The 72,089-nt window shown below is 33.0% G+C and overlaps 1 protein-coding gene and 1 pseudogene across 1 annotated transcript; one reads left to right on the top strand and one right to left on the bottom strand.

Annotated features, from left to right (window-relative positions):
* Nucleotides 1–37,957: 37,957 nt before the first annotated feature.
* Nucleotides 37,958–56,919, top strand: LOC140441558 (transcription factor HES-1-B-like). Its single transcript, XM_072532363.1, has 3 exons — nt 37,958–38,131; nt 46,992–47,205; nt 48,232–56,919. Exons 2-3 carry the CDS (start codon nt 47,029–47,031, stop codon nt 49,270–49,272), a joined length of 1,218 nt encoding a protein of 405 aa, XP_072388464.1. The 5' UTR covers nt 37,958–38,131; nt 46,992–47,028; the 3' UTR covers nt 49,273–56,919.
* On the bottom strand, nt 43,437–46,241 carry LOC140442391 (uncharacterized; annotated as a pseudogene).
* Nucleotides 56,920–72,089: the final 15,170 nt, after the last annotated feature.

Here is a 72,089-nt window from a genome sequence, read left to right as displayed (position 1 = left end):
TATAGTGTACCCGTTTCTTTGGCACAGTAGGTACTAGTGATGTAACGAATATTCGCATATTTTTGCATATTCGCATTCGCGAAATTTGTGCGAATGTTTTGCGAATATAAATATGTATAAGAAAAACAAAATAATTTGAAGATTAGGTTAATAAAATAAAAATCCATTCACTTCTCAGTTTTTTTTATTAAGAAAACTCACTTTATTTTATAAGCTTAGAAAACTATAAAATTATAAAACAAAAAATAAATGATGCAGTGTAAACAAACAAAAACAAATTCTTCTCTGAATTTTTCATTATCCAAAAGTTTTTAATTTTAGACAATCGTCTTGAAAAAGTCTAAAAATTATTAAACTACAAACTAAAAATAGTCTATGTGTTTTTATGTAAAGAGTTTAAACAAACAAACATAAACAGTTCGACTTCAGTTAGAAAGTTCAGATAAATTTATTAATTCAGCAATTTTCGGAACAAGATACATATAATGTACACTACACTGTAATGTAATACAGTACATGATTTGTATAATTGTTCTGGAAATTGCTGAATTACTAAATTTATCTGAACTTATCTAACTACACACCTCACGCAAATGAGACTGCCGGCAGTGCCGAAGACAATTAAAATTGCCAAATTAAAAAAAAAACTGAATATTCGTATTCTCGAATGTCGGTGGCATATATTCGCATTCGCGAATGTTCAAAAACTGACATTCGTTACATCACTAGTAGGTACTGTATTTCGAAGTAATGTCGAGATCAGATCAATTTTATTCGCGTTACGGCTAAAAATTTGGACTTATTTGAAGTGTTTTTGGATTTATTTTGTTAAATTCGCCAGGCTTCGTCCTAAGTTATAATTTCAAAATGTCCGAAAGAAAAAGAAAACAACTTTCAGGCTTTCAATATAGAAAAATAAAAGGCAAAAACTGAGAAGATAAAAAACTTAGTGGTGCACTGGAATCATTTTTGATGAAAAACATACATGAAAATATAGAAGACTCGGATATAAATTTAGGACCTTGAACTTCAAGCGAAGTCCCAACCATAGAAAAAGTACCAAAAATTGAATATTCCTGCGGATAGAGACGGAGGATTTGATGACAATAATAGCGATAGTGCGAGTGCTGATGCTGAAACGCGTGAACCTGAAACCACCAACCAAGACAGAAACATTAATGTTCCAGTTAATCTGGATTGCAGTGTAAGAAGCTCCATCATATACTTGGTTTCAGATGATCCCGGAAAATGGCCTTCAAATATGAATCCAAGTGAAGTTCAATTTGTTGTTGAAAATTTTCCTCAGCAAATTACAAAAATTAACTTCCCCGGAGATACAAATAATAGGAAATTTTCAGAAACTTATTATTATCGCACATTACCTAATCAAGACCAAATTCATCGTCCGTGGTTACTTTACTCATTATCTCTAAATAGTGTTTTTTGTGCACCTTGTAAACTGTTTTGTTGTGATGAAAGCAGCCGATAATTACTTAGTGGAATTAATGGAGTAAGTGACTGGCAACATTTAGCTATTATTTTAAAAAGACATGAATCCGGTGCAGCTCATATAAAATATTCTCAAATACTGTTTGAACTATCTACAACATTAAAAAAAGGATTAGTTGACTCTGCTCATCAAAAATTATATGAAATGGAGAAAAAACATTGGGACGCTGTTGTTGAAAGATTATTATTACTTGTAAAATTTTTATCTAAACAATGTTTAGCTTTTAGAGGATCCAATAAGTTATTTGAACCAAATATTGGAAATTATTTGTAGTTAGTTGAAATGATTTCTAAGTTTGACGCAGTATTATCATTATTTAGGAGGCAACATCAAAATGAATTGATTGTTTTATTAGCTCTGTTCAAGACGTTATCCTAAAACAAATTTGAGAATCTAAATATTTTTTAGAACAAATAACAATTGTAGTAAGATGTGTTCACTTCAACACCAGTTCAGATATTTGACTACTTCTTGGGCTTTTCTCCTGTAACTGACGTAACTGGACAAGATCTGTTTGAATTTATAGAAAATAAACTGAACGAATTAAATATAAATATTAATAATTTGCGTGGACAGGGTTACGATAATGGAGCCAATATGTGGTATAGGTAAAACAAACACTCCTGACCATGGAGCTGCGCGAAGGCGGAGTCAAATTCACGTAAAGGCAGAAAGGTTCTATTGTAAGTGGAATTATACAGTGCACAGTACAATGCGTTTCGCATGGAAGTGGGGACTAAACCAAATTTCGTCTACTGCGCCGTGGTCAGGAGTGCTTGCACTATCTCTAAACACATTGGATTGCAGAAGAAAATCTTAGACAAATATCCTCGAGCATTTTTTATTCCCTGTTCTGCACATAGTTTAAATCTGGTGGGGAATGATGCAGTAAAAATAAGTTTTGAGTCAGTGGAATTTTTTAATACTGTACAGGAACTATATGTATTTTTTTCTTCTTCCAATATTAGATGTAACATTTTATTAAAGCACTTTCCAAAGTTGAAATTTAAAGCATTGTCGGACACGCGATGGGAGAGTCGGATCGATGCAATCACACCATTAAAAACCCAGATTAGTGAAATATATGATGCTTTAGAAGAATATAATAATAATACAAAATAATAACACAACGGATATGAATACTAGGACTTAGCAAAATCCCTTAAAAATAAAATTTGGAAATTCAAATTCATGTGTTCTGTTGTAGTGTGGCAAGTTATTTTAAGTAAAATAAACGTGGTTAGCAAAATCCTTCAAAGCCAAAATTTGATATAAATTCTTTACTTGATGCACTTGATAATTTAAAAAAATATTTCATAACCAAACGTTCTAATGAACATTTTCAAAATTTTGTAACCGAATCCAGAGAGATATCTACAAAAGCTAACATAGAAGAAGATTTCCCTAGCTCCTCTACCGAACGAATTAGAAGAAGAAAAGTGCATTTTGAGTATGAAGGAATTGATGAACCTATATTATCTCCGGAATTGTCATTTAAATTAAATTTTTATTTTAAGATTTTGGATGCTGCCATAACAGCAATTGAAGAACGGTTCCAATTACTTCAAGAGCACACAGACATTATTAGTGTAATATATGGCATAACCAAAGTTAAAAACGATGATGAACTTAAAACCAATTGTGAGAAAGTGAATCAAGCCCTTACAGACATAAACAGCTCAGAGACTGACATTAGTGCAACCGATTTATATGAAGAAATTAAAGCTATCCAACCATTTTTTCCGCAGAAAAAAGTCCTAGTGATATTTTGAATATATTTGCGACAATAATCTTGTATCAACATTTCCCAACTTAACTATAATAGTACGTATATTCCTAACTCTACCTGTGACTGTAGGCTCGGGTGAGCGGTCGTTTTTAAAACTTAAAATTATTAAAAACTATTTGCGATCTTCAATGAAGCAAGGTAGACTTTCTGCTTTAGCAATGTTATCTATAGAACATGAAGTGTGTGCGACATTAAAGATATTGTCAAAAAGTTTTCCGAGACGAAAGTCCGAAAAGTGCGTTTTTAGTTTTTTATGTGTGTATGTTTCTATTCACGGTTTATTTTAATTAAATGGACGTTTAAATTAGGATATACATATTCTGGACGTTGGATTATGGTTATTAAATTAGGATAAAGGACGTTTAAATTAGGATATTAGGATGGGATATAAGGATATTAGGATAATACTAGCGGACCAACTCGACATCGAGTTTTTTAAAGGAAATTTTTATTTTGCGAGAAAAATATACAATATATACAATGACCGGAAGTAAAAATATTTTTATCAATAACTCAAAAACTATAAATGATAATTTCGTGAACTTACATTTTTGAACTCTACGTTGAATTCTCTATTGATTTGACTAATAAAAATGAGACCGGAAGTCGACCTCAAAACCGGAATGCAATTTTTAGTTCATCAAATGTCGACATGGATATCATTTAGCAGTTAATTTTGCATGCTGATCACGAATCCGGTGTCAGATTTGCTCTATCTTGACGTTTTATGCGCGTTTCGGGTCACTTCCGGTGTCGGATCGCAACCGGAAGTACATATTTAGATTCGTCTCGACGAGACCTTTCGATTCATATATACATTGTGGGGTCTAAAACTTAAAGTAAATTTTAACTTCCGGTCATCTCAAAACCGGAAGTGAATTTTTGTACCAAAAGTATATCTTGACAATCTCATACGTAATACTAATAATATTCCGAAAAAATATTTTAATTATCTAATATGGTTTTTGAGTAAAGTGGTGGACAAGAAAAGGGCTTAGCGTTTTAGTATACAGATTGAACGAATTTAAAACGGAACATACGAAATCAATGTATTTCGGCTCAACTCCGCTCTAGGTGGTTGGCCAACAAAAGGTTGTCAAATAATTATATTATAAAAATCCAATACTTCAGCGGGCTGCTGGATTCGGAACTCATTCAAGAACAAGTCAAAACTCCACCCAAATAGGTTGCCTAGAATCACTGAAAAAACTAGACTAAACAAGCAGTTATTATGCTGTCAAACCACTTATCGCTTCCTTATAGTCCAAGAGATAGAGCCGAAATTTTGAACTGATCAGTAATATGACATTTCTCTATTGGAATATATTCATTGTAAGTGGGTTAAGACTTTGCCTTACAGGCGGACGCCCCTCGTGGTACAGGGGGTGGCTATACAGGGATGAAGTTGTCATTTTTTTCGGAAAAATTAACGATCAATAATATGGCTGAAAATTTGCCCAGAGTAAGATCTTGGTATAACTAGACGAAATCCCAAAGGGTGGACGCGAGAGTGGATACATAAGGTGTGGCGGACAGGGGTGAAATTGCAATTTTTTGGGGAAAAATTAACGATTTCCGCCATTTTCATGGCTCATTATTTAGCCCCTAAAAACTTTAAATCCAAAAGGACGGATAGCTGGGTTGGTACAGAGAGCCACAAAACGGGGTCAAATGTACCACTTGCCTGCGCATTTTAGGTCTCGGTAACAATTTTCAAACTGATTTTATTATGATATTTTTATACCGATTGATTTGAAAATTTGTATGCTCACTTCTGTTACTATTCTGAGAAGCGTCAAGTAGAGTTTTCCTCAAAATTTTCCAAAAAAATTTTGTAAATGAAAATTTTCGTAATTTTTTGAGGTAAAATCTAATTTGTTGAATCCTTTCGATTTTCTTAAAGTTACACCATGATTTGTTTTCCAAAAATAGTCAAACGATTTTTCCGATAAGAAAAAAAAATTTAGAAAAACTTTTCTAAAACATTTGATAAAACTCTACGTCATCGTCTGAATCTTTTATAGAATATTTTGTAATTTTAAAATGATATTATGATAATGTTATTTTTTTTCAAACTAAAGTCATATTTACTTTACAAATCAAATTTTTTTCTTAAATATAAATATTTTACGAATTAATTTTTAATTGAATAAATGTTTGATATTTGATATTTTATTAAATTAAAGTAATTTTATAATGTTAACTATTAAATATTTTTGGTATAACAAATAGTAATTTTACTTATTTTTTATTACAATAAAAAGGTTTTTAAACTTATATTGCATAAATAATGATTGTTCAGATATAAGAAAAATTTGATTTATTATTACATTAATAATCAATTACAAAATATATTATTTCTATTTATCAATAGGTAAAATTCAATTTGTAGAATTCCTTTAACATTTTACAAATAATTATTAATAAAAATCAATTTAATAGTGGAATTATCAATTTTTTAAGTTTTGAAATTTACTTTGTAGATATTTTCAATATTTTCAATTAATTTCAATTTCAATTAATTAATTAATTTTCAATTTAATTGAATTTTTTTTCATTAGTTAATTATAATTTTACAAATTCTGTTTGGAAATTAATTTTGCATGCTTCAAGCTTACCACCATGTCAAGATGAATTACACCAACATCTACTGCGAGCTCATTATATTTCAAATATTTGGACAAATGCTCATAAAAAAGTACCAACAGAATTGATTGTTGAAGAACATGGTTGGGAGTTTGAAGATGAAACATATAAATTTAAATGATTTAGTGGACCTCAGATGCCAGAATCAGTTCGAGAAGTAGTGATTGAAAATAAAGCAGATAATGAATGTGATATTATTGAAAGTGAAAGTGACGAAGATGATGAATGTGATGACATCAATGAGAGTGAGAAAAATGACGAAATTTTTAAAGTTTTTCTAAATTTTTTTTTCTTATCGGAAAAATCGTTTGAAAATTTTTGGAAAAAAATCATGGTACAACTGACAGAAAATCGAAAGGATTCTACAAATTAGATTTTACCTCAAAAAATTACGAAAATTTTCATTTACGGAAATTTTTTTGGAAAATTTTGAGGAAAACTCTACTTGACGCTTTTCAGAATAGTAACAGAAGTGAGCATACAAATTTTCAAATCAATCGGTATAAAAATATCATAATAAAATCAGTTTGAAAATTGTTACCGAGACCTAAAATGCGCAGGCAAGTGGTACATTTGACCCCGTTTTATGGCTCTCTGTACCAACCCAGCTGTCCGCCCTTTTATATTTAGAGTTTTTAGGGGCTAAATAATGAGCCATGAAAATGGCGGACATATTACTTGTCGTTCATTTTTCCCCAAAAAATTGCAACCTCACCCCTGTCCGCCACCCCTTATGTATCCACTCTCGCGTCCGCCCTTTGGGATTTCGTCTAGTTATACCAAGATCTTACTCTGGGCAAATGTTCAGCCATATTATCGATCGTTAATTTTTCTGAAAAAAATGACAACTTCATCCCTGTATAGCCACCCCCTGTACCACGAGGGGCGTCCGCCTGTAAGGCAAAGTCTTAACCCAGTTACAATGAATATATTCCAATAGAGAAATGTCATATTACTGATCAGTTCAAAATTTCGGCTCTATCTCTCCGACTATTAGGTAAGCTCCTCTTTCCTTTAAAGGAGACAGATAGTTGAACGATATTTTATACAATGTCTATCACCGGGTATGGATTTATTTTTGTCCAAGTTTTATATTGGTCCACTATTTCAAATGCAGTTCAAACAGACATATATTAAATTGTATGTTCCGTTTTAAATTGGTTCAATCTGTATAAGATATGGACGTTGGATCATGGAGATTAGTCTAAATGTTCAAGTAAGTATTTATCTATGTACAAATTATTATTGTTATATTATGCATCTTCTGCAGATTTCTTTATAGTTACATAATGGTATGTAGGTCTAAAGTGTTGAAAGGGGGGCCGCAAATACCTTAGCCGCGGCCCTGCACTGAGATAAGTCAGAATTAATCAAGTCTAGGTTTTAGAGTGGAAATTGCTCATACTTCCAGTTATGTTTTTGTAAAAATTGATATCTTGTGGCTATAAATAAATCAATAATGTTGTAAAATATATAAATATTTAATTAAAAGATATTTAAATCATGAATGTGTTGCTTGTGTGGGTCCATTTCAAATAGGTAAAAAGAAATAAAATACTCACAATTAATGTAATTTTACTACCAAAACGACCGGTTTCGCTTTCTACACTTTGCAAAGCATCTTCAGGTCAAACGGTACAAAGTAAATCAAATGCTGAAATTATAAAAAGCGCATATTAGGGTGCTGTCTTATAAGGATAAAGATAAAAATTACAGTAATTTTGCCAATATTACAAGTCTGTGTTTATTAATATGAAAAAATTGATTAAGCAGACAAAGTAAAAACCCACAAATTGGTATGAGATAATCTATTGAATTGTAATAAATCAGTAAAAAAACAAAATACTGCTTACATGCCGGTACAGGAATTATTAGTTAATGATTCGCTAAGCATAGTTCAAACTATCCTGTATTGCTGATGATGGGTGATCTTCGGTTTTTATTGTAACTGTTTGATAATTAGCGGGGAAGTTCCTTGAGGTGAGAGATGAATCCTTGTACAAAATCCAACCAGTTATAGACATTGTAATGAGAAACTGCAGAAAGTTTCTTTCGCCAAAAGATTGCGTTGTTGTGGATGAATCCATGGTTCCTTTTCAGGGGCGACTGCTGATTCGTCACTATAATCCAAACAAAACTCACAAGTATGAACTAAAGATTTACAAAGCCACAACTGATGATGGATATGTTTGGAAATATAAAGTTTATTGTGGCCAAGATCCTCAAATCTCCAATCTTGATAAACCTGGAAGCGTAATTGTCGAGCTTTGTGAAGAACTTTTAGACCAGGGGAAAATTATTGTTGCAGATAATTGGTATACCAGTGTTCCATTAGCTGAATACCTGCTTCAACGCAAAACTGATATTTGTGGGACATTGAGAAAAAATCGTAAAAACTTACCTTTTTTGTCAAAAATAAGAAACTGAAGCGAGGAGAGCAAATTGCTGCACAAAAAAATAATGTGACGATCCTAAAATGGAAGGACAAGAGGGACGTTCTTACGATATTTACTTGTCACGCAGATGAACAAACGATGAGTACTGGTCGAAATCCTTGTCCAAAGCCTAATATGATATTGGAACACAATAATCGAAAAAAGGGTATCGATCTTTCTGACGAATTGGCTAGCTACTATTCACCAATTCGCAAGACCTTGACCTGGTACAAAAAGTTGCTGTCGATGTTCTGTTTGGAGTGGGTCTCAAATATAGTTTATTTGTTCAATAAATCGAACCAGCAAAATAAATGTACATTATTGCAGGCCCAAATGAGTATTGTGAAAAATCTTTTGGGCATAAACGTTGTCCAGACACCTGCCATACCTACGCCGTCCACGTCACAAGCAAAGCATTTTCTTAAACCGCTGGATAGAAAATATGGAAAAATTACTAGCTGCAGGTGTGCCGCTATAATGAATTTCGTCAAAAAGGAGAAACATCAGCAGCTGCCACTAATAAAGCCAAAAGAGTTTCACAAATATGCAACATCTGTACCAAACCGTATTGTTTAGAATGTTTCCAAAAAAGTACATTGAACATGTTACTTTTTTTTCGATCCTTTTTCTTTTTCAATAAATATTTACTTTTCATTATATTGTATATTATTTTATCTTACATATCCATTATTTAGTTCGCTAAAAGTGAAAACGCAATAAACATAGGTGTTTAGCATAATACTATAACAAACAGTTGTTAGTTATAGTATCATGGGTGTTTAGTTTTGATATTACATTGTATCCTAACTATTTGTAATATATGGGATATATTCTCTCAAGTCCACGTCTAATAAACGCAATTCTTCCCACGTTCACTTTTATAAACAACCTGAAAATTGTATCGACGAACAGACCACATATGGTCTGTGAACTGGTAGTGCTTTTAGTCCACAGACCATATGTGGTCTGTGGACAGTGAACCTGTTAAGATTGCAGCAACGTTACTGCGTAAATCTTGGGACAAAGCAATGTTGGCGTAGAAATGTCAAATGTAACATCGAGATTGTCAAGTTTGCGATTTTAATGTAATTTTCATTATACGATTGCAGTTTGCTTTGTTTACATTAACTTTATCTCGGAAATAAATATGGAAGTTAATGGTGCAACAATTTTTTGAAAACAGTAACAGAAAATGTACCACAGCAGTTCACCGTGTTTTTCAAATGTAATCTTGGTAATAGCTTGGTCGAGGGCGAAGTTCATGAGTGCAAAAATACATGTTTTTCGTAATAGTCCAGTCGGTCGTAAGAGATTTGACCTCTAAAAATCGTACGAACAAGCTGAATTTTGCTGAGAATTTTGGGACCCCAAAAAATATGACTACTACTCCGGCTTCTCCCTAAAACCGGCTTTGTGTGAGGGGGGGGGATCGATTTCAAGAATCTGTACGCTGTAGAAAAAAATGTTTTACATAACAAATATAGCTGAGATAATTTTGAACAAAAATGTTTATTAACTCTTTGACGCTTGAAACGACCAGCGATTTTGAATATCAGTGTCAGCGAGCGACATCAGTTTTAAATAAAATTTGTATTAACGCTATGGTAAAAATTCGATATCTTTTGATCAGAGTGTCCTATCGCCAAAAATGAAAATGCGTTTTAAAGATAAAAACGTGAAGCTTTTGTATGTATTTTTTGTATTTTATCGCAAATGTAAGTTTGTATAAATCTGTTCAATAAACAGACGTTGCGCGATTTGTGCCATTTTTAAAGATTCTCATGAAATCAATAAAATTTATCACTTTCGATGACTGGTAGTCAATATTTAAAACCTTTAACGTGAAATTTCGATTTTGAATTTTGGCAACAACTACGAGGCTATTGAAATATGCCTAAAAAACTTTTACATTACAAACGATCGCACGTCACGGGGAATGCCTCCACGAAGACGGTATTGGGTGGAATGTGGAAATCATATTCCACTTATCAATTTTGCAGAGGCGTAAAAAAATTTAAGTATTTATTTAAACACATAAGTAATTACGTAAAAATTAAATCTAAGAACGATATAATTATTAAATTATCATGTTTCTTTTAATAGATATCTTATAGTTATCTAACAAAATAAAGTAAAATGTTATTGTTAATATAAAGTACCTAATACAGTACTTCAAAAACAGAAACCTTTGCAAAATACTTAGTTTTTCATTAGACTAAATCTGAAAATTTAACATACGATCTTGTCGTTACACTTCATTCTCTATTTATAGAATTACTGTCTGCTGTAAACGTTATATTAGTTTTTTTTAACTTAATTTGAATTGATTTAATTATTTATTTAAACACATAAGTAATTAGGTATGTACATAAAAATTAAATCTAAGACCTATATAATTATTAAATTATCATATGTCTCTTGACAGGTACCTTATAGTTGTCTAACAAATTAAAATACAATTTTATTCTTATTAGAGAGTACCTAATACAGAACTTAACGTTATATTTGTTTTTTTTTAAATTGATTTGAAAGTCTCCTTGTGTTTGATTTATATTCCATATAAATTAAAATGAAGTAAGCTAAACTATTATCATGTGAATGGTGAATGCGTGTATATAGTAGTGCATTTGTTTATTTGAGTAAATTCTCGAAATATGAAATGAAGAGGACACTAACTACTAAAGAGTTAATAGCCTTGTTAGAAGCAGACTCAGATTGTGAAAGTGCTTGTGTGTGAAAGTGCTTAATGTGTTTTATTTGCCGCCGGAATTCGATGAAGTTTCCGATGAAGAAGACATTAATGATAATATTATTTGTGAAGAATCAATAAAATCGGATATTGCAGGTACATATGAAATACAAGTGATCGACGATTCTGATTATGATATTCCTCTGAACCACAGATAAAACGTCCAAAGAAAAAACGAGACAAAAATAGTAAATCCAAATTTGTCTCAAGTTATTATTATCAACAACAGATACTCCTTCGTACTCAGTAGTAATTCAACATCAGTCTGATTGATATTTAGTTAGACAATATAAAAGCCAACCATGTAGGCAAGTCATATATTGAAGTTTTTTCCACTCTTTTTTAATAAACAAGTAATTGAGAGCATTCTATATTTTACAAATATTTATGCATCGCAGAATAACCGTCACAATTTTGAAATGAATGACATAGATTTAAAAAAAAAATTATTGGCATATGTATATTATCTGGTTTACACTCTGCTTCAAGTTGATATGTATTGGTTGATATCGAAGGATGAGGATAAAGAAGTACACATTATAAGACAAAGCATGAGCCGACATAAATTTATATTTATAATTTATAATAGTGAATAAACCGCTACATCAGTGTCAAACTTAGTACATGGACATCAATCTAAATTTGCTTTATCAGATGAAACCAGATTCGACAATATTGGCCACATTACAGAAAGAGGCGATAGTGCAAGAATGTAGGATGTGCAAAAGTAATACTATTTATTTATGTAAAAGGTGTACAGTTCATCTGCACCCGAATGTTTTGAAAATTTTCAATTAAAATTTAATTAACATTTAAGATACAATATGCTCCTTTATTAAAAATTGTACTGTTTTTCCTTGAAAATGAGAAAAAAAATCTTTTTGGTTGTAAATTAGTCTTAATTTATGTATTTTTAATTCAATCTAATAAATGAATTGTCAAATTTCTCTTTGTTTATTGTATAGCCCTAATGGGTTAATACTATAAAAAGAATACTTAAACTTACCCCAAATTTACTTTATTTGCCTTAATACTATTTTAAAGTTAATAATAAAGTCTATTTAATAAATATATTCCCAAGAAATAGAACACACTACGCCTACGATGTTATAGAAATCGTAGGGTTACAAGGAGGAGAAATGTATCGAATAAATTACACAACCATATTTGCATTTAAACACCATCAATGTTCTCTGATCTCATTCTAGTAACGTCTTGATTTATTGTTTCTAGTCATATGGAGGACAGAATGGTGGGGAAACCCAAGAATTCGAACAGGGATCTAATAGAGGTATGTGGTCGACAAGAAGATCTCTTTCTTTTTTATACTACTTTTCAAGACATAATTCCTAGGTTATTAGATTTGGCGGCCTAAGTCATCGTACATTCTGGGCATATTAAGAAATGACGAAATACTTAATTGCGATTAAAAAAAATCCAAATCTGTAAACCTCAAAAAATATGGACCTGAAAATAAATAAGGAAAAAATCAAATTAATGACATCAACACCGAACAATACAGCTAGAAACATCGGTCACTAATTTACTGTTGTTAACTCTAGCTTTTAAGTGGTGGACAAATTCACATTTTTAGGCTCCCTGATGATCAATGAGAACTCTACAATGGAAGAAATCCAGCAGAATCTAGAAATTTAGAAGGATAATTCTAGCAGGTGAACAGGTGCTATTTTGGGCTGAGTAGATACATAAAAAGTAGGAACTCAATCCAGAAAACAAATATAACTTTATAACCTTTATACTATATTGTGGATATATGGATCGTAAGAACCGAAGAACCGAAGAAAATGCGAAGAAAATCTTGAACAAATGCAGTTTGGTTTTAGAAATCCACTCGAAATCGTATAAGCACAACCTCCTGTTGCAGAACTGTCATGATCAGAGGAAGTATGTTTTTAGATCAGATGTTTTTCTGTGGATTTCCAAAAAGCATTTGACAGTAGAATTTACCGAAAGTACAGGCTGAATATAGCCGCAAATGTCAACCATGAAATCAAATATTTCGGTTTAGCAGTGTTGGGATGTTTTTATAATGCATATGTTGTATGCTTCAAATATAAAGAGAGAAAGCATTTAAAAATTATATTTTGATTATACCATTTTATGAATTCTGCAATTTTTAATTTATATGAAACAATAACGAGTAAATATTTGTCTCTTTCGAGATTAATTGCAAACATCTGTTGCAATCTGGCAACTGCTGATTTGACAATTACCAAATCTATCTTCTAATCTATCAAAGGGCAATTACCAAAAAGAAATTCTAACAATTAACTGCAATTAATCTCCAAAGAAACAAATATTTACTCATTCTTGTTATATAAAAGTCAAAAATTGCAGAATTCTTAACGCTATATAATCAAAATGTACTTTTCTAAAGCTATCTCTGTATATTTGAAGCATACAGCATATACATTATAAAAACATGCCAACACTGCTAAACCGAAATTTTTTGTTCCATGTTTGACTTTTGCGGCTATAATCAGCTTGTACTTTCGGTAAACTCAACAAATTCCAAGATGTAAACTTAATGGAAGTAATAAAAAATGTAGGAATTGATGATAAATATATTAGCATCTTTAAAAATTTGTACTCGAATCAAACTGTTAACGTAAAAATTGAAAATAGGTAACTGACGAAATATCTATACAATGAGGAGTTAGACACTTTATCCACATGGAATAAAAATAAATTGGGAATAACTTATATGTAATGAGATATAATAATAATTATAATAGTAATTCGATCAGTGAGCGTTGAAGGCCTTCTGATTATGCAGAATCGTATCCGCGAAGAAGGTCTTAAATCTGCAATCGCACGTAGGTATATCCAAATGCACACTTTGAAATAAATAAAACTTGAGTTCAAGTACAAAACGTTAACAAATTCACATATTTGGGAATTATCATAACGTACCAACAAGATCTTGACGTAGAAGTAAAGGGAAGAATTTCAATGACTAAAACCACTTTTTTAAAAAAGAACATTTCTTTATAATAATCATATCAGTTTAGAACTAAGACAAGGAGTAGAAGCACGGACGCTAAAAGCTATTGGAAATGTGGATAGGTACATAGAAGAATGTTGAAGATTCCTTGAACAGCTCACATAACTAACAATCAAGTATTGAGGAAAATCTTATTTACGTCATATATGGAGAGGAGATAGATTTACTCCTACAGCTGATTCACAGGTAAAAATAGAACGCCGAAAAGGTGTAGGCAGAAAGCACCCTTTTTGGCTGAGAAACATTCGAGATTGAACCGAAATACGAAATGCCGGATAACTTGTTTATATGGCAGAAGATCGTGAAGCCCCAGCTATGGTGATCACCAACGTCGGGTAATTCTGATATGGCACAAAAATAAGAAGAAGATGCAGATAATATTGGAATGCGCTTCAGTATAGTTAATACTAAGAAAATGCCAAATTAACGGGTTTCAGTCAAGCCTTAGTCGTTAGGGGCCAGAATTCTTCCTTGGCGTTCCGGTTTCAAATCAAATCGAGATTTAAAAAATAATTAATTTATTGAAATAATTATAGTAAATAGAAAAAGAAAATAAAGAGAGTGACAGTCGACTAACTAGTTAGCTATCTTGGTAGGATGATGACGAAAAATGGAATGGTTCCATAGATACGCAAAAAGCCAGAGAGTATCCACACACAACCCAAGACTGGAATCATGGGAACAAAAAGAGATCTTGGAGCTACGAACTAGCTGAATGAGAACTTTACATAAGGAAGCCAATGCAAGAGTTGCCAGTAAGCGAGGACAGAAAGAAATTTGTTCGTTCTGGCCATATGCCCTATAAATAAATAAAAGGAATTAACTATATAACTCTTTAAAAACTAATTTCTGAATAAAATACACTACCCCCTACACACGTCCCGACTAAACAACCCAACTGTCGTGACCGACAACTTTAAGCCCGACGGTTGGTGTGTGTGTAGGCTTGTTGTCCGACAAAAAAGTTGTCACACCAACCGTCGGGCCCAACGTTGAGAATTGGTAGGTTTAGTCGGGACGTGTGTCGGTGGTTTAAAGCTCTTCAATTAGTAAATCTAGGAATATTTTTTTTGTCAGTTTAGTAAGCTTTTAAGTAGAACATTTTTTTTGTTGCAAAAAATTTAACGAAATGAACTTTCAACAATACTGTTTGTATTTATAAACACTTCTCGACCTTTTGCCTTTTATCAAAAATCTGGTTTTGATCTAAACCACTTAAGTAGGTAATTACTTATTTATTCTTTACCTGACTAAACAACAGGTAACAGGTAGAACAAAAAGGTATCAAATATTTAATCAAAGAAAACGGAAAGTGTAAGAAAAAAGGGAGACCGACCGGATGTCGGAGCAGGCTAGTCGTGTGACATATGTCTATAATACACATATACAGCGTTTGCAGTGTTGCCAAGAGAATGGAAATAGACAAATATATCATAAATAAATCTTTAGAAACAAAGATAATCAATCAAATGCGATTAAATAACGTTAAGGTAAGAATTTAAAAAAGAAAACGTTTTAGTATATTGCTAGATAAAAATCTGGACACCAATGATGACTAACAGTATTTAAATGAAACTGTATATAATGTTCCGCCGCTTTTCAATGTAACTTATTGTACAATTTCCTCCTGCAATTTGCAAAATCATTGTTATGAATGTACTTTATGTACTTGATGCACAAAAAGAAACAAGGTTTTAGTCGAACGAGCAGTACTATAAGACAGGAAGATCGTTCATACTCCTTTGCGTTTTGAGAGATCGTTGCACAAGATCAACATTGTAGCACAAATATTAAGAAATGTGGATAGTGCAAAGTTTCTGAAAGAATATTCTGCAGAATACTACATGATAGACGTACTTGTTAGATGAGTTTATATTATTTAATTTAATATCACTAGATGAGCGAAAATGGGAAATCTTCATTTCCAAGATGTCTCATATATCTTCATGTACCTACATGTTTTTTTTGGTTCTCTATCTACTTCCAATTTTTTTAGGATTTCCTCTCTTGGTATGTGCGTCATTAAGAATAATGTAGATATAGGAATGTACAATCCCATGATATATCGGAATTCAGGTTGAATTCCTTCTTCGTTTTCTTACATTAAGCCTTAGACGTGTTATTTTTGGATCTTAAGGTTGCAGTCGTATTTGTGACGTTAACTGACAGCTACCTGGCCATATTTAAAGGTCTTCCTGGTGGTCTAGTACCCGTTGGTCTTAAATCTCTTACTATTCGGGCTAGTCTCTCACTATCCATTCATGTAATACGCTGGTTCTATTCCCGTCTTTTCTGTTTTCTCCATCGTACAGTATCTTGTATTTTACAGAGATCTTTAACCTGGTTATTTGGTATTCTATCTGTTTTCTCAGCAATTGATCTCAAGACTCCCATTTCTGACGTTCTAAGTATTGTTTTGTTTCGGCTAGATCTGCTCTCGTATCTATCGCATATGTCAATATTGGTTTTATAAATGATTTATATATATGTACTTGTATCTTCTATATTGTATAATTGCATAATAAGAACAAACATCACATGGGAAACTCCCAAAATGTCATAAAATTAGGAAGACTGAGATGGTCGGAACATGTAGCACAATCATAATAGAGCATGCCTCCCAGAGAATCGGTATATTATAGCTCTATCAAAGGCATGTCAAATGAAGTATGTCTAGATGTACGTCAAAGCTTGTATTGGAAGGTTGGTGGGGATACAGATGCCATGAAAAATATTGCAACAAATTGACAATAGTTGTTGATGGAGGCGAAGAAAATTTTTAGAGCTGATTCTTAGTAAGTTAGAATGTAAAGTAAGTAACAGTGATTGTGATCTTAGATTGAAAAATAAAGAATAATAAAGAAATCGAATTCAGCATATAGAAGCTTAGACCTTAGACAGAGCAGAATTTTTTGAATTTGGCCTACAGATTTATAACATTTTTGTTTAGAGAAGGCAATTCGAAGATGAGAAGAAAAAAAAATATGCCAACAAGCTTTCATACGTTGTTGCATTTTTTACTAAAAATGACAACTAATTCATATTTTTTGTCCATTGTGTCGATTTTACCTTTCTTAACTGATATAACTTATGTTATTACGAATAAGTATTAAGTATATTAAGAAAATATATCAAAAATATTTTCTCCGCAAAACTTACATTTATTCTTTTCTACGCTATTGGCAACGTCGGCATATACACATTGCGATAGTTCCGATTGGGCTTCCGATACGTAGGGGTAGAGTACCGTTTGTTTCATCGTTTCTCACTGGCCACTTTTTATTTTGTGAGAACTTGTCAGTATTTTTGTTCTCATGGTTAGTTAGGGGTTTGGGGTGGAACCCATGCTCCATAAACGGCAATTTTTCCTTCTGACATGTATTTGTGAAATATAATTTTGTAGAATTGCAGTTTTAACTAGGGAATTTAAAAATTAAAAATAAAGCATTCGATAAAATAAAAAAAATTACAAATATAATAATAATTTATGCAACAAGTGTATCACGTTTCAATTTTTTTTTCCAAGAATGGAATAGCGGACTCTCGAGGCGAGACCAATAGGATTGCTGGAAATTGTAGTAAATTACGAAGGAAAATCAACAAGTAAATTATCAACTTCTGTTTCATTTGGCGATGTTGATATTAAAAACACAATTATTTTGTCGAATAATATAAATTTTAACTCAATGATGTTTCTAATTATAGTCTACAAGCCCACGCGAGATTTTTAAGGGGTCGGACGGGGAAAATCTAGGTGATTCGACGGAGCCAAGTAACATCGAAATGGTAGCGTCACTGTCACTGTTGGGTTAACACACACACATTCACACTGGGCAAACTGCGACCCTCTCGAAGCTGAGGGCCTGGTCGTTGACGAACGCACCCGATGGCAAAATTACAGTTCAATACTCTGGTTTTTGAAGTCGGGAGAGAACTCAAAAACGACTCAGGAACAATTGCAACTAGAGACTCGACTCTGTCGCATCTAGCTCAAAAAACATACACATACTTTTTGGAAAGAACACCCCAACCAGACAAGCCTCTCGCCTCTGATTCGAATAGTGACTCCATCTCGACAGCCTCCAAGATGCCTCCACCAGAAGAACACCACTACCCCACCGGGTCTTAGGACGGTTTTGCTTTTCGTACCACCACAACACTAGCCCCAAGAAGATCCAATGATACTAAACGGGTACTTTAAGTTCATTCCTTTTCGTAATAAAACATTACCTATCCCCTTTTCTACAAATGAACATTGAAGAAGAAGAAGAGCAGGGAAAATTTTTTATTTTCGGAAAACTTTTTTCCCATTTTCGGTAATTTGATATAGTACGACATTCATACACAAAGTTTCGAAGCGGTATATAAATTAATTTTTTTGCAACGATGTACATTTTGGCTGGGACAGGGGTGAGAAATATAAGGCGCAACCCTTCATTTTAACCCCCATGTTTTGTGTACCGATAAGAACTGGCGGTATAGTTTCTAAAGTTGTCATTACATAGTCTTTTTTGATAACGTATATTCAGCAATCTATTAGTTATTAACATTTTAATAATAAGCATCTTTGAGGTTCTAAATGTAAATTAACTTTAGAGACGTCAGTCCAATGACTGGACCTCTGGTATGGAACAAACATAACATTCCAATAATATGCTATATACATACACTTCACATTTATAAACAATACATATTATATCTAAAATATATACACAATTAGTGGGCTCTCATAACGAGGCACCGACCCTCGATAGGTAAAATAAATGCATTATTTTAAATGCGAGCGTTCACTGTCAATGCTATGCTCTAGGCGAGGATATGATGCGATGCTCTCCGTTATGAACGTACCCTTACGGTGAGTTAGAATATTTATTTTCTTATTTATAAATCAGGTGTAATGGATTTTTACGTTTTACTCTTTGAGTTTTGTAACGATAAGACTACCAAAGAGAATTGAATTTTACTATTGTAAAAATAATACCTAAATCAACCATGGGAGCTTATCGTCTATACCTTGCCTAGCTCAGTATCTCAAGGGTGAGTTCGTCTTGTCTTAAACTAGGGATTGAACCTGAGTTCTCAGTTGATAGCAAATAAGACAAATTTTAACCAAACATATTTATTTAAAGGAATAAAAAAACAATAATTAACCCTGCCAAAGCTTAACAGTTAATAAGTGCTACTTATTGCTTCGATGGGCTGTTTGTGTGTTCTGGCTGTTAGGTCCTCCAATTAGAAGTTGTGGCTTCTGGAGAGCTGCAGCCACACGTGGCTGTATGTCCTGACTAAGTTGTGGTGTTAAAATTAAATATGGCCAATCAATTCGATCTGGATAATAAATCCAAATGACCCAATTAAGTTGTTTATATGCCAATAAAGCCAATAAAGTTTTGATATGTCCAATAAAGTTTTGATATGTCCAATAAAGTTTTGATATGTCCAATAAACCAATAAAGCCAATTAAGTTTTGATAGAATGTGGGAAACTAAATGAAGTTAGTACAGATGTCATAGGATGTTGCTATAGATATCATGAAACTAGCTTGTCTGTCAACACGGAACAGAATAGTCTGCCGGGCAAAAAGTGAGAGGGCGAATATTTATTCTACGGGACAGAAAGAGAGAGAAAATAAAGACAGAGGAAGAAAAGAAAAAACAGAGGGCGCCAACTATTTTGTAAATAAAAAATAGTAAAAATTAAACTGAAGATAAAGAAATTAATAAAGAAATTAATAAATTAATAAAGAAATTAAAATGAAATAATTATTTAAATATAAATTAAGAGATGTGACGTTTATAACGTTACAGTTTGTTGACTGTTATGAAGCAAGTTTATTGCCAGGGCATTTTGATGGTTTTCTAGACTTTTAGTTAGGTACTGAGCACTGCACTGAACTAACACTTCACTGATCGAAGGTATTTCTAGATTACAATAAATTTTTGTTTGACACGAAGCATGGGGCGTCTGCTATAGAGCGTAACACTTTGGATTGAAATATTTTCATTGTGGATAAGTTGGATTTTGCTGCAGTACCCCATAGCTGGATCCCATAGGTCCAGACCGGTTTCAATATTGTATGACATACCAACAGTTTGTTTTAAATGGACAACTTCGATGTTCTGCCCAGTATCCAATAATATTTACAAAATGTTGGCGTTTTTCCGTATATGGGCCCTCCATGTCAAAGCTTTGTCCAGAGGCATTCCAAGGTATTTAAGACTTTCAGCTTGTAGAATTGCTTTATTTATTTCTATACTAGGCGATATTTTGCACAGATGATATGTTGTGATTTAGATTTATTGATCTTTATGAGCCATCTCTTTTTTTCACTTTTCAATGTCCCTAATATGTCTTTGAAGAGATTTGGTAGCTGATGCAGGATTATTCTCCATATAACTCCAGACAGTATATGAAGATGAAAACATAGTACGATACATTAAAGCAAACCGAATAAGATGGGCGGGCCACGTACTAAGATCGAGTGACGAAAGACTCCTGAACGCCACATTCTGGGAAAGGCCAGAAGGTCAGTTGGTCGCCCAAGAAAAAGATGGAAGGACGCAGTAGCCAGTAATCTACGCAAAATGGAAATACGGCAATGGGAAATAGCTGCTCAGGACCGACAACAATGGAAGGAAATAGTAAACGCGGCCAAGACTCACATAGAGTTGTAGAGCCAAATGATGATGATAATGATGATGCAGGATTCTTAAATATCAAATATAATATAGGACCCAAAACACTACTTTGAGCGACTCTAGATCGTATAGATTCATACTTAACACGGTAGTATCTTCCTTCTAAATATGATTTTAGTAAAGTAAACATTGACTCTGGAACGTTTATTTTTATTCTCTATATCTATTTATTTCTCTCTTATACCAATCTGATGATCCAGGAAAAGATTATTATTAGTTATTATCCTCATAAATCTTGTCGCTATTAGCTTCTCTCATAGTTTAGCTATTACCGGCAAGAAACTAATAGGACGATAAGAGGTATCTTCGTGAGGCGGTTTACCAGGTTTATGGATAATTATTATATCAGCAATTTTCCATTGAGCAGGTTCAATTTTGAGCCTTAGTGAGACATTGAAAAGATGTGTTATCATAACTATTCCTTTATCCGATATATTTATGGAAGATTTTGAAACAAATATTATATCTAAACAAAATTTAAAACCCACAGTATGGTGGAGATATGCAGATGATGTATTCTCAATATGGCCTCATGGATCAGAGCTGTTGGACGCATTCCTGAATGATATAAACGATAAAGAAGAGACAATAACATTTACCATGGAAAAGGAATATAATAACACACTACCTTTCCTGGATGTTTTAATCTCTAAGAACGATACTGGATATGAGACTCGGGTGTATAGAAAACCAACACACACCAACAGATATTGAAATTTCAAATCAAATCACAATATTAATATTAAAAAGGGAATCATTAAATCCTTATATGATAGAGCCAAAGTTACTTGTTCTAACGAAAATTCGTTCTTGGACGAAAAACATTTGTTAACATCGGTGAAAAATGATGATCCTTTATCGTTTATAAATAGAGAATTTTCAACAATCAACCGAATAGAACAGCAAATCTTTGAACGAGATCCTACAGCATACACAAGGAATAATACGAGGAAAATAACAATACCATACATAAAAGGATTATCAGAAAAACTTAAAAGGATAGGAAATAAATTCAGTATTTCAACAACATTCAAAACAACAAACACATTGAGATCTATTTTGTCTAAAACCAAACCTAACAATGAACAAGAAAGGACAAAGAATTGCATTTATAAAATACCTTGTAAATGAGATCAGTTTTATTTAGGCGAAACATCAAGGCCATTAAATGTTACAATAAGTGAACATCAATCAAAATCAAAGAAGCGGCTCTAATTATGCTAAATAAGACCAATTGTGTCGCAAATTCCTCGGCAGAATGTAGTAGAATCTGGTTACCCATATTAAAAGAGGAAGTTATTAAAAGGAAAATACCAGTATTAGTAAGTAATATATAGAGGATACATCATTTATGTTTTTTAAATAACAAACATATAAAATCAGAATTTGATGTTTATTGAGGGTAAACTAAATGCACGACCAAATACTTACCATGTCGGGATAGTATTATGAGGGTTTTTTCCTGGTTTGTCCCTCATAATTTACTATGGAATCACTAACAGGAGATTTTTACTGTCATCATGGCATGAGTTTGTCTTTTTAAAGTCGAATTACATGTTATGATTTTTTCTGACGGATATTCTCAAGTTAAAGTTGATTTCATGTAATCGGATGAACTATCTTACAAGTAAAGTTGTCCCAGGAACGCAACTCAACAATATTGGCAATATTATTTTAAAGTCGTCTACTTTAAAATGTATAATGTATGTCTGAATTGTCAATATAAATGAGTCAGATAAAATTAAATTATTAGAAGAATTTTTCACCAAGTAACAAAAAAACAAAATTTGTTTAATTTACTAATGTTTGTATTTTGAGAACGATTTCCGAAGTGGAAATTGAAACATCAATAAACGTACTTTAACCTTTAATTGTGGCTTATTCCCATTTAAATAATAATTACTCTAACATGCCACAAGAAAATAGCTTCAGAACAATATATATAAAAAAGACTCAGAGTAAGTATACAAAATATCCAGAGTGTATCCAGATACGTTTTTCTAGGTACCTACTAGGTAGGAATAAATAATTCTGTATTCTTAATACGAAGTTTAAATGGAGATAATAGAAATCGGTCCTTACAAGAAGATGCTGATTCTAAAGTAAAGCCATTTTTAAGAAGTCCACTAAACAATCCAATTTTTTTAATGAATTTCATTTTAGAACCAGACATGCAACATAACTTTTTATGTATGGAAAAGAAGGTTTAGATACTATTTCATCCAGTGGAAATGGCTGTATGGTTGAAAAGATTAACAATTGGTTCTGATCTACAGCAACATTCTACGAGTATAACCTGGCGAGAGATCAAAATTAAGACAATTTTTAAGATGAATTGCTAAATGAAGACATTACTGAACTTTTTGAAGTTGAAGATGTTTGAGCCAACCTTATATAATATTTCAGTGTTATGAAAAAACCTGAGAAGAATCAGTAAACATGTACCTAGAATTTTTTTATTCGTTATTAAATTTTTCTTTACATAATTTAATTTATTCCTGCCACCAGATGTTAAAACAGAGATATTAAAACATTATTGTGATTTCTTTGAACCTCAACAGAATTTGACGTAAAAAGATGGGAACATTTTATTTTATAAATAAATGTCTATCCTTCAGATAACTATCTGTCAGATAGGGCAATATTTATCTGGAAGTGAAAAGATCGGCCCTTTCATGCAAGAAGTTTTTTATGTTAAACATTTAATTTTTAATTCTTTTGAAAATTTTGTTGATTCTAAAAAATTTGCTGCGAATTTGGTGATCGATAAAAAATCAGTATACTCCCTTTATAACGAACACGGTTATTACGAGGTTTCGCTTATAACGAGGTACAGTAGATGTCCCGTGAAATTTCTATCGAACTATAACCTTTTATAGCGAGGTAAATTTGCTTATAACGAGAGAAAATAAGATTGAAAAACGTGTTTTTTACGTTTTGGCCTGGCCGTAGCTATAAATAAATACCCTTTTTAACTGCGGGCCGCCCGGCGCCCGCAATAAACTTCTTACAATTTATGATTCTTAGTCGGAAGATCCTTAGTCGGAAATGTAAAATTTATGATTCACAAGTGTCATTGTATTGGGTTGACCATTGACACCTAATAATATGGGTCCTAATAGACAAGATGTGGAAAGTGTTTTAAAGGTTGTCAGAAACTTTATCCAAGACAAAACGCAAATGAAGAAGCATAAAACTGTGTCACATCTTTAGAAAATATGATAGATAGAATACTGGACAATTTAAAGCAGCCAAAAATGACAAAATAACTTTATACGCTTTACACATATTTACAGAATACAGATTTTTTGTTTTAACGTATATCATTGACAGTAAAAGTAAACAACTCTTTTTTGTTTTAATGCATTTCATTGACAATAAAAGTAAACAACTTTGTTTTAAAAACGCCATTCAAACAATATTTATTAGCATATATTGCTCCGAATGGCTTCACTATAGAAAGTTAATGTTTTAGAAAACTACATATTCATATGTATGCACAATATTATTGTTGTTGGATATAACGAGATCCGCTTATAACGAGGTAATTAGTCTGCCATTTCAGTTCTCGTTATAGAGGGAGTCTACTGTAATACAAAACTTGAGCTTTCCCAACAAATAAATTGCCAAACTAGAATTACGCTGGTTTTATACGTCGGTTGATTTCATAAGACGACTTTACGCAAAAAGTTCTGCGACTCTCCAAAAGTGACTTAAGTATTTGTTATGAAAGTTGTACAACAGATTAAAATATTGTTGTCGTCCTAACCTTAAATAGTAGAAAGAAAAAAAATTAAGTGGAGTCATTGTAGATGCAATTGATTGGATCCCCCGTCGCATGGTGATGGACAAAATCACTAATCTTTTATATTTCCTTAATTACAAATGTAATAGCTTAATATTCGATATTAATTATTTGATAATTGAATCTTAAATATGAAATTCTGAAATATTTTATTCTTCTAATTTGATATTTGATAATTTTAACAAATCAAAACATTTATTTATAGATATTGTTTGAAGTTTCATCTATTGTACTTAGTAGTTACCAATAAAACATTATTGGTAACTACTAAGATTTCAGAAATTATTTCACATTAATTATTTTACCTAGAATTTGGACATAAGAGCATTCGAGTTATTATTATCCGTCGATTTTATCCAATAGTGTTGTTGAGTGGTATACTTTATTTGTTATTTTATAATTTAACTTTTCATCTTCTGAACGAATTTGCTGTAAATACCAATGAAAATACTATATAATCAGTTAAATATCATATGCCACACAAAAGTCTATGTTTTATATCTCATCCTATGCAATAACCTTTGTGGTCGAAGCAATAAAATTTAAGAAAAAGTCCATCTATTTTTACCTCCTACAGCCGCGAGTCCAATCCTGTACATTTAAAAAGAAGGGTTCGAAGGCTACACCTGTTGTACCATGGTGGATTATGGGGTCTATGGGAATTTCCGATTTGGATTGTCACACGCACACTTCCACACGCGTTCCCTTGCCTATTATAACCATTTTGTGCAAGGTTGATTATTTTATAACGGAAGGGAGAATCGCATTTATGGGAATGTATTATGTTTTAGATGATACTGCATTTTGAAATAGGGGACTTTTGAACAGGGGGTGATAAATACGGGATCATAAATACATTTCAAATACTGTTAGTTTATGAATTTTTTACATTGTTTAAATCGGAAATTTTTTGGTTGATTGAAGAAACAGAAAATAACATTGAATGTATATGGAATTAAATATCTTTTAATTTTTTATAATTAACCGACACCCTTTCAGTAACTGTTTTAATGGACCAAACACATGGTGGTAAGTCAGAACTGCAAATCGCATGGTCTTGGTACCTCAGTTAAGGAAGAAAAATATTTAAAAAAATCTTATACAGATATTTGAAGGTTCTAAAAGGTATATGAGGGGTAGCTGATGAAAAATCCGTGAATACTTGCAGCTGATTTTCCTTTTGTTTTTTTAAACCATCTTAAAAAGTGAAAAAAAAAATGTTTTGCTTATAAAGGATGTTTTTTAGAGGAATAGAAATGTAAGTTGGTAACACTTTTGTAACTGTTGGCCATTTTGACAGCTGTCAAGTGATTTATGTTAAGTTTGGTTTAACATTTCAACATCAATAGACTTGACGCCTGAACAACGCTTCCAAATTGTATAAATTTATTTTGAAAAGTGTGGTTGTGTTCGAAATACGTATCGCGCACTACATCCATTTTATGGTCAACATCAGATCAAGTAATTCAATTAACTATGGAACATGTTTGCACCACGTTTACTCTAAATGATAATATGCATGCACAGACACGTCGTACAGAGCGTAGAGAAGAAGTTGTTGCTGCTGTAGTGCGCGGCCCGAATCAGTCTATCTGCCATCGTGTACAGCTGTTGGATACGTGTCCATAGACTTTATGAAAGATTTTGCGGAAAAATTTTGCTTTGCGTGCTTACAAAATCCAACTAATGCAAGAATTGAAGGTACATAATTAATTAGCAAGGCGTAGATTCGTAGATTCGATGAGTGGGTCCAAAACGAGATTGCCATTGATTCCGATTTTCATAAGCGAATTTTGTTTACTGATGAAGCTCACTTTTGATTGAATGGCTACATCAATAAACAGAACTGCCCTATTTGGAGTTAAGATAATCCTCAAATGTATATTGAGAAACCATTACATTCAGAAAAACTGACTGGTGTGCTTTATGGTCTGGTGGAATCATTGGACCGTACTTATTCAAAAACGATGCTGGCCAGAACGTTACAGTCAATGGTGACCACTATAGAGCCATGATTACTACTTTTTTCATTCCCTAATTGAACAACCATGATGTCGTTTCAATAAGACGGCCCAACATGTCACACAGCTCGTGCTGCAATAGATCACATGCCATGAGTCAGTTAAAAAAATATCCGTACGGGGCGCTTACGTCGAGGTTTGGTATTAAATCATAACCTCATATTATTTCTCAGGTTCAGATATACATGAACGTTCAGATAGAGAACGTGAACTCAAAGAAATTGTCAAGAAGCGTAAAAAGTCTTCTTGGACACATATTTAGACACAACAGGTATAACTTCCTTCAGCTTATTATAGAAGGGAAAATAGAAGGCAGACGCGGCCCGGGTAGACGACAAATGACCTGGATGCGCAACATCAAAGATTGGACAGAATTAGACCTTCGCTAAGAAGACGGCACCTAAAGAAGATATACATGAGCGAATATGCCTGTGTTTGTCCTTACACCTTGTCCAATGACTTTGTTTCGCGCACTAGTCATAGGTTGCTGGTTTTTTCCCTTGGGGAACAAGTTTTGTCGTTAGGAAAATAGGTTCACTTTGTATACTTCTTTGAAGGACCACCCAGAAAACTGGGATAATTGAACGTTTCGAAAAGAACGTTTTAACAAGTCTATTTAAACAATTATTACAACAACGTATTTTGGACGCCGATAACTTGCTTACGATAGTGTGTTAAACCTTTTGAGGTGCAGATAGCGCGGACCGGAGCCTAGCGCTCATCCAATGCTGAATTCGAACTGATTCGAACTACCTTGAATCACTACGCTCGTAAATTGTTTTTTAAAATTCAGAAATCGCCTCCCTGACCCTTGACGTATATAAAGGATATCTATGTTTACATTTAAAATACCTTCGACTTTCCTTTCATTGGTAAAATTACCTGAGAAGGGTATTTTGCAACTTTCGTTAATGTTGGGAATTTTCGAATGACTCAAACCGATAATTTGGAAATCATTAATACCTTCATTGTTATAATTCTTTGACGATTTTAGAAGCTTATGTCTAGAAAGTTATTTGAATGCAAGCTATCGGCGCCGTACAGATTATTAGATGGTACAAAAGAATTTTATAAATCTTAAACTAATATACAGTTTGATATAATGATACGATACAAAATTAAATAAAAATATTAAATATTGTTGTTACGCAACAATACATTCCAATAACTTTTTGCAGATTTTGAGCCATAGTTTCACAATGTTTAAAATTTGTGAAATAAGTGAGTTATTTAATCTTTAATTTGAACATTTTTAGATAATGGATATTTCAACGTTGAGTTGAAAAAAAATTTATTTATTTTATTTCTGACGACAGACAATTGTCCACGCTCTCTATGTGGTCCTGACGTGAGGAGAGCAGTGTCATCAGCGTTGCAATTATGCAAGCTAATTTATAACACTTTCTGTTCTTTTTTTATACATATGATACGAGCAAAGCCCGAAGTTGGACAATACGCAAATTATTGTCCACTTAGTGGACACAAACATTGTAGCCCCAAACTGTACAATGGCTGAAATGATTATCGAAATTAAAAATGATTATCAAAAGCTCATCGATTCGAATCGATTATTATTGACAAGCGACACACTAAATCAAAAATCGAACATTTATTATTAATTATTTGATATTTTTGTATTTTCTATTTATATATAGACTTTTTTTGAATAAACAATGTGATAAAATGATGTTTCAAGCTAAAATATAAATAATAAGAAGACATCGTTCTACGATAGAGAAATAATGTTAGTGAAACATTTCAGATTTTCAAGAGATATGTATGATAATTTAAAATAGTTTAATCCTACAACCCAGAAGTCAAAAACCCTGATTAATTATGGATTTATAACCTCAATTGATGTTTCTTTGTCGCTAATAACAAATGGGAAACTTTCTTTTCTTTTTTTATATATATAGTTTTTAAAACGGAACAAAAAATTGAAATGATGAAATCAATGAGACCCTTTTGAAACACTTTTTTTTGCCTTACGTTTCGTTCACATAGCTCTCGCCGACAACAAAAAGGATAGAAAGAGTCTGAGTAGTCCATGAAACATAGTCCTTTAGTAACAATACCCCCTGTAATCTCTATTTTGTAAAAAAGATTAGTTTTCAAAAATTCTTTTGACATTTTTAGTAATTATCTCACAAAATCATCTACAAAATTATAGTAAACTTTCTCTAAACCCTTATCATGTTGCCGCCACCTGTTTCCATCCCTCAAAAGAAGATCAATCTTCGGCATACCACTTTCAAGGTCTAGTTCGAGGGTTCATTAGGGCGTGTAACGGTAATCTTCAAAGGAAATAGTCCGAATTAGCTTTCGCCCTCTTGAGGGTTTCTTCACAATGGGACGCTGACGTCTTAAAGACCTACTTCTCTCGCCCTTTTAAGTTTTTATTGTCAAACATGCGGATAATAGTGTGGTCTTCAAGGGCGCTTGTCGAGAAAGAAGTTGTGGGTGAAATATTTGATGAATAATAAAATACAAATATATGATTCATGTTCGTTAAAGCTTGAAATCTGACAGAAAAAAGTGTTATATGTGTGTTCTTTTACATAATGCTTTCTAAATATTTTTAAGCGGCTAAAGAGAACAAGAAAAAGAATCCCATATAATAATATAAATAGTGATTTTGCCCATGTGACGGGGGATCTAATCAATTGCATTTACAATCACTCCACTTAATTTTTTTTGTCTTCCTCCTATTTAAGGCTATGACGACAATAGAATAATATTTTAATCTGTTGTACAACTTTCCTAACAAATAAGTCACTTTTGGAGAGTCGCTGAACTTTTTGAGTAAAGTCGTCTTATGAAATCGACCTACGTATAAAACCATCGTAATTCTAGTTTGGCAATTTATTTGTTGGGAAAGCTCGAGTTTTGTATTATATTTGTTACCGATCACTAAATTCGCAGCCAATTTTTTAGGATCAACAAAATTTCCAAAGAATTAAAAATTAAATTTTTAAAATAATTAACTTCTCGCATGAAGGGGCCGGTCTTTTCATCTCCAGATAAATATTGTCTTATCTGACAGATAGTTATCTGAAGGATAGACATTTATTTATAAAATAAAATGTACCCGTCTTTTCACATCGAATTATGTTGCGGTTACTTATTTGTAAGACAAATGTAAAATTCATTTTGGACCACATATGTTCCAATATGAATTTTTGACAATATGACAATATTTAATTAATTGTCAAGGAAATCACGATAATGTTTTAATATCTACAATTTGTGGTGGCAGGAATAAATTAAATTATGTAAAGAAACATTTAATAACGAATGAAAAAATAATACATGTTTAATAATTCTTCTCAGGTTTTCCCATAACACTAAAATATTATATATAAGGTTAGCTCAAACATCTTCAACTTCAAAAAGTTCAGTAATGTCTTCATCTAGTAATTCATCTTCAAAATTGTCTTAATTTTGATCTCTTGCTAGGTTATACTCGTAGAATGTTGCTGTAGATTAGAACGGTTAAATCTTTTTAACATTACAGCCACCTGCACTGGACGAAATAGTACCTAAACCTTGTCTTCCATACATAAAAAGTTATCAGTCTCAATAAGATTGAGAACACTAAAGTATTATATGTGGTCTCTATTACTATATGGCTGTGAGATCTTGACATAAAAACAGTATGACGTCAACAAATTAAAATCATTTGAAATGTGGATGTACCGCCGAATGCCAAGAATAAGCTGGACCAGCAGAACTACGAATAAAGAAGTACTAGCAACGAACACACGCCCTCATCTGGTCAATACTATCAAAATTAGAAAGACTGCATATCTAGGACACGTATAATGCGCCATAGGGAATTTGAGCAGCTCCAGGTAATAGTAGATTGAAGATAAAAGGGGCATAGGACGAAAGAAAAAATCTTGACTACAAAACATCAGAGATTGGACCAACACAAGAGGAAATGAATTAATTCATCAAGCCAAGAACAGAGAGAAATTTGCTATACTGATCGCCAACTTCAACAGAAAAGGCACTTAGGAGGAGGAATATGTAATTAATACAGTATTATTAATTAAACGTATTATTTCAGGAACAAAATATGATTGAAATGTCAAATGGTGGTAGTTCAGATTTCTTTCCTAGATGGCGTCGTTAGTTTACTGGACAAATTCTTTGAATATCTTAGTAATTGTATCATTACAATTGTTAATTTTCTTTATACTTTGGTATTATAATTATTATTACCCATGTTAGAATCCCAAACATCCAGAAAGGGCCGTGAATCCTTTTTCTCATTTTCTATAAATTTTCTGCGATAGTACCTATCAGGAAGACATGATTGGGATAAAATGTATTTGCTGCCAATAGAGATCTAAATTTTGTTTATTCACTATTTAAGTGACAATAAGGATTCTCTGTCAGAAATAATATATTGATAGAGAATGTACTAGATTTAAACATCAGTGAACCCAGCAGTATACTGAGCCTTCTTTTTATTATTCTTCCAGAATTGCGTCGATATAGTCTCCATAGACATTGTGCTTAAAATGGCTCAGCTCAAAATCCATTTTTCTCATTTTCTATAAATTTTCTGTGATAGTATCTATCAGGAATACATGATTGGGATCATAAATGTATTTGCTGCTAATGGAGAGTCTACTGCTAGAATTAAATTTTGTTTATTCACTATTTAAGTAACAATAAGGATTCTGTTCTCAAAAATGTTTGCCAAAGAATATCAGAAATTGGGAGTAACGCTTAATGCCGAAAAAACAAATATTTCAGCATCGAAAAAAATATTGCAAATCTTTTACTCGATAAAAACAAAGAGATGGGGATTGTTGATGAATACAAAAAATATTCAAGTACAATATTTATACATATATATTCAGGATTTTACAGTCTTCACTGCCTTCCCTCGTTCAATCGTTTCCATCTCTCTCTGTTGTCCCATTCTCCATCTTTTAGGCCTCTCTTACTCATGGCGTCGTCTACTTCGTTCCTCCAAAATCTTCGGGGTCGTCTTCTTTTCCTCCTTCATATGTGACTCCATTCGGTTATTCCCTTTATCCATCTGCTGTCGCTAGTTTTTCTTACATGTCTATACCACTTTAGTCTTTTTTCTTCTATATATGTTAGTATGTCTGTTTCTATTGATGTTTTTTGCTTTATTTTGTAATCACTTCTATCCATTCTTGTTACTCTGAAGCATCTTCGCAGCATCTCTGTTGCTAGTATCTTACTGCTGTTTTTCTTGTTTATAATCCAATTTTCAGCTCCATATGTCATAATACTTCGTACTAATGTTTTATAAATCTGTGTTTTTGTCTTCATATTTAGGTGTCTATTCCACCATACTGAATTAAGTTGTCGGATTGTTGTTCTTGTTTGTCCTAATCTTTGCTTAATTTCTTCCTCTGTTGTTGACTTTTTTGTGATTATAAACCCCAAGTATTTGAATTTATCCTTTCCTTTGATTGTTACGTTGTCGTCAATCTGTAGATCTTTTATGTCTTCTTCACTTGTAGATAGGTACTCTATGTTCGCGAGGACAATATCTAGGCCAGCCTTGGCATATTCTTCTTGTACTTTATTCATCATATAACTGAGGCCTTCTTGGTCTGGTGTAATCACTACTTGATCGTCTGCAAAGCCTAACGTATATAGGTATTCGTTTCGTACCAATACTCCCTTCGCCTTCACATTTTCATTTTCATGTAGTCAAGACTTTCTCTAAGTATATTTTGAATAAGGTTGGAGATGTGGAACAACCCTGCAGGAGCCCTTTTGTTGTGATTCTTGTTTCAGTTTTAATGGACAATTTATTTTCTTTATACAGAGCCTTTGTAGCTTCTACGAGTTCAGTCTGTATTTCTACGGGCATCTACAGCTAATGGAAAACAATAGACTCCCGAACCAAGTACTAGCATGGACACCTACAGAAGAGAGGTGACTGAACAAGATATGGGTGGAAAGAAAAAGAAAATCAATCTTAAGCTCCAAAGAACTTAGAAAAAGAGAATGGAACAACCCACATGAACGGAAATTGGTTATTAAACAACGTCAAAAGACGTTCTAAACCTCGAGAAAATACACTATATCTTGAGAAAAATCGCCAATAGGGAGAAGAAGCATTGAGCGACCTAAAAACTGTTTTGTTTAGAAGATGCCAACGTTTGAACAGGTACTTTACATCTCAAGAAAAATGAAGAATAATGAGATAAAAGGAAGAGGAATTGGGTCAATACATCAAAATTATTTTAGAAGAACAAATCGTAAGATTAACACAGAATAAAAAAATAAAAAGAAAAAAGTAATAATGATTTATTTGATAATAACAGGGGGTATACCATTTTTATCTTAGTTGAATGAATCCATTTTTAATAAGAAAAAAAAATAGACCAAAACAGGTTTTTTCTCACAAAAAAAAACACCTCGATCTATTGTAAAAATCCCTTGTTATTCCCATTCCCATTGATAAACCTCTTCAAATAAAAAAAGAAATTGGTTAACAATCATCTCCTAATCTCTTCACAAACACCCACCCACTTGTTCTCAAGATCGATTTTCTAGCTCTTTCTAAATATGTCTGTCTTCTAGTAAGGGTAGTAATAGTAAAAATTTTCACATCCGTTTGGCCACACGACTTTTTGAAGGTCCAGTGGCGGTACATATTTGCATCTGAGTAGAAGGAAGAGTAAATGCTGAGAATAACAAATATAAAAAAATAAAACAAACAAAAGTGGCTTTTTATAAACTTCTAAAATACAAGCTTTTTTAAAAACTTCCAATCAAAAGATTCATACAGTAATAACAGTTTCTTATACCTTTGACTTATTTTTAACTAATTTTGAACCTCTTTATCCCAATATAGAGGTGTCTAAATACTTGCTATGTCTGCGTTGCTTTACAAGGAACACTTAGATCAGTAATGTCAACATATATTCATCACTAATACCCTATATACTTACTATTTTATTTATCTATAACTAATACCTACATATGATATTTATTTTGAAAGGAACACTTTTGCAAACACTTTGCAAATGAAAAACAACTACTATAGATACAGATAATTAAAATGTCAACTTTTTTGACAAATAACCAGAAGCTGAGGTTAAAATCTTTATTAATTAAATGGGAAACTATTGTTTTAGTTAAATAAATAAATTTTAAAATTTTCGACCGAAGAGGACCAGTGGGAAGACGAGCCAGAGGAAGACCAAAACTTAGATATCAAGATAACATAGAGGATGATCTAACATCCATCGGAATTAAAGCATGGAGAAGATTTGCTAGAGACAGGGGCGAATGGAAGATTGTTCTGAAGAAGGCTTTGGCTCATAACGAGCTGTAATGCCACTGATGATGATGATTGTTTTAGTATTTATTAAATTTATTCATCAAAATCAACTTAAACCCAAACAAAATTAGTATGACCACTGGATGCATGGATACGAAACTGGATACTATTAGAAAATTATATACGAAATGGTATATATAATTTGTAAGTTCACCAATTGTATAATGTAGAATATTTTACCGTAGTTATATTGTTTTTAAAATATTAATAATATAAATTTTAAATATTAATAAATTTAATTTTAATTTTTGTCTTAAGAATTAAAGTCAAACATGATTAAGCGAATGAAACCATATGTTTAATATCCCACCACACACACATAATTAGTATGATGGAATAGGTATGTTTAATACCATTCAAACTAGATATCACTTTAATGGGACCATAAGGTCCTATTTAAACTTATCGGTTACAGTGGCTCGTTTGTTAGGTCCCCAGATATTAAAAAATATTATTAAAGTCATTTTAAGTAAATAATTTTATTTCGCTACAATAAAGCTAGAAAAATCGCTGGCTCAGACGAAAAAAATGAATTTAATAGCAACCTCTACATCAATCAACCAATTTCAGTCTCCACAAGTAAAAACAATTAACTTAAGAGAAGTAAGTTACCATCGTAGCTATGTTTAGTAGTTTATATAATAAAAACTTCAAAAACCAACATTTAAAAAGGATATTCTTCGATCGTATACACCAGGACTTCTCCTTGAAGTACGACACTGTAAAGGACTCGAGCCTGAAGAACTCGAACATTAACAGTTATTTCCCATGTCTCACTCTTCTATATATTCACCTTGATCCGTGGGAACTTCACATACCTTTACAGATATTTCACATGGTTCACTCAGCCCTCCGCGGGGTTGTCACGTCTATGTTTTCATAAGGCCTAAGTTACATGTCCAGTCCTAACATTCAGAGAATTTATTTGATTATAGTTTATGCATCTTTTTTTATTAATATATATATATATATATATATATATATATATATATATATATATATATATATATATATATTATGATTTATTAATATTTATTTAATATTTTTATTAATATATATCCAGGTAGGTATAGTTTATCTATCGACGTTAACCAAAACGATCACATAATGAATTACATAGAAGTCAAGGTATTAGCAATTGAAAAAAATTATTTCAAAAGATTGTTTCTTGAGATGGCTTTTATCTGTGAAACAGAGAAAACCATAAACAAGAAATCTGACTTAAGTGATATTTACCCCTTTTTCACTGTCAATTTTTCTTTTACCGAAAAAAACTTTATGTAAAAAAAGTTTCACGTTGTACCTAGCAATGAAGCTTTTAAAGTTTCTAATATAATAATATAAAGTTTTTTAAAGTGTCCTGTGATAAGGTTATTGTTATTCATTTCTTAAATTATTGTTTGTTTTTTTAAAAAAGAAATTTTAACTCTACTTAACATGGTGATATGTTTGTTTTTTTTCGAGGATTTTTTTACATACCATTACAATCTAATGGTCGCAATCTCAAATTTATAAGTTAAATCTTAGCTTATATATAATTTAACTCATCATAAACTTTTTAGCTATCACTGATGATGGTATAAACTATAAATATAAAATATATCTGATTACTGAAAGAAGAGTACTCTTGGCTTTATTAATTCAGCTGCGTACCCATTATTCCCTTCTTATATATATATATATATATATATATATATATATATATATATATATATATATATATATATATATATATATATATATATATATTATACATTGTTATGATTGTAAAACAGATCGAAAATAAAATAAATTTTTATTTTAAAAATACCGTGAGATGATACATATTCAAGACCCTGTATAGGTTAAAAATTTATAAATATAATGTTTTATTTGTAATATAACTGTTTTCGGGGAACAGTGGATTTAAAACAGTGAATAGTTTCTAGGAACATTTGTATCGAACAACAATGCGGGATTATTTAGAAAGTAAGAAAGTATTGTTTAAAATTTTACGAATAATTATACATGGTTTTGTAGCAGATAAGAATTCAAAATTAATGTTAAATATATAATGGGTGGTATATCATTTTCTTCGAAGCTAATGCTATGAATAGATGTTATCTTTTACAAAGAGGCATTTGCCTGTAGTAAAACAAAGGGAAGCTTAGTCGATATCATATCCTGTTAATTGGAAGAAAAACCAATTACAGTAAACATGCTTGATTTCTGAAATCTAAAATTAATAAAATTTGAAGTTTGGTAGTGGGATGAATTTGTATGAATAAATGTTTATTGGCTAGAAAGTACTAGGGGAGGAGAATAGGACAGTTGAGTTGAAAATTGAACCAGGATATTTAGATTATTGTGTTTTTAAGATCGAGAACGAAAAGTCCACTTTAAGAACAGTGTGTGGAATGATAATTGTGTTTTTAACAGCTAGAACAAGAAGTCCAGTTTGAGAACAGTTTGTGAAAAAGAAGTATAAGTTTTTGTGTGTGAGTTTAAGTTGATGAGCAGAATAGTTGTAGAAGAATCGAGACCCAGGTCGAGAATCTCAAACTCCTTGTGTCCAAAGAGACTCCTAAATCTGTAAGAAAAAGAAAAAAGTTATATAAAGTTTGTATAAGATAACCATTAGAGGCGGGAGACGCAATTTGCGGAAAGAGTCCCATTAATATTATTGCGAAACGAGTCGGAGGTGTTTTTTTTTTAATTTGGAGAGAAACTGAACGAGTGCTGTTTTTTGTGCAACAGTTTTTGGAGGGAGGAAGCCGAGCCAGACGTGTTTTGGGAAATTGGATAGTATTTCGAGAACACAATCCGGAGAGTCAGTATCCGTTGGGAGACATGGCAGAAAGAAGATAAAAAAGGTCAGTCAATATGTTTGTGAAATAAACGTTGTATGTACACCATATATTTTATTTAAACTCATATCATAAAGCAATTGATAAAAAAGAATTGAATTCATAAGTCAGAAAATTTGCATACTATAAAAATTGTTTGTTTTTACGAAAGTTAGTGAGAACAATTTTGCAGTAAATTAAATCAATTGTGTTAAAAGGGAAATAACAGAATTAAGTTTTCTTTTGCTCTGAGGAATAGATAATTCAGTGTATACAATTGTTATGTTGACAGTTATATATGGTATTGAAATAAATGGTGATTGTTTTAAAAGGTTATAAATTGTGTTATAATATTTATTCCCTTTGTCTATCCTGAAGAAAGCCAGCTTCCAGGAAATACTAGGAGCCACGAATTAAAAGAAAAATAAATTTTATTGTGTAGTAAAGAACCCTGGGAAATTAAATATTATTTGATCTAGTTTATTCAATTCTAAATTCAATTAGAATTAACAAAAATTAAAACAAAGCAGATCATAACAATATATAATAGAGTAATGTATAAGACTAATATGTAATGGCATGTCTTGCAAAACAGGAAATCACAATAGTTAAGGAAGGAGCATGTTAACTTGGGAAATGATCACTACATGAGCAATACGACCAATTTGTGGCATAAGAGTTAGAAAACCCTGATGGTTTTCAGTTGGATTGATAGAAGATTTTGCAGCTTTTTTTTTTCTTTACTGGCCTAATGTTCCGAGACAAAACCATAATAGATGAAACAATTTATATATTAAAAAATAACATGAAAGTGATATTGAACATAATCCTGCATCAAGATGAATGTAAATGGCTTAAAATAAAAAGAAATGTATATATACATTATACTCAACTGTGTATATGTAGATACAGCTTATTGTTTAACCTTGCCCATTATATTGTCAACGTGGAATCCCTAAACGCCCTATTTAACTTAATATCTGGCAACTCCGCGTTGGTAGTCTTGAATGCCCGAGTAGCCACATGAGAAGAAACACCCTCTGACCAATCGAAGGGTGGGGGAACATTCCCACGGTATGTATTGGAATTTCTTCTGGTTTTTTAAAAACAATCATTTGATGAATGTCAACCGAAGTAAGTTCAAGGATTGTGGTGATGATATACCTACTGAAATAGTTTGGGAAGTGAAAATTTGAACTTTATTTTCTATTGAAAAAGTTTTCTTGTGAGTTTTTAAAGTGGTGTGGTTGTGCAAACACTTTTTGGATATATGATTTTAAAGTGAGGTAAGTTTATATTTTATAAATTTTTTTAACAATTCAAATATTAACAATTCTGTTATTAGGTATAACATATAACAATATTAAATATCATTAATGTTAGTACCTAATAAAATAATAATATCTCGTGTTCGGATAATTATGCATTTAAAACAATATACATTTTTTTAGAAATATATATTAGCAGCATTATAAAAAATATATCTTTTAAAATCAAGATAATAAAAATTGTCCCAAAAACTAAATTAAAAGTAGACTAAAATCTAAAAAATGGCATAATGATGTATTTAATGTTCAAATTCAAATTTCCTTATGTATCCTAAAATGTACATTTATATTCAAAAGATATTCTTTCAAAATGATGTGATATAATTGGCGCATATTGTAATATATTCTCTTAGTCCTTTTGTTTCAAGTAATTTGACTACTTTTGGCAAACAACTTAAATTACTTTTAATATAATTCAAATCTTCACGCCAATTATTACGGCAAAATATGTTTTGGGCTTCTTGTATACGGTGAGCGTCTTTCCAGAAATTCGTTCAGTATGTTTTTTAATAAATCGAAATTTTCGGCATAGTAAATAGCAGCGATTATCCAACTACTCAATTTAGTAGCAACTGGGTCTGGAGGTAATTGAACTTTTTCGCGATTGTCTTAAATGTTTCTACACGGACCCGAGGCTTTTTATCGAGGCAAAAATACCTTTTTCGTTGATGAAATTAATGCATTGATTTGGGTAATAAATCCAACCTGTTCCGCAGCACGATGGAGACCATTAGCCAAACAGTTAACGTACCTTTCTGGGATGCTGTACCTGTAAAGCACTCACATATGGTCATACAATTCTTCTTAATATTTTCCTTTAAAAGAACTAATAAGATTTATTGGTTTGTTTTTTTTTCTGTCATGAAATAATGCTCACCTTCGTCATGTGTGTCGCTATTGGTCGTACGATGGTTTTCTGTATTTTGAACTTTACTTCCCTCTTCCCTGAGGATGTCTTCGGATCTAAACACCTCTGACAGAGAGAGGTAGGGTAAGGTGGGGTAATTGTATCACGATTTTACAACAAATCTGCGTTCGGATCAGATTTTTAGTTACCTAATGATCAAAGTATAAGTAAATTTTAAACTATGTATAAAAACATGACCTTCACTTAATATTATTTAAATGTATGAAACCTTAATTTGATTGAAGATATTCATCATCATCAAGCATGTATTTCCATATTTCTCATGTCTTCATCGATGTTATCAAGGAACCTTGTTCTGGGTTTTCCTCTACTTTTCTGACCGATGGGTCTATCAAGGAGCGTTTTTCTAGCTGGGTAATTTTGTTCCATCCGCATTACATGCCCTATCCATCTCAGACGTCCTATCTTAATCTATGTTTTACGATATCTGGTTCCTGGTATGTTCTATAAAGTTCGAAGTTATATCGTCTTCTATAAATATACTCCATGCTGCTCCATAGATTCGCCTTAGTACTTTTCTTTCGAAACAGTCTAATATGTTTTCATTACTTTTTGTTATAGGCCAGGTCTCTGAACCATATATTAGGACTGGGCGTATTATTGTTTTGTAGAGTTTTATTTTTGTATTTCTCGATATATATGTGTCCAAATTGAGTCCAAAATAGCATTTGTTGGCCGTGCAAATTCTACGGTAGTATTATTTTCAGTGTTAAGGAGCGCTCCCAGGTATACAAATTCATTCACTCCTTCGGTGACGTCGTTTTCTAACAATTGGTCGTAGGATTTGTGGCTGCGTGCTTATTTTCATATACTTCGTTTTGTTGGTGTTTATTATTAAATCCATTTTTGTAGCTGATTCTTTTAATGCTACATACGCCTCTCGTACAGCGTTTTCCGTTCTCACAACGATATCGATACCATCAGCATAGGCAAGGATTTGAACTGATTTATTGTATATTAAACCAATGGTTGTGATTTGTGACATACGTATTAATTTTTCCAGAGCCAGATCGAACAGTATACAGGAGACAGGGTCTCCCTGGCGCAATCGGTTATTTGTTTTAAACGGTTCAGGCAGTTCTCCCGGAATTCGTACTTTACATTCAACTTTTTTAAGAGTTAGTTTTGTTAAATTTACCAACTAATTTGGTATTCCTAGCTCTTTCATTGCTTTGAATATTTATCTTCTGTTCATAGAGTCGTAGGCTGCTTTGTAGTCTATAAATATGTGATGAGTCTTCATCATCAGTTGGCGCTACAGCCCTTCGTGAGCCTTGGCCTGCTTCAAAACATTCTTCCATCCTTTCCTATCGAGTGTCTGTCTTCTCCAGCCCCTCACTCCAATCTCCCTCAGATCTTCCTGTACATCGTCCAGATATCTGCGTTTAGGTCGCCCCCTTCTTCTTCTTCCGACCGGCCTGTTTAGCATAGTTATTTTAGTGGGATCACTCTCATCCATCCGCATAACGTGGCCCACCCACATTAGGCGGTTTATTTTGATGGTCTTCACAATATCTGCATCACCAAAAAGTCTATAGAGTTCAAAGTTATATCGCCTTCTCCACAGACCCTGTTCGTTTATTCCCCCATATATGGTCCTCAATACTTTTCTTTCAAAGACTCGCAGTAAGTCTTCATCTCGGGTCGTCATTGCCCATGTTTCCGATCCGTATGTGAACACTGGGCGTATTATTGTTTTATAAAGTTTGCACTTTGTTGCTATTGACATACTTCTCGCTCTTAGTTGAGGGCCCAGGCCAAAATAACAGCGGTTAGCCACGCATATTCTTTTTTTTATCTCGTTGGATGTGTTATTTTTGTAGTCTACCAGTGATCCTAAGTAGCAGAATTCTTCTACCATTTCTATCGTTTCGTGTTGCACCTCTAAGTTATTTTGTTGAATTCTTGATATGGCCGGCATATATTTAGTTTTCTGGATGTTAATCAGAAGTCCGATGTTTTCTGCGGCATTTTTGATACGTGTGAAAGCCTCCACTGCTTCATTTTGGGTTCTTCCAATTATGACGATATCACCAGCGTATGCCATTATTTGTATATTACGGGTATATATCGTACCTTTTAAGTTTATTCCCAAATCTCTCATAACTTTTTTTAACGCTAGGTTGAACAGCGTCCATGATAGCGCCTCTCCCTGGCGCAGTCCTCTGTTGGTTTTAAATGGTTTTGAAACATCCCCTTGTACGCGCACTTTACATTCGACTTTCATCATTGTCATTTTAATTAATTCTACCAATCCTTTTGGTATTCCTAATTCGATCATCACCGAATATAATTGGGACCTGTCAATAGTATCGTACGCTGCCTTAAAGTCTACGAAGATGTAATGGCAGTCTATGTCGTACTCCGTCGTTTTTTCTAATATTTGTCTGATGGATGATATGTGATCAATGGTAGATTTATTTTTCAAGAAGCCTCTTTGGTAGGATCCTATTATATTGTCAATATACCGTGCCAGTCGTTCGTTAAGTATCAGGGACACAGTGATGAGTATCTATGCCATATTCCAGTGTTTTTCTAAAATTTGTTTCAGGGTTGTAATTTGATGAATTATCCATTTACCACCTCTGAAACCAGCCTGGTATTTTTCTACTATCCGTTCTGCATATGGTGCCATACGGTGACATAGTACTGTATAAAATATTTTATACGCTTCATGTTGAAGCGTAATTCCTCTGTGGTTAGAGCATTCAAAGATATCTCCGTTTTTGTGTATGGTGCAAAGTATTAAAATATTCCAATCATTGGGTAGGGGTTTCTGTGTCCATATTTCTTTTATAAGCTGCTGTAATACCATTAGGATATCTCATAAAATATCATAAAACCTGGTAGAAATCATTGTCTGGGCCTAATTGCATATCTTTACACTTTTCAAAGAAATGACAAACATTAATTTAAATTGAGCGGATTTGAAACCACACTCAATGCAAGGGTACCGTCTCGTATAGCAGAAAAGGTTTATAAACAAATTATAAGCAGTTTGCAGCTAACAACTTGTATTTAATGCCATGATATTAGAGAGTTTATAAACTTAAATTTAAAGAGTTTATTAAAACTGAACAAATTAAAATTAAAATCTTAATATATTCCTAAACAAAACGGAAAGCAAATTGAAAAATAAGCTTAGTAAAGAAGCTTTTATAATCTCATATAGTGTCCCACAAATGCTGCAATTCTTTCACATGAAAAAATCCTCTTTTCGAAAAAATTTTTGGTTCTTCAATTGCACCAATAACCTTATAATAATAGTATTTTTCAATATATGCTTTATCTGGCCGCTTCCATGACTTCAAAGATTTTTGCACCGATGAAATTTCAACTTGGTCATCTGTGAAGTTTAAGATTTTTCCTGAAAAATACTCTTCTTCAAAGTTAAAGACTATATATTCACTAATTTTTTAACAATTTATTTAAGGCCTAGGTGCTGAAAATCTCCACAGGTCTAATCACCAATAATACTGATATACAATCAAAACTGTTCTTTTTCTTGTGTTTTAAAAAGCTTAGTGTAGGCCTATTTCGTTTATCTTTCGGTATGGCCTTTGTTTTCATATATTTTTTTTTAAATTTCTTTCATTTTTTCTTTCTCATCTTGTTCTTTTTTTATTAGATATCTTTGCAGGTGATAATTTCACAGTTACTGACCCATCTTTTACGTTTTTTCCCTGAATTCTGTGGTCTTTTAATCTTTTTTCATCATTTCTAACAACAATCAACAATTCCCCAAATAATTTACGTGTTTGTAAAGTAGGCCCAATTGGCGATACAGGACTTTCTTTTTCTACTTTTTCTACATTTGTTTGCAGAGCTAGCTTGTATTCTTTCAACTATTACAAAGGTAGAGACAAAGATTTCTGACTGTTCTGTTATGAATAAAGTCTTCGAGATATCTGTTTGTACCGTATTTGAAGAAGTATGTTATGCTTGTTGCCGTAAATTTGGATAATTGTAGTCCTCCTGAGTTCCAGCGGCTATAACAGGACTTGCATTTCGTCATAGTGCTGCTGAAGATGTAGGCACTGGCTTCTGATTCTACTGTTGCTGAGGAAGCGATAGTTACTGAGTGTTACAGTTTTACAGAGTTACAGAGTGAACAGCCAAAGAAGCAGTGGCTTCCAAGTGAATTGTGGTGGGATTGGAAAGATTATTTTTTTACCTAAGTAAATCATCTTTTTTGAATATTGATGCAGGAATTGAATCTCTGTTAGAATCTTGTTTATTGGCATCATAAATTCGTGTGGCTTTCAATCCATTAATAATATTAATACTAGGTACGTCATTTGTACTAGCTTGGTTATCATTTGTACAAATATTTCTTTAGGCATTTTTGCAAGGATTTTCCCACTGCCACTTACTGAGTGCCTTGCTCCAACTATTTTTCAGACCTGACATATCTAATGGTTGTAATAAATGTGTCGTGTCTGGAGTTAACTTCATTATAGTAATTTCATTTTTTTGTACTAACCTAATCAAATCTGTGGACACATGGGTAGCATGACCATCATATAATAATAAAGCTGCTCTCTCCTTTGTAATATTAGGTAAAAAACATCTCTAAACCAATTGAAAAAGAAAGTAGTTTCCATCTAACCTCGAGACGTTGTAGAAACTGCAGTTTGGGATGTATTCTCATTATTCCATTTATCCATTATATATTGACCTTTAAATACACAGAGGAGAGGTATCATTCAACCAGCACAACAACACAACCAAATAGATGTGTTCTCTCGGCCAGACGAACTGGTGTAATTGGTACAAAATGCTTTTTAACGATTTAATTGCACCAATGACCTTTGTTTTACTAGGGTCGTGGCAAAATGACGTCCCGTCACAATTAAATATCTGTCCTGGTTTCCTTAAGGTTTAGTTCTTTCAAAGTTTGTTTTAATACTTCAAAAAAATTATAGATGACCCAAGGGTTCACTTGATCGCATCTAACATGTTCAATACTCCTAGGTTTCTTTATTAACAGATGGTGCCTAGTTTTAAATGATCTAAACCAGTCAGGGTCTGGTCTTTAAATCTACTCTAGATATTATTCTGTCTTATATACAATTGTCCTAAGTCTAATACTTCCTCTTTGGATAAGCCAAATCCAATTTTGTCTATAATGTTTAAGCAATCTGCAATTTCGTTTTCCTCAACAGACGAAAAATATGACTTAACTCCTCCACCACCGTTACCTTTTTTTGAAGTCAGTCCAGTCCCACGCGTTCCTTTGACGCGATGCTTCAGTATAGATCGTGGAATATTGTAAAATAATGATGCACCCCGTGTCGTCTTGATGCCATTTCTAATATCGTCAATTGCCCTATCAAGGTCTTCTGTGGCATATGAGGAGCCAGCACCTTTCTGGGCTTTTCTTATGTACGTTGATTTTAGAAAAAATAACTACGAATTTAAATTGATCTTCTCACAGCAACCAAAAGTACTAGAAAGGTATATAGTTAATGTTCTTGAGGGAAGGCACATTCTTGCAGTACAGCCAACAGCAAGAAACTTAAATACTCTTATAGTTTAAGAATGAAAAAGTTATGACCCAGATACTCCCTGGATTCAGTTACCCCCATCACCCCATGCTCTGTTATTTCGTTGTCTATTTTTAAATTTTGCAAGCTTCGTTTTTTCTTCGAGCACAAGTCTGGACACTAAAAGTATCATTAAAAGTATCAGTTGCTATTATCCAGTCTTCGTAGACACTTCGTCTCAGGACTAGTAACCTCCAGTTAAGTCTTACGTTGCCATGTTATCTATTCCTGTTAGGTCAATTATTCCATGTGTCAGAAGACTGAGAAACCTTTGCAAAGGTAATTACCATCGTCGGATAATTCTGATATGGTACATGATGAAGAAGATATCAGATACTCGCACAATTAAATATATTTTATGTCTGTTTATGTGTTATAGTCTTGTCTTGTCGGAAATTTAAGAATATTTAGTAAATATCTATATCGTGCTTCCATACTTTAGCTAATATTTATTTTACGTTAAAGAGCTGTATTCTCATATGATTAGCTCTGTGAAGTGGCTTAATTTCTTGTTTATGACCCATGTAAACTTCTTATATCTCAACAGATTAAGGACATGTCTCATTTGTCTGCTTCGCCGTCCACGGTATTTTTAGTGTTCGTCTATACAACCACATTTGCAAAAGATATTTTCAAGGTCCGTGGTTCGACACCATATAAGACAACTGACCATGTGTAACATAAAACATATAAATTCTTTTTTCCAGTCTCCTAGAATTTTTTCTGTGTTTCACATATCTGTTATTAGTTTCTGAAATATATCTATCCCTTTGTGTCCTCCAATTTTACGAATTTCAGCTGGTATATTGTCAATGGCTGAAGCTTCATTATTCTTCAGTGTTTTAATGGCACTAATGGCACTAATCCGACACTGCATGGTTCAAAATTGTTTTTCCAGCCTGCTTTTACGGTTGCTTCGTCACTGATTACTTGTATGTTTCAATTGATCGACTAGTATAATACTTTTTTTATGTGTTTTAAAAAGTATTGGAGTGCATTTGCAACACTATCAAATATAACTGACTTATCTTCATTAACTTAATTATTGTACATATTCCATTTGGATAATCTTCTTGCTCTGCTTTTTTAGTGTTAGCGACTACTTAACTTTTGATTTCGAAACACGGTGGCGATTCAGTTAAGTTAGCAATTGAAAAATTACTGGTATCTGTGTCTAGATCGAACAGGGGCGTTCCGTCTTGGTAAGCCAGTAGCTAACCACTGAGCTAAGGTCACTACTAGTCAGTGATCTAGACTACCGGTATGTTTCCGGTGTTCTTCTTTGTTATAGGACAAGTCCTGTCCGAACTCGGAACTCCGGAGGTTGGAGTGCCACAGGGGGCGATCCTGTCAGCCATACTGTATACAATATACACTGCCGATGTTCCAAGATCACCTGGAACACTACTCAGTAGATTTGCTATACACCGGCGATTTAGGTGAAATATTGGTAATAGCGATTTGGTAATAGCGCCATCCATTCTATGGTTTTACAGCTCAATTCGAGCCCTGGCCTCCCTCATCAAACCTCTCCATCCGTTACGATCTGTAGCCATTCTCCTTCACGATCGAATGGCAAGGAGATTTCTGGCATTTTCATCCACATCATCCCCCCATCGCGTTCTCGGTCTTCCAATAGGTCTCTTACCCTACATTCTTGCATTCAACAGTTTTTTTGGAAGTCTATTTTCTTCCACTCTAAATACATGGCCTGTTCATTCAAAACGCTCTAGGTGGACATACTAAGATAAAGGTGGTTTCTCTTTTGTTCTCATCTATAGAGCCTAGTATTCGTCTTAGTACCTTCCTTTTAAATATGTCTATGTGGTTTATGTATTTCTAACTACGTGTTCCAGTGCTAAATTAAACAATGTTGGCGCCACCCTTTTCATCTTGTTTTTCCTACCTTCAAATCTATTAAAACTGGTAACTTTTTAACAGTGTGGCACATATGTATATGTATTGCATTTATATAGCACTTTAGAAAAAATTTTATGTTAATTGCAGATCGCGTGATCTGCTGCTCAGGTATTTTAACTTGGAGACTTTGGTTGATCTTGAACTGATCTTTTCAAGCAGAGCTTTAGATCGTCGTTTTACTGATAGACAAATATGTTCTTGTTTCAAGGAGATACAGGAGAAAAAAAATATTATTTTAAACTAAAAAACATATTATTTATCTCTTGATATGTTAATAATCCATTGCGAACTGTATTTTTTTACTCTATAATTTGTTCCCTTATTTTAACTTCTAATTTATTTGTTAATCCATTTTTCCCTTGAACAAGACTAAACTGAAAACATCTCTTTATCATCGTATTAATTTAATTTGCTTATATTACAGTCTAACACTCATTAGTGTGTAAGAATCCAAAGAAAATATGCCCATCAGTGAAGACGAAACAGACTACAACAGGTCAAGAGAACCTCAGTCCACCATGTCCAAAGCAGAGTTACGAAAAACCCATAAACCGATAATGGAAAAAAGAAGAAGAGCTAGAATAAACCATTGTCTCAATGAAATCAAGACTCTTATTTTAGAAGCCATGAATAAGGATGTAAGTACATAAGTGAAGTTAGAAATAAAACGTAAGTTTTTTGTTTTTCTTTAATATACATATAGGTATATATATATATATATATATATATATATATATATCTATATATATATATATATATATATATATATATATATATATATATCTATATATATATATATATATATATATATATATATATATATATCTATATATATATATATATATATATATATATATATATATATATATATATATATATATATATATATATATATATATATATATATTCTGCGTCTGCGATAAGTTGCTACTGTCAAGTTAAGTTAGATTAGTTCTACTTCAGATCTCCTGGCTTACTCTATTATAGTTTCTTTAAGCTTAATTATATTTTTAAGTATTCGGTTTTTAATCGCTTATTTCTAATTAGCTTAATCTTTACTTGAATCTTAAACAGCATTTTCTTAACCTATACAAAGTCTCGAGCAATTAGCCAATATTATTATAAGTGTATGATATTTTTAACTTGTGTTCCATGAAATCCTATAACTGTCACCTGAAGAGCCTTGGTAAAAAAGCCTTCTATTAACCAAAAAAGCTGTATTCGATTTTAATCTTACGTACGCTTCCTCCGGCTTTCTTATAAATCATTCCGCATTCCTCTCCTTCTTTTTTACATTTATTACATCCCTCACAGTTACTCTGATTGTCATCTTCACTTTCTCAAGCATTTCATTCATAGGAATAGAATCTGTGATCCCTTTTCATACTAAGGTATTTGACACTCTTGTTTGCTGCTCTCTTTCTACATTAACTATATCATTCTTAGGACTTTAATCGAAACATCTACTTGGGATAATTCACTGACCATTATACTAATTGACAATTTACTTCAGTATTATGTACTTTATGTATGTAGGTACCTAATAAATCGATTATTTGATGATTATTGCTTTCTGTTTTTAAAGATAGTTGATTAATTGGTATAAAATGTTTAAATACTCCTTATATTCTTTATAAATTTTAATTCTGACATTTTTGTTTTAGCCCGCCCGTCACACAAAATTAGAAAAAGCCGATATTCTTGAAATGGCTGTGAAACATCTGCAAAACGTCCAGCGCCAACAGTTAGCAATGGCTATGGCTTCAGATCCTTCAGTTTTAAGAAAGTTTAAAACCGGATTCAATGAATGCGCGGCTGAAATAGATAAGTATATGAATCAGACAGATGGTGTAGATAACTCTATGAAGTTGAGAGTAGTAAATCACCTTCAGAAATGCATTGGTGGTATTGAACAGGTAGCGCAATTCTCATTTGGAGGATTTAATAATCTCAATTTGGTTGCTGGACCCACCCAAATTTCAAGTACAAACACTGGCGATCAAAATAATAATCCGAGAATACAAATACCACAAGGTATACAATTGATTCCGAGCAGATTACCAAGTGGAGAACTTGCTCTTCTTGTGCCAAACTCTAGGAACATCAACTTTTTTCCTAGCGGTCAGCGATCGAGCGCCTTTGCTACTGTGATACCTTCTTCAACAGAAATACCTAAACCTTTAAGTCCTCCTGTCAGCCCAATGATGCAAGAGGATTTAAGGCTTAGATGTCGATCACCTCAAGGTTTTAGACCTGTTGTACCAACAACAAGAACATTCAACGATGAGCACCAAGTTCCCCAAATATCTTCTACAGCAACACAACCTCTTGAATTGAAAATCGTTAAGTATCCAATTAGTAAAAAAATTGATTCTCCGAAGAAGATTGCTGAGCCTCTTTGTATAATTACCAATCAAGGGGAACGGTACAGACAAGCTCAAATGAAAGAAGAATCCGCAAATTACGAAGAAAACGTTATTCAGGGAGTTAAACGTAAATACCAAGAATCTCACGGTTTGCTCACAGTCTCCAACGATAACTTCTTTCAGCCACCTGCTCCCAAAATAATAAAAACTCAGTTGTTGACTCCGGATTGTCAACCATCCTCTAGTTTTTCTGGGGACGCGGATCCAAGGAGAGTTAAACAGGAGACAACTACTTCTAAAGACGCTTCCGATTCTACTGATATGTGGAGACCTTGGTGATATGACTATAATTTGTTATCTCTTTTAAAAAGTAGTCTTAAACATTTGATTTTATAAAACTATAATACAATATTAATCTGAAGTGTGTCTTTATGGTATCTCGGTGTTTTATTTCGATATGAACCGGTATAAACCAAAATACTATAAAAGACCAATTTTTGTAGTGTACTGTTTAAGAGAGATCGTTTTGAGACTAATAATTCTTATATGTTTAAATAAAATCAAATGTTTTAGAAATTTCCGGATCTATTAACTAAATTGACTATTCTCTTTACAACAATGCTGTGATATTGGCATCTCTTATGTTTATTCATTCTGAATTTTCTGTAAATATTTTATTTTAGATACCACATAGTTTCATTATAAATAACAGTCACTTCACGGACACGACTTGTAGTTTTAAGAGATTTTCTGACATAATACCCTATTTTTATTACCAAATACACTGTTATATACATAGATATACTTTTGCCAGTATAACTTGTTATTGCAGTCTACAGCTGTAAATAAAATAGTTGTTCATATACCACAATGGTTTTGTAAGGATTTCTTTATGCTTTTTGTTGCATATTGCAAGAGCCAAGTTATACTGATCAATTTATTAATACTGCTAGACATAAGTAGCTAATACTAACGGTAAAGTAAAATCGCTGCATTAGTAATTCCTAATCATTGATAGACATGATGCCAGTATTGAATGTTAAATTGAAAAGAAGAACAAGGCAAGTAGTGATTAATAAAATGTTCTAATCGGAAAATTGCTCCCTGATAATTATAACATAAATAATCTTCGTGACCAGTACCAAAATTTTTCGTTAGAAAAGTGTATAGAGAAACGTTACCTGGGTTTCTTGGCGGTGAGCTGTGATTGGGGATCCAACCTAGAAGGGTTGTCGTCACTTACTAATAATCTTCCTTGGGTATCTACTCTATTTCAGTGTTCAATTCCCATGTTTTTTACTCTAACCATTCATTTTACATGTTGGACTGTTTCAAATGCTTTATCGAAATCCACAAAACCCGCAAAAATATCTTTCCTCTGATCACCATACTTTTGCAACAGAGGATTCAGCACAAATAGTTTTTCTATGGTAACATTTCTAAAACCAAGGAGTATAGCTATTCACTGCTGACAACTTGAAGTGATATAAGTATATTGTCTCATACTTCGTCGTTTAAAATTTTTCCTTTTTAAATGTTCATATCTTTAATATATTTTTAACGAAGTTTTAATCACATGTAATGCGGGAATTTCTGTAAATGGGAGAGTACTTAATAATATACGATACTCGGACGACACAGTGCTAGTCGCTAGCAACCTTGAAGAGTTACAAGACTTGTTAGGAAGAATAAATATAACCAGCAAGTACTATGAGCTGCACATGAAACTGAAAAAAAAAACGAAATAAGTGATTATTAGTAAAATCGTTACTAATGACAATAATATAATCTACAATTAAAAATTAATTAGACCACTAGTATGTTATGGATGCGAAATGTAGGTGATGACAGAAGACACAAAAAGAAAGCTGGAAGTCTTCGAAGGAAACGTCTTAAGGAAGATACTTGCACCTATTAAGAGCGTAGGCGCAAAATTTCGGGCCAATGCTTTTTAAATGCATTATTTTTTTTTCTAATTCTGAGAAAACTAATAAGTATTTTTGAAAAATTTAAACGCAGAATGAAAGAATACATTATTACTGAGGACCGAAAGTCCCTGAATACTTCTCTAATGTTTATTTTAATAAGTTACAGGGGTGAAAAACAAGAGAAAATTTAGTGTGATTTTTAATTTCAAATATCTCATTCAAAAAAACTTTTTGTTTATTCTAAGGGACTTTCGGCCATCTGTAATAACGTAATCTTTCATTCTGCGTTTAAATTTTGTAAAAATATTTGTTAGTTTTCTCACGATTCGAAAAAAATGAATGCATTTAAAAAACATTGGCCCGAAATTTTGCGCCTACGCTCTTAACGAAAACGGAGTATGAAGATCCAGGTACAACTAAGAACTTTACCAACTCTTCAAAAAGGTACCGATTTCAGAATTCGTTAAACTTCAGAGACTTCGATGGGCTCGAAAAATTGCCAAAAAGAGCCCTAGGCGCATCGAAGTAGAAGGATTTGCGTTTATAAAATTGATATCATTTCTAACTTCTCCAAATGACCCTGCGTCTCCTCTACTGTTATTATATGGAGCTAAATTTCTGATCTTAAAAAGATCCATCAAAAGATTAGAAGCTTTTGAAATATGGTGAAACGTCAAACAAATGAGGAAGTATTGATCATGCAGAGTAAAATAGAGAAAATAAGATCGAGAGAAAGATGAAGAATCTAATGATTAAGAAACCTCCTTGAATAATTTGCCTTAACCTCCATTGAGTTGTTTAAGGCAGTATATGAGCTTCTGTTCAAGACAGTTCAATTGCCAAAGATGAAGTCAATAGTGAGAATAGTCTTTTGGACTAATGGTTGTTAAATAAGCTTGCTTCTTGAAAATTTATGCAAATGATATATAACGAAAGTGTAAACGAATGATGTAGCGAAAATACGGAGGTCATCAATAAGATTGAAGATAGTAACCTGGCATAACATTTTCATGGAATTAAATCATCAAAAGTATGGATACGATACCTATACGATAGTATTAATAGCAAAGAACTAATAAAAAAAATAGGAGAGGATAAAGAAGACCACAATTGCGGTGGACAGTCAACCTAAAAAAAATCGTAGACCGGAGTTGGATGAATATAGCAAGAAGCGGAGAATTGAAGAAATTAGGAAAGATTTATGCCCAATATTTTGGTAATGAAGCTGACATAGAAAGAATCAAACTTGTCTAACTCTACGCTTAAATCGGATGGGATAGAAAGATTTTCTTAATTTACAATAACAGTTTCTATATGCGATACACGTGATACAGCCCAAGTTTAAAAATATTACTGAAAGAAAATATAGAAGAATTTGCAACCCAAATTTCTGACACGTGAAATGAATTTCTCAGATGACAGAGAGATCTGATGATTTATCTAAATATAGCCCACCATTGTCGCTGATTTGAACATGTTTAATAAAGTAAAAAGCAAAAAAGGTGGGTATGCTGCGATTGAAACATAACTTTGGACAAAAACGCTCAAACATATAACATGACATTACATTCCCCAAAAAAGAAGGATGATCTATGAAGAAAATAATATTTCTTCAGATACGAAACTGTATATAAACATTATTGCGTGAATACATGAAATGAAAAGAGAAGAAATTTGGAAGTAGATATAGCAGTAGATATTAACCATCAAACTAAGATGTAAGAAGTGAAAGTACTTGACATTGACATGGCATGAACTTCATTCAAAATGATCTTCTAGTTTGCTAAGCACACAGCAATATTTGTAGATTATTTCTTTTACTCATTAACATTTGCCTATTGGTTGAAAAATCATTGACACGACCATTTTTAATAAACAATTAGATTTCCTGTGTATTCTTATTGTATTAATATCTAATCTAAAAACATTGGCGCGTTGATTCTATACTATAAATTTGTTTATAGCATATCTGAAGACTTCTACTGATGTTTGATGACATCATTCATTGTCTTATCTACCTATATTTTTCAGACACGAGATTCTGCATCCACCCACCTTGTGTTTCTTTATAATTTACTCCCATTATAACCTAAAGAATGCGGAATTTATCATAAATCATATGGCGGAAAATACAGAACATGTATATTTTTTGTATGAGTGTAAATGATTGTACAAAACATTTTGTATTATACATTCTGTTTTCTATATTCTATATTTACTTCATATGTACCAAGAAAATGAAACTTTAATAATATCAGTAAAAATACTTTTCTTGATTAGAAGAAAAATTAAATTTTCTTTTGTAAGCTACAAGTTTCTTTATTTGGTCGTTTTGTTTACTTCTTTTTACCGGCTTGTTAGAATAATATACAGATACAGTTATAGAAAACAATAGGCCTTTTCATCAGACGCCATGCTTTGCGTGCAGTTTTGATCAATGACATACACTATACAGAGTGTTCCAAGATGATTTTAACAGCCAATAATTCAGGGAATAATGAATATTTTTATTTGAAAATTGGGAAATTTCGTCATCGTGTCATCTTGTTGCCATACCATAACTCCTCTTTCACGTAAAGGAATATTCTCTAGGAACAAAGGTAGTTAATTTTTCAGAGAATTCAGATATCTTTGACCATTTAAATATTCTTCAAAAAAATATGAATGTATTAAACGCCCATTAAAGATCCCACGCCAAACAATAATTCCTCATCTAGTTTAAAAGCAAGATTTTCTTAACCAGTGCGGATTTTCCACTAACCAATAATGGGAGTTATGGCGATTTAAGTATCAAAATAATAATCGATTAAAAAAATTTTGCTAAGACACTTTTTTCCTTATTTTTAGACTTTATTTGGGAGTTTTTATCTCGAAAGTGTATACATGCACTTAATTGTTATTTTTATTACTAACCTAACATGTTTTTTTACAAGAAATTGTACGAAAAAAATGGCTGACACTATTTTGGATGAAAAGTCCTATTATTTTTACAAGAAGACTTAAGGTGTAGGCAATTTTTTTGAAAATCGTTCTTGTCTTTGTTCTTTATTTGTACTGCACAGACTGACATAATATTACTCGTATGTGAACCTACCAGTAGGAACGTCTCTTTGCATACAGTAGACTGATCTACCCACCATTGTGATTCCTTACTTTATTTTTAAGACGGCAAAATAAGCACGAATTTTAATTTTAAATTTTGATTAATTTTAGGTTAATTGTTTTGGACCTATTGATAATTGGCCATACATTTATTGTTATATTATTAGTTAAGAGATGCTTCTTTTATTTATAAGTAAAATAATGATTATTTACGGTATTTGCCAAAATAAACAATACAGAAATTTAGACTGCTGTAAAATTGCGCACACAATTAGTATTTATTTTATTGGGCGTATTTCAGTGCTCTATTATTAATAGAACAGCCGTGAAAATGGTTCTCACCACTGAGGAGAAAGTGTTGATAGTAGAGAGTAGAGCCACAGAATAATAAACATAAACAATCAGAATGTCCACTCTGCTTGTCAAGATAAGTACGCGCATTTCGTTCGTTCAGACGGAATCAGCCATGTTTTAAACGGAACCAGTGCTGTTCAGTGAAATGTTATCTGTTGTGCATAGAAAAATTTGTATATATACAGTCGAATGAAAAGACAGTATAAAGATACAGACAAAAAAGATGTATATATACAGACGAATGTTGAGAATTCCATGGATACAAATAGTTACTAATGTTGAGGTACTTCGTTGCATGTATAAACAAAAAAATTTACTAAGAATAATCAAAGAGAGGAAAATGCTATACTTGAGTCATGTGTTGAGAGGCGACAGATATGAAATATTTCAAGTTATACTGGAAGGAAAAGTACAGGGCAAAAGATCAGTAGGAAGACGCCAGAACTCGTGGCTGACAGTCCTGAGGAGATGGTTCGACCGCTCATCCGCAAAAATCTTTCGCTCAGCAGCAGTTTCCAAAACTACAATTGCCATTTGGATTGCCAACCTTCGAAAGGAGACGGCTCCATGAGAAGAAGAATAGAAAAATTAACCCGGTTTAATTTATTTACGGCAACCATAGATATAATATGCACTATTTTATTCGTACTTTTAGTTGAAGAATAGATTAAATTATTTCAAATTTACTAAATTATTAATCTCTAAAAATTTAAATTAGAGTACTGTCGTAGCTTGTCACAAATTTCTCAATTCGAGTCTATGTTTCCGTTTAAAATATGGCGATCGCGCGCTGACACACTTCAAAGGCGGCATCTCAGAGTGGGCATTCTAATTGTTATTTATTCTGTGCTAGAGCATTGATGCGATATTAACCTCCTTGGTATTGCATTGGCTGTACACATACAATAATGTAGGCAACTTAATCCTGTCAGATTTAACATAAAAGTCAGTGTCATAGTGTCAATGTAGATTATTCTCCTATTGTTTTTGTTGGATTATTTACAATTTTATCTTTATTAAAACCTTATCATATAGGTTTTGCTTTCTTATTTCAAGCATTATATCCGCTCATACGAAAATTGACGAAATAATGGTCCAAGTTTAAAACAAATGTCTGAAAAATATCTATAAATGTTAAACAAAGCGGCCCCATTAAAGGTATAAGGTTATCGATCATTGAGAAATTTTGTAAAACTGATATTTCGCTCCAGGGCTCCATCGGTCGTCTAAAAACAGCTTTTACCAACAATATGGATGAGTTCTCTAAATCTTTTTCTCTTAAACGAAGCCTTCGACTTGAATAACAGTGAAACGTCCACACGTCGACTGTTCAAATCTCTTGGTGGATATGCTTACCGTATTCAAATTGGACGAAGACTAAACGTTGCAAACAACGTGCAAAAGAAGTTTACTGTGGACGAGTGTTAAGTCTAGTACCTATACGTGGATCTCGATTTCTTGAGAAATTATGTTTTTATGATGAAAGTCACATTCACCTTAACAGTTATACCAATAGACAAATAACTCAATTTTTTGGATTTAAACGCCCAGATATCATTATAGACAAACCACTCCACAGCAAAAGAGTTACCATTTGGTGTGCTGTGTCTGGGCATGGGATTATTGGTCCTTATTTTGTTGGATATGAGAACGAGCGAAATGAATTTTCTTGGCAAGGTATTATTGAAGTCTCTCCCTCTCTTTATTTGTTAACAAATAGAAATTTGTGGTACCCAAAGAATGGCAGCTATAAAAATATAATTAAAAAAATGGATTCCTACAAAGAAATTGTCCAATTGACACCAACTGTTGTCTATTCAAAATCTTCTTGTCTAAACATGTTGGTTGGTTATTGAAGAAAAAACTGCACTTTAACTTCCTCGTGACAATCAAAAACAAAATATAGCCCGCTTAATGGAAACGAGAGTTGGTTTTATCTCTCAATAGCTACGATAACCTTGTTACCTGAAAACTGTAAAGTCCATGGGCAAATAAGGTTCACACATAATTTGTTAAAAATTGGACAGTTTCTAGTTCTTTCGGAACATACTTATATTTATATAATGCGCGTTTAGTCTCTTTTTTCCAATTATATGCTGAACTATAAAACTTAAATTCAAAATCATTAAAATCATTAAAAATAACAAGTGGACACCATTGTGTAAAATTGTTTTAAATCGGACCATAAGGCAAATACATCATTTGAATCTTCTTGTGTCATTGAGTACTAGATAGTCTTAGGAACCAGATCTAGGTTCTAGTCGGAAACTAAAATCAATGGATTAACATTTGATCCCTTATTGTTCAGCGGTCTAAATTTTGTGAATATATACAGCAATAATATTAGTGACTTGTTTCATTCAAGAACCAGAAATGCCATTATACATTCCCGTAAATGAAGCATCTTTTACTTCTGTAGATATATTTTAATACCTACTACAATACGCTCAAATCAAGCTTTAATTATACTTAAGAAAATGTGCTTGAGTACTCACCTCTAACTTTGAATGCTATTTGTTAAATTTGGTGAACATGATATAAAGTAGAAATGGTTGAATGTATCTATTATTAAACAGAATAAAGTTATATTTTATTAAGATAATGTTTTAGTTATTTAATGATATATATCCCTATATTTGTGGAAATCCCCTCAAGATGGACAAGGTAGAATAGTACAGAATCAAATAGATTACATTTTAATAAAGCACCGATTTCGAAACAATATTCATCATCATCATCTTTGGCTCGACAATCCTCTGTGGATCTCTGCTCTAAGATTCGTCGCCATTCTGTTCGGTTTCTGGCAACATGTTGCCATCTTCTGATTTTTAATATCCGTAAGTCGGTTTCAACTCTATCTAACCTCCTAATTCGCGGTCGGCCTTTGCTTCTTCTTCCTACAGGTGTTCCTGTGGTTAGCTTTTTAGCAATCGTATTTTCTGGCATTCGTATTATGTGTCCAGTCCATCTAAGTCGCTGTGTTTTAATGAACGTTATGACATCTGGCCCATCAAAGAGCTGATACAATTCAAAATTATATCTTCTGCGCCACTGCCCTTGGTCGTTTATAGCTCCAAATATTTTTTTGCGGAGTATTTTACGCTCAAATATTCCCAAAAGTCTTTCATCTTTCTGCGTTAGAGTCCATGTTTCTGCTCCATATGTGAGGACCGGCCTCAGCAATGTTTTGTATATAATAATTTTAGTTCTTCTTTGAATGTTTCTTGAGTGGAAATGTTTTTGGAGTCCATAGTATGCCCTATTTGTAAGATTTATTCCTCTTTTGATTTCTTCGCTCGTTTTATTGGTAGGAGTCAATAGCGACCCAAGGTATGTGAAGTTGTCAACACGTCCAAAGGTATGACTTCCAAAGACTGTTTCTCGTTCCTCATTTTCTATCGGATCCTTTGTAACCAACATGTACTTGGTTTTGTCTTCGTTGATGACTAGACCGACCTTTTTCGCCGCTGTTTCCAATTCTAGGAGATATTGCTCAACATCTCGCTTGCTACGCCCTATTATGTCAATGTCATCAGCATATGCTAAGACTTGTATCGATCTATTGTAAATAGTACCGCCGTCCCTAATTCGTGTATCTCGGACTGCCTTTTCTAAGGCAATATTAAATAGGAGGCAAGCTAGAGCATCCCCTTGTCTGAGTCCATCCTTTATCTCAAAGGATCTAGAATTCTCTCCCTGTATTCTAACAGTGGCTTCTAAGTTAGACATTGTCATTCTCGTTAGTCGGATAAGTTTCTCTGGTATACCAAACTCATGCATTGATTGGTATAGCACTGTTCTCTTGACACTGTCGTATGCGGCTTTGAAGTCGACGAATAGGTGATGGGTTTCAATATGGAATTCTAATGTTTTCTCGAGAATCTGTCTTATTGAATGAATCTGGTTAAGTGTTGATTTTTCTGGAGTGAATCCAGCTTGATATTTACCAACTATGCCCACTGTGTAAACTTGCAGCCTTTCGTAGAGAATATTTGCTAGTATTTTGTAAGCAGTTGTTAACAGGGTAATACCTCTATAGTTGTCACACTGGAGCTGTTCACCTTTTTTATGTAACGGGCATATCACGCCTTGAGACCATTCACAAGGCATGGTCTCATTATGCCAAACAAGAAGTAAAAGCTTATGCAGTGTCTGTAGTAGGGCATTGCCACCATTCTTGTAGAGCTCACTGCAAATTTGATCAATTCCTGGTGATTTATTATTTTTAAGCTTTTTAATGGCTTGGGCAACGTTTTCGATGGTAGGTGGTCTTTCGTTTGGGTTGAAAGGATTCCAATCATTTCGATTTGCTAGGGTGTTATCTGCTTCTTCGATAAGATGGCCATTAAATTTTGCATCGAAAAATTCAACCCATCTGTTTAGGATTGAGGTCGTATCATTTAGGATGTTCCCTTCTACATCCTTACAGCTCCTTAATCTTGGCTTAAACTCTTTGCTCATTTTGTTTAGATTTTTGTAGAACTTTCGAGTTTCATTTTGATTTCTTAGCCATTCTGTGCTTTCCAACTGCTTTTGCTCAAATTGTCTTTTTTTTTCTTCTATGTTATCGTTTTTCTTCTCTTCTTAGGTTCCGGTATTCTTCCTTTGCTCTTCTTGTGCATCCAGCTTGATTTGTCTTTAGGTATGCCCTGTTTTGTTATCTGTTGCTTCTTGGCACTCCTTGTCAAACCATTCGTTTTCTTTAACTGGTTTGGTTTTCCCCAATATTTTTGTTGCTTTCTCAGTTATTATGTTTTTACATTTTGTCCACAGTTCCTCTACATTTTCTCCCACCTCCAGGCTTTCGATTTCCTCGTCCATTTGTCTCCTACACTCTCTCGCAACGGTTTCAATGCGCAGATTATCAACATTAATTCTGTCTTGTTTCGTGTGTTTATCTTTCTTTAGGTTTGATATTTTCCTCTGATTTTTGCCATTACAAGAAAGTGGTCACTGTCAATGTTTGGGCCTCGGTAGCTTCTGGCGTCTATGAGATCGGAAGAGTACCTTGCATCTATCAGGATGTGATCTATCTGGTTAATGGTTTCGTTATCAGGGGATTTTCATGTTCCTTTGTGTATCATTTTATGGGGAAATCTTGTTCCTCCTACTATCATGTTTTTAGTACTTGTAAAGTTTATTAGTCTCAACCCGTTATCATTTGACTCTTCATGTAAGCTCTCACGTCCTATAGTTGGCTGGAAAAATTGCTCTTTGCCAATTTTTGCATTAAGGTCCCCAGCAATGATTTTCAAGTCATGACGTGGACATCGATCATATTCTTTGTCTAAGGTGTCATAGAATTCATCTTTTTCATTATCCTCCTTTTCTTCCGTAGGTGCGTGTACACTAAGTAAGCTATAATTAAAGAATTTTCCTTTAAGGCGTAGATAACATATTCTGTTGTTTATGGGTTTAAAGTTAAGGACTAATTGCTTTGCTTTTTTACTGACTAGAAAACCACTGCCAAACTCGTGTCGGGTGCTATGTCCGCTATAGTATATATTGTAGTCTCTTTTCTCGATAATTCCTGAACCAGTCCATCTCATCTCTTGAATCGCTACTACATCGGATTTTATTTTATCAAGTTCTTGTGTTAGTAGTCTAAGAGCACCTGGGGCATACAGGGGTCGTACATTCCATGTGCATATTAAACAATACAACATTCCATGTGCATACGAAACAATATTAAACATGTAAAAACTTACTCCGGCGCTAATATAAACTCAAATCAATTTACTCTGCTTAAAAATACAAATTAAATTAAAGAAATTAGCAAAGCCCACTAAGCCTAGTAGGATATATTTCAACCCCCCTTATAAATCCTCAAATACGTGAACACATACCACAGTAGATCAATAGAAAAACGAATATACCAAACGAAATGAATAATGGTACGACATACAAAACTCGATTTATAAGTTAGAAAGTCTGTGAAAATACCTACCATATTGCCAAAAATGAGTAGATGACACAGGAAATCATAGACTTGATGGAAGAAGAAAACTAAAAAATGCTCACGTACCTACTTATAAACGAAGACGGAAAAATTTGTGATCACGTACAACAGTTGTAAGAATACATAAGTAAACTATTTGACTTTTCCAAAAAATGCTACACATACACATACTATGAAAACCTTTTTTTTACCTGTGAAAACCAGTTAAACAAAGGTTTCAGTATAATAAAATCAGAAGTCAGAAAAGCAATACAGTAAACCAAAAATATTACAGCACCTGGACTTAAATTTCGTTTTGACGATGAAAACATTATAATAGCCCAGTCTGGTTAAAAAAAGGTCGAAAAATTTTTGGGAGATATCTGAAGCTTTTAAGACATAGGTGGGGGATACTAGATGACGAATAGATGAAGAAGTACTCGTATTTTTACCTTGCGTTTTTTTAAACAATAATTTATGGTAACAATTTGATTTTTTGCCTATAAGTTTTTTCCTTATATTTTATATACACAATATTTATATCATTTTTTTTATATCAAGAATATCTTTATTTTCCCGTTTTTTACATTAAAATTGATAAATAATTTAAGGAGATATTTGCAAAAAAACAGTTTTTTTTGCACTAATTTATAAATTTCATTAATTTTTTTTATTAACAAAGTAAAATGTTAACAATATAATTGAACTTCCAGGAATTACCGTCTTTTAAATTTGTGCGAAATTTCCTCCCGATCGGTCAAATAGTTTAAAAGTTATTTAATTTATTTATCCCTGAGGCTAAATATTTAAACTATTGATCTTGCTCTATTAATGATGCTAGACAAATTCAGCAAATATCATAGGATTCTTTAAGATTTAAACTATCTCAGAAATTAAATGCATATTGCGTTTTCATCGAAATTATTTACAATATAAACGTTTGAAAAAGTGGTATGTTTTTTACGTATAAACAATTATAATAATTTCTATATTTTTCAAGCTACAGACTTGTACGTACAACCATTCAATAGCTGGTAAAAAAACTCACGTTAAAAAAAAACTTTCTATGACCAATAGGAACGAGGTTAGGGACTATTTTTAAAAAAATCATATCTCCATTGTTTATATCCAATTTTTCGAAACTTACAGCCCTTCGAAACGAAGGTACTTTTGAAAGATCGACATAGGAAAGTGGAGAGGATATCTGTTTCAGCTCCGTTTTTTTTTCGGCATCGTAACTTCAAATTGCAACACGTAGGGAAAATTTAGATTATCTCGGCTTCCATTGCAGGTAGAAGCCTCTTTTTTTTTAATCTGAGGTATCTCGTCGAAATATGAATAACTACATAGTTTTCACTGGCCAGAAAATATAAGAAATCTCGGAACAATTGAGTCAATTTGAAATTCACCGTAAAAACTTAATTATAATTAATATAAGGAATATAATCATTGAATGTGTAAAAAATGAAATGAAATTTAATTTATAAAATATATAAGTATTATTACATCATTGATATAAAATGAAAAAATGTCAATTTTCCGAGATTTGAAGATTTCCGGGGGTTGGGGGGGGGGTGAAGAAAATTATGTCATTATTAATACTGCGACAGAGTATTCCAGCCAAATTATAAAAAAAAAATAAGTTTTTACGGTGAATTTCAAATGGACTCAATTTTTCCGAGGTTTCCCATATTTTCCGGCCAGTGAAAACTATGTATTTATTTATATTTCGACGATTAAAAAAGAGGCTTCTAGCTGCAATGGAAGCCAAGATAATGTAAATTTTTCCTACGTGTTTCAATTTGAAGTTCCGATCTCGAAAAAAAAAATGGAGCTGAACCAGTTATCCCCTCCACTTTCCAATGTTGATCTTTCAAAAGGGCTGTAAGTTTCGAAAAATTGGATGAATTTTATAGCTATAAGTTTCAATATAAGTTTAGATTTTCATTTAAAATTTGTGCAAATATTACTTTTTATTGTTTATAAACAATGGAATTATGATTTTTAAAAAAATAGTCCCTAACTTCGTTCCTATTGTTGATAGAAGGTTTTTTTTAATGTGAGTTTTCTTACCAGCTATCCAATGGTTGAACGTACAAGTCTGTAGCTTAAAAAATATAGAAGTTATTACAATTGTTTATAAATAAAAAACATACCCCTTTTTCAACACACACATTTAAAAGACTGTAATTCCTCGATGTTCAAATGTATTAATAACATTTTATTTTGTTAATAAATATCTCCGTAAATGATCAATTTTTATTTAAAAAACGTGAAAACAAAGATATTCTTGATATAAAAAAAATGATATAAATATTGTTTATGTAAAATATAAGGGAAAAAACAAAAAATCAAATTGTGACCATAAATTATTGTTAAAAAAACGCAAGGTAAAAATACGAGTACTTTTTCATCTATTCGTATTCTAGTAACCCCCACCTATGTCTTAAAAGCTTCAGATATCTGCGAAAAATTTTGCCGTGAAATCGATGATTTTTGCATAACCAGACTGGGCTATTACCTACTTATCCACTTTCTTTAACAAAATTTACAACCACAGAAATATATGAAAATAAATAATTGGTAAAAAGCATCTCACCAAATGCAGCGGCTTTAGACTAATCAGTTTAATGAACCACACACTTACGATCTTTTTACGAATTATACAAAACCCAGTATTCCTTTTGTGCGAAAGTAGTATGGGCAAAAACCAATTTGGATTTAAAAACGCTCTAGGAACTAGAGATGAACTAGAGGTCCCTTAAGCTAGCGGGGACACATGAGCGGAATCCAATTTAACCTACGTAATATTTTTTCACCAATTTTTCACTAATTTATTACCACCCTAATAATTTTTCACCACCAAACCAACCTTAAGGGGAGCGATTCTGCTGGCTTAAGGTTCAAGCTAGCAGAATTCAAAAAAAAAACTTTTTGTTGATGGCATATTTTTTCACCAATTTTTCACTAATTTATTACCACCCTAATAATTTTTCACCACCAAACCACCCTTAAGGGGAGCGATTCTGCTGGCTTAAGGTTTAAGCTAGCAGAATTCAAAAAAAAAACTTTTTGTTGATGCCATATTTTTTCACCCATTTTTAACTAATTTATTACCACCCTAATATTTTTTCACCACCAAACCACCCTTAATGGGAACGATTCTGCTGGCTTAAGGTTCAAGCTAGCAGAATTCAGAAAAAAAACTTTTTGTTGATGGCATATTTTTTTACTAATTTTTCACTAATTTATTACCACCCTAATTCTTTTTCACCACCAAACCACCCTTAATGGGAGCGATTCTGCTGGCTTAAGGTTTAAGTTAGCAGAATTAAAAAAAAAACTTCTGGTTGATGGCATATTTTTTTACCCATTTTTCACTAATTTATTAACACCCTAATATTTTTTCACCATCAAAACACCCTTAAGGGGAGCGATTCTGCTGGCTTACGGTTCAAGCTAGCAGAATTAAAAAAAATATTTATGATATACCACAGTGTTCTGCTAGGTTTTTACGAATTTATTACAACTTTAGTAATTTTTCACCCCTTACTACCCCTTTAACAAAAATTAAATAAATTTGTTTTTTCAAAAATACCTCAATACATTTACACGGTGTGTGTGTGCGAGTGTGTGTGCGTGAAAAACACTTCTGTTGTAATAATTGGTATATTTAATTAAAAATTTCTACTTACCTATTACTTATTAATTACTTAAGTACTAATTAAGTACTCTAAAAGTACTACAAATTTCACTGAAGATGGACTGATAAGTCCGAACACGTTTTGAATTTAATCCCTTAGGATTTTTAAAATTTAATTAAATATACCAATCACAACAGTGTTTTACTTCAATGTTCGAGTTTTTTAACTATATGATATACAGCCAACTCACGGGAATGATCCCTTTTTAAGTTGTAAAATTTTTTAAAAAAATAGGCAATGTACAAAACAACAATATTGCAATGTTTAGCATATAAAAAAGTTGGTGAAGTTGGTGTTTGTGTAAATTCTAGCATTTAAAGATGTAAACTACTTTCCTTATTTGAATTTCTAGTATTTATGGGAATTATCGTCCACACTGACACATACGGATTTTAAGATTGGAGGGTTATTGGAAAACAGATCCACTATTCAACTTAAAATCTTTTTTGAAGAACATCGGAAGAGATCTTTTTCTTATAATTTTAAGGTGCCTAATCTTCATCCATAATCCAATGGGACCGAATGTTATTCCTGAAGATCGGTTTTATAGAATAAGAACAGTTATAGACTTTTTAATAATAAAATGACTGCTCTGCGAAAAGATGCAGAGTATGTCCTATCCTAAAAATAAGAAAAAACCCAATTTATGAGTGTGTGGATTGTGCCGAGAAACCAGATCTCTCCGTGGGCGATTCTTTCAAACATTTCCATAAACAAGATAAATAAGTTAATATTTTTTTGTAATAACCTTTAATTTTTACCTATATTCAACTGACAATGAATGAAAAATCGACAAAGAATTAAAATACAAATATCTTTAAATTTTTAAAATGCTGCTAATATAAATTTGTTTTACTACGCAAATAATCTATATCAGCTGTTCTGACCAACCGGTAATTTCGGTCTCATTTCAATATACCTACTTAAAATATTTATATCCTAAAATGTTTTCCAATATAAATTCTTTATGTTATACACCTAATTTTAAAATTATGTTTTGACCAATCGTTAATACTCTTCTTATGTAAATAATATTAAAATATTAAATACCTAAATTATTTTTCAAATTTTCATCTACCTAATGAATACAAATCTTTTAACAATAGGTGCGCACGGTCCCGACTACCCTCCTTTACAATCAGATAAACAATGTAATAGACGTAATAACATTATTTCAATTTGAATATTTCTTACCTGGTAATTTATTCTGTGAAATATAAAAATTCCATTGTATTTACTAAAACTCAACTTGATTTCAGTTATTTTATATTCAAAAAAGGGACTAACGATTCGATTTCGCTTAGCCATGTCATACGACTCGAATCAGAGTCAATTTTTTTACAACAGGTAAAATTTATAGTTTTTGGAATAAAGTGTTTTCATATTTTTAATATTTAAACATTGAAAAAATAAATATTAGTTAGTATAGAATAACATTTGAAAATGTTTTCCAATTAGGGTAGTTGAGAAAAACATGACTAGGCTGGTAAAAATATATTAAAATTCTAGCAGAGCACTCTTGTGTTTTCAAAAAGATTTTTTATTCACCTAGCGTCAATGTGTATCTTGTTGAATGTTTCCCATTAACTGAGGCTTAGGGGGTCAAAAATTATAAGGGTGGATCAAATTTAGTAAAAACCAGGCAAGCAATTTATATTTTCAGTTACAAGTAGAATACAGTAAAATTATAAAAATAGATTTTTTATCACCTTAAATTTTAACGTAGTAGAATTATTGACTCCTCATAGAGGGTAGTTTAATGGGTGAAAAATTACTAGGATGGTAATGTATTAGCATGTATTAGTACAAATCTAGCATGATACTGTAGTATCTCATATTTCCGAAAAGATTTGCTTTGCATTCAACCAGCGTAAATGTGTAGATGGTGAAGTTGGTTAACATTTAGTAAAAACTAACCAGAGAGTTTCTTATTTTATTTATAAATAGTATTTAGTAAAATTATAAAACAAAACTTTTTCACCTTTAATTTAAACGTAGCAGAACTATTGACTTCCACTAAGGGTTAGTCGAGGGATAAAAAATTACTAAGTTGGTAATAAATTCGTAAAAACTTAGCAAAACACTGTGGTATATCATAAATATTTTTTTTTAATTACGCTGGCTCGAATATTAAGCTAGCAGGAACGTTTCCAAATAAGATTGGTTTAGAGATGGAAACTTATCAGGGTAAAAATACTTTTTTATGTCAGTTATAAGTAGGGGATAGTGAAATTGTAAAAAAAGATTTTTTTCACGTTAAATTTTAACCTAACAGAATTATTGAAATTGAAATTGTAAAAAAAGATTTTTTTCACGTTAAATTTTAACCTAACAGAATTATTGACTTATCACAAGGGGTAGTTTAGGTGTGAAAAATTACTAGGGTGGTAATAAATTAGTAAAAACTTAGCAGAATACTGAGGTATTTCAAAAATACGTTTTTTTCTTATTTTGCTGGTTCAAATATTCAGCTAGTAGGAAAGTTTTCGAATAGGTTTATGGGAGCAAAATTATCAGGATGGTCAAAGTTTAGCATAAACTTAACAAAACACTTTTTTATTTCAGTTATAAGTAGTGGACAGTAGATTTGAAAAAAAATTCTCCTTAAATTTTAATCTAACACAATTATTGACTTTTCACAAGGGGTAGTTAAGGGGTGAAAAATTACAAGGATGGTAATAAATTCGTAAAAACCTAGCAAAACACTGTGGTATATTATAAATATGTTATTTAATTCTGGTATCTTGAACCGCAAGCCAGCAGAATCGCTCCCCTTAAAGGTGGTTTAATGGTGAAACAATATTAGGGTGGTAATAAATTAGTGAAAAATGGGTGAAAAAATAGGCCATCAACAAAAAGTGTTTTTTTGAATTCTGCCATCTTGAACCTTAAGTCAGAAGAACCGCTCCCATTAAGGGTGGTTTGGTGGTGAAAAATTATTAGGGTGGTAATAAATTAGTGAAAAATGGGTGAAAAAATATGTCATCAACAAAAAGTTTTTTTTTTAATTCTGCTAGCTTGAACCTTAAGCCAGCAGAATTGCTCCCATTAAGGGGGGTTTGGTGGTGAAAAATTATTAGGGTGGTAATAAATTAGTGAAAAATGGGTGAAAAAATATGTCATCAACAAAAAGTTTTTTTTTTGAATTCTGCTAGCTTGAACCTTAAGCCAGCAGAATTGCTTCCATTAAGGGGGGTTTGGTGGTGAAAAATTATTAGGGTGGTAATAAATTTAGTGAAAAATTGGTGAAAAAATATGCCATTAACAAAAAGTTTTTTTTTGAATTCTGCTAGCTTGAACCTTAAGCCAGCAGAATCGCTCCCCTTAAGGTTGGTTTGGTGGTGAAAAATTATTAGGGTGGTAATAAATTAGTGAAAAATGGGTGAAAAAGTATGCCATCAACAAAAAGTTTCTTTTTTGAATTCTGCTAGCTTGAATCTTAAGCCAGCAGAATCGCTCCCCTTAAGGTTGGTTTGGTGGTGAAAAATTATTAGGGTGGTAATAAATTAGTGAAAAATGGGTGAAAAGATATTACGTAGGTTAAATTGGATTCCGCTCATGTTTCCCCGCTAGCTTAAGGGTCCTATGAACTAGTTTGTAGGCGCGTTCTCTTAAAAAAAGATGTGAGTTCCGACAGAATGTCTATGTTTGTTTTATCTTCAAACCGACCGAGTACAACAAGGTAAACTTTTCGATTTCCTGCGGATAGCAGGACTTGACGACTACAATTAACAATTAACAATTTACAAGACCTCCAGACATTAATACATTTAGTCAGTAAAGCAAATTATCGGAGAGGCCTTAAATTAAAATTATCATTTCCGAGACAAAGTAGTTGGAAAGATTAATATAGGTCAAGGTCTGCTTTCTCTTAATGGAGAGGAGATAGAACGTGTAAACCATTTTAAATATATTAACCATGGCAGCTGGTTAAATGTAAATTATGACTATGATGAAGAGACAATAACTATGATCAAAATATCAAGTAAGACTTTTTGACCCGGAAACCAGTTTTATGTAACAGAAATCTATCGATGCATATTCGCACGAAGATCCTGAAATATTATGTGTGGTCTATCTATTCTTAACTTTATGTTCTTAAAATGATGAATTCGGAACGTCTGCTTATAAACATCAGAAAAAGAAAAAAAACAGAATACTTCGGCCATATAATTAGAGGACCTAAATACCATCTACTTCGCCTCATAATAGAAGGAAAAGTGGAGGAAAAGAGATGGATTGGTCGAAAGAAACTTTCATGGCTGCGTAATATTAGGCCATGGCGTGGTTCCACAGTAGAAAATTATTTCACGCAGCAGCCGATAAAGAAAGGTTTCAGGAAAATGTAAACATGATATAGACCAACGTCTAAATACGGACACGGCACCTAAAGAAGAAGGTCCCAAAATTAAAAAAAAAAATTAAACACTATTGTCTAGTATTACCTACCTTAAGTCACACAAATAGTTGTTATTGATTTTGAAAATAGTAATGAAAGATAAATGATGTGGGAAAATGCCAGTGCATTTTTTTATTTAATTAGTATAATATGATAAATCGACAATCGAAGAAATAGTTAAGGCAATTAGAGATACGGATAAAATAATCTAGGCACAGATCGCTACCTAGAATATTAAAACTATTTATGAAGCTGGCAAAAACATAGCATTATCCAAGAAACGCAACGTATGTTCATCAATATATTGGGACTAAGTGAAACCAGTTGGCCAGACTCCGATGAATTACAGATTAAAAATACCGAAATTAACTGTTGTGAATTTATTAAAAGGTTCAATATTTATAACACTTACGGATTTAATTTATTTCTTTATTTATATTAACTTATCTGACAATAATTTATTATATCCGTACGTAACAAATTCGCGAGCGCGGGTCTTGAGAATTAACTGTCCCTCCATATAAAAATGTTGTATTTATATACGAAATTCTGATATACTAGAACAGCATCGAAAGATCGCATTGTCTTGCATCGAAAAATCGAGAAGCATCTAGTTGGATGATTCACCATAATTTGAATCTAGATCCTTCGCCAAAATTTCTACAATAAAACAGAATTATTAGTGAATAAAAACATGTTTTAAAGGTTAAAACTATGACTCATATTTTTACGTAACATTGCCCCCCTCTCAAAAGATGGTTCCTCCTGGAACCTTGTTGGGACTAGAACTGGAACGGTATGCTGGTATCGGCAACTGGACCCTCTTTTACAACTTCCAGTTGTATAAAAATGACAAGGGACGGTTTTCTCTCCGCACCAGTAACTATGCGGATTGCAACAGACTAACACCTGGACTTCGGTGTCTTTAAAGATCTCCTCCACCATATTTCGGATAACTCTCCAATCTAATTGGCGGCACTCCAACTTTGGCATGGCTAACTTTTGCACGTCGGACTCTAGTACGTGCCCTCTCAATTGAAGTAAGGCTTCCCATACACCTCGGTAGGTAGGTTGGTCACGGGCAGTGTCTTTTGTTACCTGCAACTCGACCAAACTTCCTTCGAAAGACGGATGCCAACCCTGGTGCGTCTTTGATACTGGCCGGGATGGTAAGGGCCAGCGAGTAGTCATCGGGGAGCGCGAGTAGATCTTGCTTTTCTTCAGTGGTAACACCATGTCTCGCTTTACCGGTACCTCCATAGGAACCCATGAATTCCTCAAACGTGAGGTCAGACACATCTTGGACTTGGTTTACTTCCACTTCTTCATCTACGTCGTGGTCACCTTCGAAAGATGCCAACCGGTTATGGTGTACTATCATCGGCTTTCCCCTCGGAATCTTGCTTATTCGGTAGATGACATCGTTGATCCTCTCCATGATGAGGTATGGACCTTCCCAAAACTGCTGCAATTTGGGAGAACAACCTTTTCGCTTCTTGGGATTATACAGCCATACTTTGTCGTTCTTCTTAAAGCAACCCTTTTCGGCTTGTGTATCGTACCGTTTCTTCATTCGGTCGCTAGCGATCTGAAGGTGGGAACGGACCAACTCATGTACATCGTCCATTCTTCTTCGTAATTCGATCACATAATCTTCACCTGCTACATCTTCTCCAGGTCGACACCCAAATTCTAGATCACAAGGTAGTCGCATTTCGCGTCCGAATAGGACTCTGGCTGGTGTCCGGCCCGTTGATTCGTTAACAGCAGATCTGTAGGCCATTGTGAAGAACGGAAGGTATTGGTCCCAGTCTCGCTGATGATCGGACACCATCTTTGTCAAATACTTGCCAACTGTCCTATTCATTCGTTCTACCATACCATCCGATTGCGGATGATACGCGGTAGTTCTTGTTTTCTTCATGCCTAGTCTATCACATATTCCTTGGAATAGATCACTTTCGAAGTTCCTGCCTTGGTCACTATGGATCTCCAAAGGCACTCCAAATCGGCTGATATATTCTTGGATCAACTTATCTGCAACGGTGGCGGCCTTCTGGTCTGGAAGTGCGTAAATCTCGACCCACTTAGTGAAGTAATCCATTACTACCAACATGTACTTGCCCCCATTTTCACTTTCTGGAAATGGCCCTGCAATGTCCAAAGCTATTCTTTCAAACGGGCTTCCAACATTATATTGTCTCATAGGAGCTCTCCTTTTCCGGTGAGGCCCGTTACTCGTAGCACAAATAGTACATTTCTTACACCAGTCTTTTACGTCGTCGGAACTGTTCATCCAATAAAACCGTTCCCGAATTCGCTGAAGGGTTTTCCTTACACCAAAATGCCCTCCCGATGGACTGTCGTGTAACTGACGAAGTACTTCGGCTATTCTGCTCTTTGGGATCGCCAACTGTCTTCTTTTCTCTGAACCGTCATCATTTTCCAGGACTCGTTTGAGCAAGCCATCTTCGATGATAAATGAGTCCCACTGGGCCCAATACGTCTTAACTACTGAGCATAGGTTTGATATTTCCTGCCAAGGTGGTCGACGGTTTTCCTCTTTCCATTTTCGGATTTTCTGTATAACTGGATCTCTCTCTTGTTCTTCCCTTATCTTAGTAGGCGTCCAGTCGTCGTTGACAATCGTCGTTCTTAGCACTGCTGCTTCCTTGGATTCCGTTTTGTTGCAGTGGGGACACTCTGCTGGGCATGGCCGTCTGGAAAGAGAATCAGCGTTTCTGTGGCTAACTCCGGCTCGGTGCTCAATCTTAAAATCGTATTCTTGGAGTCGTTCGATCCACCTGGCTATCTGACCCTCTGGATTCTTAAACTGCATCAACCACTTAAGGGCGGCATGGTCGGTTCGGATTAAAAACTTCCTTCCATAGAGGTATTGATAGAAGTGCTCTACTGATTTCACTACTGCCAGAAGTTCTCTTCTCGTGACGCAATAATTCCGCTCAGGTTTTGAAAGAACTTTACTAAAATATCCGAGGACTCGTTCCTGTCCTCCTTGAATCTGAGACAGCACTCCTCCAATTCCCACATTACTTGCATCTGTATCTAAGATGAACTCTCCTTCTGGCAGTGGATACCCTAAAATTGGTGCTGTTATTAAATGCTTTTTCAAGGTCTCAAAGGCATTTTGGCAGTCTGTATCCCAGCGGTAATCTCTTGCTTCCTCCGTAAGTCGCGTTAATGGCTTAGCGATATCTGCAAACTTCTTAATAAACCTCCGGTAGTAAGTACATAGTCCAAGAAAACTTCTCACTTGATGTTTATCAGTTGGTTTTGGCCATTCCTTAATGGAATCGATTTTTCCCTTATCCACGGCCACTCCTTCTTTACTGACTATATGACCCAGATAATTGACTTTACCTTGAAACAGCTGGCACTTCTTGGGGTTTAACATCAATTGGGCAGCTTTAAGTCGATTAAAAACGTTTTCTAAATTCTTCAGATGTTCTTCGAATGTCTCCCCCAAGACGATTATGTCATCCAAATAAACCAGGCATGTTTTCCAAGATAACCCTCTCAACACATTTTCCATAAGCCTCTCAAATGTCGCAGGAGCATTACAGAGTCCAAATGGCATAACGTTGAATTGCCACAATCCAGATCCTGTGGTGAAGGCTGTCTTTTCTTTATCTACTGGGTCCATTTCTACCTGCCAGTATCCAGACTTCAAATCCAAAGTAGAAAACAATTTACTTCCAGCCAATGTGTCC

This window comes from Diabrotica undecimpunctata, chromosome 5 (assembly GCF_040954645.1).
Source record: "Diabrotica undecimpunctata isolate CICGRU chromosome 5, icDiaUnde3, whole genome shotgun sequence".
Classification (NCBI taxonomy): Eukaryota; Metazoa; Arthropoda; class Insecta; order Coleoptera; family Chrysomelidae; genus Diabrotica; species Diabrotica undecimpunctata.
Note: the sequence above shows the minus strand (reverse complement) of the source record. Positions and strands in the feature narration are given on the sequence as shown.

Excerpts from the sequence above, each read along its gene's own strand:
- LOC140441558 (XM_072532363.1), top strand. The coding sequence starts at position 47,029 with ATGCCCATCAGTGAAGACGAAACAGACTACAACAGGTCAAGAGAACCT. Across the intron at positions 47,206-48,231 it reads TAGAAGCCATGAATAAGGAT|CCCGCCCGTCACACAAAATT; the intron begins GTAAGTACATAA and ends TTTTTGTTTTAG.